This window comes from Platalea leucorodia (genome assembly GCF_965183815.1).
Source record: "Platalea leucorodia genome assembly, chromosome: 2".
In the NCBI taxonomy this organism is placed as follows: Eukaryota; Metazoa; Chordata; class Aves; order Pelecaniformes; family Threskiornithidae; genus Platalea; species Platalea leucorodia.
In genome coordinates, this window is record NC_138824.1 from 122,271,026 (window position 1) to 122,343,114 (window position 72,089).

Here is a 72,089-nt window from a genome sequence, read left to right on the forward strand (position 1 = left end):
AATTCCCAGTCATTCCAAATTTCAGTGGGAGCTGACATTCCTGGAAGGTTAAGCTTGGACAGGATGCTAGATTATAGTCTTCCAGGCACTGGGCAGCAGGAGCAGAATATTGCAGTAAGCCAAGACTCTGCCAGAGTGTCTTGGCCTAGTTTTCAAATCCTCGCCACAACAAATACACAGATTCACTTAATGTGCCATATGTAAGTATATCCTAGCCCAAACCTCATGTTTCACATGGATATCTCCCAATGTGTAGTTCAGCACATGGCCTTTCTCTCAGTTATGTTCAAGTCTGCCAGGAGGCCTATTTAGGCCTTGTTATTTACCTAAGCTAAAAACCAAAGCAATCCTGAACTAGTCTGATATTCATAATTACAATGAAGTGATACAGCCGCTGCTTTCATACTACTCTGAATGTATCACTGCAGGCCTGAATCTGAGCATCCTGAATTCAGTCTGGATTGCCCTACTCCTTCCACCTTTGACTCGTTCCCAGTCTCCATCACCCTCACAACAAAACAAAAAAGCATTTCCTGATGTTCAGAGAAAACCTCCTGTGTTTCAGTTTGTGCCCATTGCTTCTTGTCCTGTCACCGGGCACCACTGAAATGAGCTGGGTCTGTCCTCTTTGCACCATCCCTTCAGATATTTGTATACTTTGATGAGATCTCCCCCAGCCTCAGGGATGTTGATGGGTTTTTCAGCCCAGGCCTCAAACACCACGCCTCCCTTCAGAAAGGGGACATCAGGATACTAGCGGGGAAGAGCAACTGTGCTTCCAAGTGGAAGGCTGGCCAAGTTACATGGGGCACAAGATTGGAAAAAGGCTCATCATCTTTCTCTGCCCTGCGAGTCCATGCAGAACTCAGCTGTCCACTCACAGTGCAAAACTACCACCCCTGAAGCAACAAGAAACAATATGGCATATAGAAAATAAAACTGAATGTCTATTCTAAGTATAAGCAGCAGTCTAACTTATTTGGTTCAAAAAACACATACCTGGAATGTTTGATCTCAAAAGAAACCAAATAGCTAGACACATCCTGATCACTGCATTTATTCCAAACAAATACCCTTTGTTCCCTCAGCCAGTGGCTAATTGCCAATTTGTTTCATGAACAAAACCTGACACAGAAAACAGAATCCAGCTATTAAGTATAGAAGGTTACAAAAGAATGCAGGTAGTATTAAGCTTAAGGCAGAACTGCTCTGCCAGCAAGCATCAATGTGCTAAGCACAATCCCACCTTCTCTATCTCCTGATCCAAATCTAACTTTTTTGCAGTAGATTATCTCCCTCAAGGGCAAATCTATTCCAAACATTTAAGGGCCCTTACAAAAGGCCAGCACTGATCTCTGTGCTTGAATAATATCCCAAATGGACCCTCATCGGTAACATGATAACAAAATCAGTGTTTCAGTCAAAAGAGAAGAGTCTTTTTGCTCCTCTGTTCTTTTCTTTTTGTGCATTGATATAAAGATCAGAGTCATCTGCATGAATAAGATTTAGAATTCTGATGAAAACAATAAGAGATACTAAACACTTTCTGGCCCTCCCAAATTTGTATTCAACCTTTCCCTTTGTTAAAGCTGTAATCACACTCCCATCGGTATTCAAAGGATTTATGCAAACAAGGTCTCTTCTGTCAAAAATCATAGCAATTTAATGCAGTCGCCGGCTGTTTGGTTGTGTAGATTACTGGCACCAAAGAAGATGCCACTTAGTATTCTGATGCATGTCAGCTCTCTGTAATACAGATCAGATGGTCTTAGCAGTCTCATCTCAACCATTCTAGCATAAGATACTGTATCTATATACAGCCAAACCAGAAAAATAAGGGAAAATAACAGAAGAGAAGTGACTTGAAGCTACAGTCATAAGGAAATTTAAAAATTAAGCCAAAACTCAGCCTGTGGCTTAATTGTAAATACAGTATTAGCTGAATATCTCATAAGCTTTCTCTCCATGGAATGTCACCCACTTGCATAAGGATAGACTTAAGTGAATAAAAGCCTGCCATCTTTACCTCTGTGCGAGCGCTAGCTACTGTTTGTACATATTACACATCCACCTTATCCACCCAGCGCACAAAGGATTAAAAGAAGTCCATTACACAGCTCCCAGACACAGGACTTAACTCTTCCGATCTAGCTGTAAAAACCAACACTTATAGCTCTAGCAGCTCTCTGGCTGACGTTCTCACATCATGTGCAATATCGCAACTCCTCCATCACTCAGGGCCATATCCCACCTCCTTTGGGAAAGCTGTGCAGTTTGTTTCAGTGAGCAAAATTCAATCACTTGAAGTGAAATGAGCAAGATGTAGCCATGACCTACCCCCCTCACATTATTGACTATTTATAGACAAATCTGGCTGTGTCAGAAATTCTACCTGCACTTGCACAGGAGATTATGTCATCTGTGCTCACTGCCACTCTCTCAAGAATGAAGAATGGGTCTGTCTTGCTGGCTTAACACCTCTTTCCAAAACCAGTTTGATGCTGTGAGGAAAGGGAGAGAGAGAGTTGATTAAAAGCCGTGATGAAATGCATGCAATAGAGAGGAGTATCTGCAGTGGTCTCCCACCTCCACCCACTTTCTCCCCAGGCAACCAATGGCACTTTACAGGAAAACCATTGCATCATCACAGCAGTCTCTAATTGGCTATATTCTGGATACAGTTTCTGACCCAAAATATATGGGTTAGATAAAAATATGTTATTCCAAAAGAATGCTTCAATTGACGCAGCATATTACCAAGCACCTTGCAGACATGCAATAACTTCTGCAACTCCCTTGAGTAAAAGAAAGGTGAGCGAAGATCTGACTGAATTTTTTATTTTATATATATATATAAAAAACAATATGAGGTTTTTTTTCTACATATATATGTATATCTATCTTTAAGCCTGAAAACATGCAGAAGACTTGCTTTGACCTCATGGACCTCTTTTGCGTTTACTTTCCAATATGTTTATGCCACTGAGTTACACTAGCAGAAATGCTTAAAACAAAGAACTTAAGGTGCTTATTTGCTAAAAACAAGTGTTGAACACAGGTCTTGGTGCAAAGATCATTGTACAAAATTATTTAAGCTTCATGTGCACCTATCCACATAACAAAAATAATACCAAATGACTTACCCCAAACACAACTCATCTTCCCAATTCAAACAGCACATAAATGCTAACAGAACTGGGTTTATGTTCAATCTATTAATACAAAATATTTCTGAGTAACCACTACAAGAAATCAAGAGTTGCTCATGGATTTTCCACAAGCAGAAAAAGACGCTGTTTGCAGGATAAACCATTGATTGTGCATCATTTACTCTGCTCTAGTACTATAATAGCTGGTTGCAAATAAGGACATTGAGGTATATACAGCACAGAGCCTTAGTATAAAGGACTCATTCTGCCAAGTGAATTGGGGCCAAATACTTAACTTAATAAGGAAGTATCATTCAAATCTAATGGGGACCAGAAGTAAATCAGGTTCTATTCCTTACTTTGTTCCTGTCCTTATCTCCTTTCCCCATACACAAAACATGCATAATGCAAATATTATGGCACTCTTCAAAAATGAGCCTCATCACATATTAAAAAAACACATTAGAGAAATCCACAGAAATGGATAAAAAAGGCAACACATCCTTTTTTCAGATTGCCTTACAGCTCCTTAGAGCAACGATCACATTTGAGTTCTGTATCCACAGGCTGCATATCACTTACTGGCTGTTCCATGCACTGATGTAATCTAAATAAATCAGCCAGTAAAACACATCATGTAATGGTGGGGAACAGTGGTTGTCTGAAGTTCTGCTGGTCTCTGTCAAGAGATATTATTAGGCCTAACAATACAGAAATACCCACTTTAAAGAGAAATAAAAAGTTTGGCTGATTTTCCCCTATTTAAGTGCCTTATCTGGGATTATAAAACATGGAATCAAACATTGCAAACTTGCATTCTCTTTGCAAGTGTTAAGGAGAAGGTGGGAGCTCTGTCTTACATGTGCCCTCATCACACTGTATCTCTATATCACCTTCATAGGAGCCTGACACCTCAGTACTCATCTACTTGACCTCAGTTTAGCTGCAGAAGTTTTAGCTGCTTTTAACATTCAGTCTTAATCAGGGAGACAAAAGAAGTTTCCTTGGATGTTTGAGTTCGCTTCAGTGGTGAATAATATGTTAAAGAATAGGTGATGGACTCTTTAAAACAGCTTCTCTGATCTCCCTCACTCTACAAGCACTCCTTTCAAGTTCTTCCCTGGCCTGCCCCACTATTAACCTCCCTCCACACTGAGAATTAGCTATTTATTATCAGCCTTTGTTCCCTCTCTCAAAGGGCTCCTCCTCTCACTCTTTACCCCAGAATCCTCAGTGGTCTTTCATGAATGCATATAGCAAAATCCTTTTGAAAGTCAAAATAAATTATTGTCACTGGTTGGAATATAGAGAAGTTCTATTTTGACCACTTACAGCACACTTTGAAAGTCTTGATGCTGATGCAATACTGCTTCCTGCAGTCTTATGACTTAGCAGTGGTATTGGAAGCATATCCCAGTGAGCTCTACAGCCTCAAATCTATCTCTAGTAAAGAGCAAGCTCTTTGTCCTTGTGGTATCTCTGTCAAAGGGGTACAACAAGGAAAAAACGTAATTTGAAACCCACTTATTATTATACTTCCGTAAAGTTACATGGAAACACAGGAATCTGAAAAACAGTTTACTGAAACCTCTAAAAATTGAAACGAGCAAATTGTGCACAAACCTGATAAGTGCAACACAATCTTTGTTAAAATCAGCAATCTCCACATTTGTCACAAGAAAAACTGCAAACTGCCTGAAGTGCAATCCCTTCCACACCTTACAGGGTGTGCCTGTGAGGAATAAGACATACTAGAAGCATGAGGCTTGGGCGTTCAGTAAACCAGGAGTGAACTTTTTTGGGTACAAAATAAATCTAACCGTTAACTAATTCAGTGCCCAAGGACAAAACCTCATCCCAGTTCCTGCACATCACAAAATGTCACAACGTTTGGCTGCCTCCTATCAAGCAAGAGCAAAATACCATGACTTCTCTCAGGGCAGTATTAAAGGACAGCATCAGTGCTTTGTTAGAAAACTGGCAAATGCCTTTTCTTGTTTTGCTCAAAGTCACCCTGCCAAAGCAGCACAGTGGTAAGAGGCCGAGTGGAAAAATGGGCACAGGGGAAGGAAGAAACATATTCAATCTGCCTGGCAGTGTCTTGTTTCCTTTAATCATTGTGATTTTCTAACAGAAAGATATGTGTAGTACAGCAAAGCTTTTTGCCATCTTTATACTCCATTAGAAAGCATTTCACTGATCATTAAAATGCAGCCACAGGACAACGTCATAATACCTGACGAAAACTTTACTTTAGCAAAAAAAAAAAAAAAAAAATTTCAGTGAAACCACAGAATCTATTTTGAAGACTCAATATTTGGCCTGAGTCTCAGGAATATATCACATATGAAAGTAGAAACTCCATCAAACTAATATACTTAGCACTACCTCAGCGACATCAGTTCAGTTTGGACTAGGTGGGAAATGACAGGTTTGAGTCACCAGGACTTCTTCCTACCGAGCATACATCTTCTCTGGAGGTCTTCCACCCAGGCACTGACCAAGCACAGTCTGTCAGATTTGATGAGACAGGAGGCCACAGAAGCAGAACTGCTCAATCGGATCTAAGGGTAATCAGACTTTCTACAGCATGACACAGCGTTATGGTAAAGCAGTGCTGTGGAACATTGCATTCAGGCTTGGTAATCAAATAAAACTGTCATTCAAGATTTACTATACTCCTGTGCATAGTTATCCATTATCTGTAACAAAGCCTGAACTTATTAAATTACTTCATATTTTCTGTATTATGCTGTTTATTATATAGCAATATGAAGGAATGCAGAAAGAGTCATTTTCTACTAATACTGAACACAGAACATTATTAGATTAAGGACAGAACATTACCCTTGAAGCTTTTCTCTCAGCTTTGTGCCACTACAGAACATCGTTACATACTTCTCCCTGATGCCTCCTGCAGCAGATTTAAAGAACCAAGGCGAATCACTCCCATCGCTCCGCTAACACTGTGGGAGAGGCACAGAGAAGGAAATACATTACTTTTGGTAACAAACCAGAAAAGTACATTGGTGTCGTATTCCTTCCATCTGCAGAGAACAAAAGGCCAGTTGGTTCCCACCACACATCTATAAGATGAGACAGACAGAAATGTCCTATGATAAAAGGGTGTTTTCAAAAAAAAAAGAGATGAAAATTGATACACATGTAATAGCAGTACCTGGGTGATGGACAGGAGGGAAAACATGTTTGGGACAAGGCCCCAGAATTCCCTTTTCAGTGTTTCAGAGACAGTGCACAAGCACGGGGGGAGGAGGCACAAGAGCCCAGAGTCTCTGCCCTTACTCCTCCCTTTCCAATCTTGTGTGAGCAGAAGCCTCAGAGGTAGGAGTTCAGTTACCCCCTACAGTCACACCAAGAGAGCAGCAAGTCTGATACTTCAATTCTCCGGTCCCCTCAGCTTAACACACAGAGGCAAATGGGAATAAAGTGGGAGAGGGGTGGAGAAGCCTAGCCAGGTCTGCTTTCCAAGTGGAAGTCATCAAGGTGGTCTCAAGTCCTGTGAAAGTCTGCTTTCCTCTGGGAACTTCATCCATAGCTTTATGATGAGGAAACAGCTCTGTGCACAGCTGCCAGTGATTCCCATTTAACCCCATCATTTGGCAGTGCCCACATGTGAGGCTGTGGAAATAATCTTTTCACTCAGTGTTTCCATGTGTAATTAGCTCATTATTTAGAAGCTTTCTGATCAGATAGCATTAGAAGTTACATCATTTGCCAACAGTATTTGGAGTGCTCAGTATCTGTGAAGAACAGATACAAGGTGTAATCAAAATGCTACAGAAATAAGGATGCCTTTTCAACCTTAACTAAGCTTTTTCTGACTTCTGGCCACTTCATTTTATTGAGCAATGAGGGAGTTCTGTAATGAAAACCTTCTCCAACCCCAGGGTCCTAATGAGGACTTCTTAAGCCTTATTCCAAGATCTTGGATCAGGAGAAGGAAGGGGTACCCAGGTGAATGTTGTCTCAGGACGCACACAAACTTACACTCCCTTTTCTCCATGTCCAGGGCAGACAGCACACAGCAGGAAGCCACAAAGACAGCAGACCAAGGGCAAAAGCCCAGTCAGCATCTGATGTGCTGAAAGGAGCTACACCAAGGGTCTTCTGGAGGAAACGTAGAAAGATTATGTATGCGCTAGGTCCAACAGAAATTTCATGTCAAAGTCATGTCACCTTAAAGTGATGCTAATCTAGTATTCCCCCATCTTGCCACTGGGAGAAGGAAGTTAGCCTGCCATAGCTGCCTCACCTCCTCTCACTCCTTTAGCTGACAGCTACCAGTCTGGCAAGCACAGTAACACCCAATATTTTTGAAGCCAAGGAAAAGCTTTGCTCATTCAAGGCCTACAAATGCACGTTGCACAATTAACAACCTTGCTAATTTTCAAGTCAGTAGTGCAGATTCTTGGGCTCTCCAAAGCCATTTCAGCCTGAGGTTGTGACTTCTGTAGGCAGAACAGGAGGCTTTATACGGCCAAAGGATCCAGACCTAGATTTAACACACACTATAAACACAGCCTACGACACTGGCGATATGTCTTACCAACTTTGGTACTGACTGCTGTCACCAAAGTACAAATAAACTGAATTCACTACAATAGGGCTCTTACAAGACTGACCATACCCTCAGCCTGCCCTCAAGTTCCCAAAGCATACTCAACAGTAAGGAAAGGCCATCTTTCCAAGTGCCCTTAACAGAATAAAGCTATTTCTGGCTTTCATGTAAGAAAGGAAAAAAGACCTTATGTTGTTTCAAAAGTTAAAACAAGGGACCCAGGACAGGCATGGAGGTATCTAGAGCTTCTGAATTAGGTGTCATGAAGAACACAAGAAGGTGAAAACTGAAACGAACAGAGTCTCTGAAAAATGGAAGCAAAATGAAACTGCTACAGATCACTCACTGTAATGTGCAAGAAAAGAGATGGGGCATTCCAAAGCAACAGACAGAAAAGTGGAGAAAGTCGCTGTATGTGCCATCAATATGCTGCAAACCCTAATAAAATATGGGCAATGACTACTCTGCTGTCTTCTGGACTTTTCTGATTACACCATATGTTGGAAATACACATCTGCTCTTTACACAAAATGGATAGTACGTACTTTAAAAGCAAATTTGAGGAGGCCACAGGGTAGAAGCTGATTAACATTGAGCTTGGCACACGAATTCGTTAGTCCAGTGCCACATGTCTGACTCTCACTGTCATACTGGTGCAACATTCTTTAACCCCATTGCTGTGAGCCTGGAAATTGAACATCCATTTAGTGCTAACAGCAACAACGTTTCCAGCAAGAAGCTCCTGGGACAAATGAACACTTTGCACTGAAATATTGGGCTTTTAGAAAAAGCACTTCTTCCCTTTTACCAGGTTATTCGTATCTCGGTCTCATTTGTATTTAAGAAAGAAAGAAACCTGGATTGTGCAACAATCTTTCAAACAAAACTGTGCTACCATTCAGCAGTGAAAGGTAAATGCGTGAATCCGTAATGGGCTGCTGATCAATTTTTGACAAACTGATATTCTCATGACAGATTAACAAGGCATACATTTGACAATTTATAGCACTGAAAGACACATGCAAATGCATACATAGCAATAAACACTTGGGGTAGAGTTGCCTACCTAGGAAGCTTTTGTACAAAAGCCTTTTTAAATATTTTCTTGTCACTAATATGTCTATGTCCTTAATGTAGGATTGTTCTAAAAGTGCATGTTTCGGCAGATCAAGTTTTCCTTGCCTAAAATACAAGCAATTTTAACTCAGAAAAGAGGAATTGCCCCAATGCTGTAAAAATTGTAACTGAGCTCATTGTTATTACTGTTAAATAGGGTGATCAGTAGAAACCCTGCCACAATAGCAGAAACACCACATACCCATGTATTTCTGCATTTTGGGACATAATCCCATGACTACAGAGTGTTAGGAAACTACTTGAAAGAGCTAGATGAAAACAGGCAATTTCCTCTCTCTGCAAAAAACACTCAACAACAGAGTATTTCTGCAGAAGTATCATTCCTTCACCAAAAGTTCCACAAAACACTGACTTGTTAAAACTCAGCGTTTAATAGAGTTGGCCACAATTATGTAACTTCTATTTTTCAGAATTTTATAATTCCACACATAAAATGTTCAAGTGTTTCTTGTTTTCTAACCATCTATAGTTGTTTCTAACATACCTCTAGTTAAATAGCAGCAACCTCTCTGCACTCCTCAATGTTGAATGCAACATTGCATTCTAGGAAGCTCTCTGGGTTCAGGCAGCATTAAGAGAGGCAAAACACCCTGTTTGTCTTTCTGAGCTCTAACCAACTTCTTATCAGAAGGCTGGGTTGAAAATAATCTCCCATACAGAAAAACCACCTTGAAGTCTGGAGCTGAACATTCAGGTAAGGAAATGAATTTGTAGACAATCATGGAAAACGACCTCCTCTTGGTAGTCTGAGTCACATTTCGTGGAAAATAACACAGAGGGTTTGCAAGGTATTGCACAAAAATATTGGTTTAACATTTCAAGAGCCAATAAAACAAGTTCTTCTAGGTAAAAGTTCTCTCTTGAAAAATCAGATAGCTAGAAAATAGGGTGGGATAAAAGGGACAGGAGGAGCTGTCAAAGCTTACAACAGCTAGAACCACAGCACCACCATGTTAAACTAGTTTTATGTTGACCTAATTCCATTGCTGTACCATGATAAACCTGAAATAATACCAAATAAGATCCAAACTTGAAGCTAATTTGACTTTTCAAAGCATTTCTTTCTAGGATGTCATGCCTACACGAAGTCTATTTGAAGATGAACTGCAAAGATGATTAACAGTGGAATAGAGATTATTTCCTTTTTTATTATCAACAGGCACTTTTTAAAATGTATTTTATACAATGGCCTTAATATTGTGTTGTACGCATGCATATTTCTGAATACCAGCACCTGTAAAATATCAATATCCACATCATTTAAGTGTTATATTCCTATTTTGAGTTGAATTAAAAATCCTTACACAAATAGCAATCACAGAGCATATGTGTGTGTAGACTGATAGGTAGATAAGTAGATGTTACCAACTGTAAAAAGTGGAGTTTTATGTATCTCTAAAACATGCCCATTTTTAAAGTTACAGATTATCCTAAGGGAGAACAAGAGTCAGTCCAATTACTTTTTGTGAGTAAATGGTCTCATGATTTCAAATCTATTTTTTCTTTGTGAGTAATTCATGAACTAAGCCCACTCTTTCTCAATGTATTTGCTGTTTGCAAATTATTCACTGAATAATTTATATGAAGGAAATTCACCCTAAGGGTTTGTCTGCAAGCTTGTTTGCTTTTACTGTTCCCTACCTATTATCCAATATGTTTGAGCAGGTTCCCAAGTCACACAACATTATTTCTACTCCCTAAGTGAATGAGTGAAACTTTAAGCTGCTAGATCCATACAAGAGGAATAACAAATCATGAATCAGGAACAGCCAATTTTGTTTCCTGGTGAAAAACGATCTTTGCCTAACTGTTTAGGAGCTGACAATATTCCCTCAGAAAGCACATCAAGGAGTGTGACCAAACTCACTAACCACAGCAGTGGGGCTAGTGGCCTGCTTCATCAAAAGGCAAATCCCATTTCAGACACACACAGCAGGAACAACATTGCGTGAGGCTCTCAGAACAGCTTTTCTTTAATTTCCAAAGCCCAGAAGCACCTTCCAGACCACCAACCCCTCTACGGCACAGGCAAGACGACATAATTTGCATACAATAATTAAGCAGTTATTTGGCATCACCATCACCCCACATTTCTTTTCCTCTGTATTACAGCTGTACTGTACAAATCCTGAATTGGAAGAGCCCATCCAAAATAAGTGCATCACATTCTCCAAAAACTCACTTTTTTCAAAAGGCATTGCATTCAGAACTATGCAATATTCATACAATAAGCTAGTTTCTAAGATTTCTACCCAAGCTGAGACAGAGATCAGAGTAGAAGAGTGGAGTAGAGGCCTCACGAGGGACAAGCAGGGAGCAAGGTGACACAAGGAACATGCACTGTTCAAAACTGGGATTCAGTTAAAATGCAGGTAATGTTCAGGAAGACTGGCTGGGAGACACTGCACAGACCAGTTTACCAGCTACGCTTAAGGCAGGATCCTGCCTTTTTGTGAGCACTGCGGCCCTTGGGCCTGCAAAGCAGCAAGCACTTCGTTATTCTGATGTGACTCCCACAACGACAGCGACTCCCACGCTCTGCTGCATTAAGAACAAGACATTTAGCACTTGGCAGGGTTATGCCCACCAGGTGGAAAAAACAACGCTTGGGAAGTGCCATTTCCCTCTCACCAGATCTCACACAGCCTTCCTTTGCTTTTGGTCCAAACCCAGACTGTATCACAAGAGAATATTACTTTCAGGATATTTTTATAAAAATAATCAACTTTCATGACTTGAACGCTATACACCGGGCCCAGCAAAATCACTACGTTACATTTTAGTACCTTTTTTCCCCTTTTCCTTTGTGTGTGCACATAATAAAAATTTTTTACACTGGAATCATGTAATAATACCAATATTGACTTCCTTTTCAGTCTACAGAAGATTAACAGTCCCCTGAGGGTTATATTGACCCCAGCTTTGCTCTCACCAATATTTACCTCTCAGGTCAATGAATCTTGATGCTGAATACAACAGAAGTCAATACCTGCTTATTACACTTAGAATAAGAATTACTGAGAAGGGTTATGAAGACTAGGTTGGTGCCTGCCAACAATACCACAGTTAAGGAATCTGTCAAGGTTTCCATCATGCCTGTCTTTTTTCTAGTAAAACTTGTCCCAAGCACAAACAACAAAAAAATGCCATTTGAAGACTCAATAATCAAGTCTGTTCTTATAAAATCAATTCTGACAAGCATATTTTAAAGTTTAAGACATATGGAAGTATTCAGAAGTATACAAATTCAAGCGCATAAGCCCAGACTTTATATGAGATTACGCTACTGGGGGCGGGGGGGGAAGCAGAATTGTTGTGGGTTTTTTTTTTTTTTTTTTTAAGTAGTTACTGCAACTTTTAGGACTTAATTCAAGTCTCCTTGTATTTAATGTCAAGAGCTGGTCCCCAAGGTAGACAGTACATTTAGTCCTCTGTTCCTATTGAATTTTATTTTTATGACAAACTAAAAAAAATGTGAACAACTGAGCTCTGGAGTTCAAGTTTCCAATTAGAGAGTCCAGAAGACTAGCAAGGAAACATCTTCACAGTCCTAAGGACACCAGACTCCACAAAATCCATCCATACATCCAAATCCTGAGGTAGGAGGAAACAAAATTGGAAGAACATATTACAGAGGGAAAGCACCAGGGAAGGAGTATAGCTCAGTAAACCTTGATAAGAAAGGCCCGATGAGACTGCACCTTTGACCACATTTGTGGCAAACGAGCAGACATTCTCAGTTATACAGATCTGGGCTGTCCATCCTTATGCTCCTGCTAGCAAGATCTGTCCTCATGGTGCAGATAAAGCTCACTGACAAATTTATACTTGTTCATGTTTAATTCCACTAGTAAGATATCATAAGTGTCTCAAAGCCATAGACAACAGCTAAACCTACATTAGACATCCTACTTCCATGCGTTGGTTGAACGCAAATTCAGATAAGCACTATCAAAATCGTTAAGACCTTCCCCACCTTACTCGTCCCATAGGCATGTTCATCTCCGGTGCATTCAGTAACGCTTGCCTCTTTGCCACTGTGCATTAATGGCTCTCAGTCAAATGGTGAGACACTCTGCTTCACAGCTGAGCTGTCGTGAGCATTAAGATGTATAAGGCATTGAAGCTTTGAGCAAAAGTCACCAGCATAGCTTTAAGAGAAACGTTTCAAATATCTTCCAATTGCCCACTTTCTAACTGCCTTAAAAATTTGAGAATCTATAGGGGTTTAGGTCTACACTTAGTTTTATGGTCTTCTGATAGCCAAGGACATTGTGTGAGGTTGAGCTGCATTTCTCATGAGGTACAACACCCTTCCAGAGGTTGCAATGTTTCTCTAAGGACTGGTGTTTGCCTTTTTGCTTAATAACCTGCCCATTCTTCAGTCTTTCTACTAGAGGAAGAAAGGGGTGTTTCTAAACTGTTTGTTATAGTTAAGCATAAAAATTCAGAATGGATTTTTCTAGTCAGTTAACCATATTCTTGAGGGAAAACATAAGGTAGTATAATTATTAAGGAGCACTCTCAGTAATACTCACATCTTTATTATGTCAACCCTTTGCCAAAAAAAAAAATAAGATTTATAGTAAAAGCCACTTACATTTCTTCTTTGCAGAACCAAGCCATCTGCCTCGAATATACCATCAGCCCCTGCTAGATGAATTCACACATATTTTAAAGCCCCGGAGTAACCATTAGAATGGAAATTGGACACTACTTGTCATTTGCAAAGCTTTCTTAACTGGAGAGGCTTCCCATTTGTTCAATTAAATGTTTGTATGTGCAATACACTTTATGAAGTTTATCCCAAAACAGTGAGGACTGAAATAATATTGGAGGTGGATAGCACAGCTGTTCCATTTAGAGAGCTATCCTCAGCAATATATGAAATGATGGAAGGGACAGGGAAGTGCGACTGAAAACTTGGTACCATGAAGGACATCATCCATGGATATTAGCAATAAACAAACCATTTCAGCTCCAATCTTGTCTCCCCTATCGTATGTAGCTGCTTGACTCACTTGGTTTTATCCAATTAGAACATATTGATTTAATTCAAGAAGTCAGCCACTGAAGCCATGTAAGGTTTGTCCCTAAGAGAATCCACCCCTCTGCCTTAAAAGCTAAGGGACTCTGAAAACACGTCCATCACATGAGACAAGGAGTCACATATTTATATGGGCTGATGAGGCAGCATGCATGCAGAAGAGATACAGATACCATTAAGAACAGGGAGCAAGCTCAAGCTGCTACTTATTTGCATGCCTCACACAGAACAGAAATCATTGCACCATGCTCCAGATGCTGCAAATCTCAAGATGCACATCCAAGGCTCATAATTAAAACTGGCAAACATTTCACTGAGGGATAAAAAAAAACAAAACAAAAAAAAAAACCAAGAACTATCCCAGCCAGTCTGCATCTATTTTGAGATTTCTGGGGTGCTGGCCTGTTCTACCATCTCAGTATCAGCAAGGTCACCTTTTCAAAGGAAAGGGCATTCAAAAACACTTCCTTGCAGATTGAAGGCTTGAAAGAACCTGATGAGAGCATACCTATTTCTGTTCAGCACCTACAGTAGGACTGCAGATTCAGTAAACTAAATGAGCAAAGTAATCAAAGATTTCTTTAAGTATAATTTCCAGCCCTCATGAAAGAAAATTATAGAGAATACATGGAAACAGATTTAAACCAAAACAGGGTGGCAGGAAAGGTTTTCATCTTGGAAAGCAGTGCTTTACTGGAGAACAAGGAATGAGGATCACATTATCCATCACAAGCCAGCACATAGCTCTTAAAAGGTTTTACTTAGGCACCTAAAAGAAACCACTTGGGCCCAGAAGGCAGATCCCCATATCCACAGGCAGATAATGATGCTAGCTCTGTGGGACTGCAGTCACCTCTTGTGCAGATTTAATGTAATGTCAACAGTCAAAAAATAGTTACAAGACCAAACTCAGTTAAAGAACCATAGAGAACACAGGACAGCTCTCACCACCTTCTTCCTCCTTTCCTCCCCCCAGCCCACTCTTCTTCCCTGCTTTCCTCTTCAATCCTACAGCCTATTAGAGACTTCTGCAGCTGGAGTGATGCTGGGAACTCACTTTGTGGCAGCTAAAAACAAAGAGAAGGAAAAGTCTGTTTTGTATGGGCTGTCAGTGAGATGAAGAAACTTCTCTGTAGGTGCCGTGCAACAATAAACTGCCAGGGGAGAGAATGCTGGAAAGCCAGAAAGTACATCCCAGTTCAACAGAACATCCATAAATATTTGCCATGTTTGCATAGGTTCAGCTGGAGACTCTATTATGCCTAATGCCTTAAGAATTATTAGAGGCAAAAATACTGCCAGTGCACAAATAAGGGAGGCGAGAGGGCACCTAAAGAAATCCTTCGCTAGGCAGAGTGCCATTTATTTCCTGTGACAGTGAAGGGGCACCAGGTCGTACATTCAGTAGTGAATTACTTAAAAAAATATTTTCCAACTTTGCTGTTTCAGTATAAATGCTTCCCTCCCCAACCACCTCTTTCCCACTGGTAATACTATAAAAGACATGCCCCAAGGGACAAGTTTCTAATAATGTTCTAATCTTGCTTTCCAAGCACTTACAACAATTGCAGTAGCAATTTTAAAATAAAAGAAGTAAATTCATAGGACTCAACCTCTTCTTTATTTTCAGCGAACCTTGGCTGTGCTGGAATTATTGCAAGCTATATCACCACAGAGAAACATCTTTAGTTTCTAACTCTCATTTTCTCCTAAGTTGTAAGCACACACTGCTGTAAACAGCACAATACATGGAAACTCCAGACAAGCTATGAAAAGTAAGTGTCCTACTTTACTGTTTTTATACCCTAGCTTCATTTCAGCTACATTTTAAAAGGCCAATATCCACATATGATGTCAAATAATACATAAAGCAGCTAATCATAATTAGTTATTTTCCACCAAAGTTGTAAATATGGAAGTCATCAGAAGGGCATAAGTGCACAGCTAATCCAGAAGGAATCCAGCTTCTGCAGAATACCTCTACAAGGCATCAGTGGGAGGCAGACTTAAAAACCTGCCAAACCAGAGGGAAGTGGTGTATCTTCTAAGAAGCCTGTCCTCTTTGAAGCACCGCTCCCATAAGAGCGGTTCTTCCACTCTTTCCTGCCATTCCTGCAGCCTTCTCATTCCCAGGGGGGCAAGACGTGGAAACTGGTTACGCTCACAAACACAGCGCTACGATAATAGCGACTGCCCACTTTCAAATACCTGTCTTGCTCTACCCTGACAAGATGCCTCTCACGAGGGCTTCTCACAAGCTTCACGTCCCTCAGTATATGCCCACTGCTTGCCGGCTTCTGCTCCTGACTTTTGGAGAAGGAGGGGAATTCAGCTTATGTCTGCACAACTGCCACCCCGTAATACTCAATTCTCCCCTTCTGAACAGCCAAATAATGACAATAGATCAGAGCAGAACTTGGCAGCTACAGCAGACATTACCCTGATGGACTGGGAACTGAAGGAGATTCGGAGAAGACTCCCACCATGAGGTCTTGAAGTAATGCAGGAGATGGGAACCAGTCCACTGAAACATCTGGGAAATGTGCAGTGGAGCACTGACTTTTGCTTACCTCCTCTATACCTTGTCTGAGAGACTTGTCACTTTGTATTACCAAAAAAAAAAAAAAAAAAAAAAAAAAAAAATCAAGGAATTGCAAGTAGTTGGAAGAAGCTCTGCAGTGGTTTTGTTCCCCCCCCCCACCCCGTCCACCCCAGTTATCTTCAACCTACTGCAAGTTGCCACAGTGACAAAATGCATTTCCATTTTGGGGGATTTTTTTGATGTGGGGGCTTTTTTGGTTTTGTTTGTTTTTGTTGGTTTTTTGTTTTTGTTTTGTGGGGTTTTTTTGGGGGGGGGAGGTGGTTGTTTTTTTTTTTTTTTTTTTAGGTTTGTTTGGTTTGAGGGTTTTTTGGTTGGTTGGGTTTTTTGATGGGGGTTTTTTTGTGTGTGGTTTCCTCCCCCCCCCCCCCCCCGTCAATTAGAAGAAAGGTTCAGCTCCTTCAAACAGAACTGAAATGAGCTTTTCACCCCAGGAACTATAGATATCAGAAACAAAGAAAAATAGTTTCATTTTTTTCAGTCCCCTGGGGGTTCATGAACCCTGCTGGAGCCTAACGTGCCCCCTCCTCCCTTCAAGCTACAGGGTGAAGCCTCAGCACCTCAGGAGATGGGTGTCCTCTTTCTAAAAATGACCAAACGAAACCTCACAGAATAGCCAGATTCCAGCAGCATTCCTGAGCTCTTCAGCAGCACAAGACCATACTGTGGCTTTTACAAGAAACACCTTTCTCCACCTCTGGGATAGCTAAAGAAAAAAGGGAAACAGCCAAGATGGCTCTTCATTTCACTGACCTTCTGTTACCAGAAGAGTCACTGCCAGCATATAGATACCATAATTATGGGGACCAAAAGAGTACCAAGTTGGTCAAGAGCCAAGGTCTCAAAGCCATACACATAATAAAGGCTGAAGTCTGTATTAGTCCATAGGAATCACCAGGAACAAAGGTGTTCCTCACTTCTACCCAGAGAACACAACTAAACCGCTTGTCATCAGACTCTGTTTTGCCTTCTGGGAAACCTTGATATCTGGCCTCAGGCTTTTTCATTACTGTCTCTGTTATAAGGCTGATTGCCAGGTTATACTGTTGTTGATCCAGCAGCTAAAAGTGATGCAACATTAAGCACAATTGCGGTGGTGCTTAGAAATTATTTTACTCAAAGCACAAGATACAGCTTCTTAGCTATCAGAAGTTCTGATGTCTAGCCTCAAACCACCTTGATTAAACCTCAAGAGAGTCACTACACTAGACCTCAGTGTACAAATCCTACCACTTCTGCACAGTACTAAGCTCCTGTTGAAACACTTACAAACTGCATAGGTTTTGATTTAACCAGAAAAATAACCGTAAGAAGGATTAGGTCTGTTCAGAATTTTAAAACCATTAGGCCGGCAGTAGCACTATAATGGTGCAGTAAAAAGGGATAAACTTGTGTGAACGGTGTTCCACGCAAGCAGTGAGAAATAAAACTCTTTATTGCTCAAACCAGAAGTGCACAAGCTTACATTTTCTAGCATCTACCGTTGACTATATCACAGAAAGGTCTCAAGTTGGGGACCACTGCAATCTGCCAGAGGTTGAAACAGCTTCTGAGTCCTGGACTTCTCATAAATTATTTTCTCATTCCTCGAGCAACGAAGCTGCATGAATTTTGCATGTTTCCTCGAGCATTTTACTTTATTCCAAGAATAACAGTTCCATTTCAAACCACGTTAAGCTGAATCCCCTTTTTATCACCCATACAAAATGGCTGCCAGAAGATTAGAGAGGCAATGAGCAGGAGAGAAGAAACAGACATAAAAATAATACTTAAATCACTATCTGTAAGGAAATAGAAAATAAATTTAGAAGAATATATATCCCCTTAGGACAAAACACAAAGAATAAGTTTTCTAAACTAAATTGAACCCCTTGCACCTATTTTAGGTCTCTGTGGAACATTCCCATAAAGTTAGCAGAACATTAAGTACATATTTAAACTTTTTAGTTAAGCGAGAGAATTTATCACTGTCACCGAGATAAGGCTGTGCTTAAAAATGAGTGGCTCGGTGCACCAAACTATTAAAAACCTTGTTCTAACCAGCAGAATCAAAAACTTTTGTTCTGAACAGCACAAAAATGCAAGAGCAAAACTGATGTCGCCTGACCCATGGTGGTTTGCATCTGACCCCCATTCTTCACCTCTTCTCTCACTAATCCTGATTTTAATTATCTACAAATTTGTAGTTACTCAAGGCTAACACTTAATTTATCTACGGAAATTCAAATCATGCCATGTTAAAATAAAGTTTCTAAAAAGGACAGGTTTGTCAGCCTTTAATGAGATCGTTATTATTCATATTAAGTATAGTTGAAAATGCATTAATAGCAAAATGCTTTCCTTTCATTTCCAGGGAAGAAGAGGCAAGACACCGTTTGCAGCTAAGTTTGCAGTTTGGGACCAGTTTGCAGACAAATCAAAAGGCCTCCCAGCCCTGCAGAATCCGGCTCTAGGAGACATGCAGTGCACCCCAAATACTTTTCCTAAGACAAAACAACCGAACAAAGCAAAACCACCACCTCGGGGCTTTGCTCCCAGCCCCCCGGGAGGGTGACGATACTTGGAAGGGCTCATACAAGAAAAGATGACATCTTCTGTTAGTATTGAACGATGGAGTTAACTGCGTCACGTTGCCTTTGAGACTGTCGCATGCTAAGCTCCTAAAGGGCTCGGTAGTAAGAATTTGGAGCAGAGGTGGGTAGGTTTACTCTGTCGATGACCAAGTTTTCAAATTTGCCTACGGGATGCTCTAAATCTCACTCCAAAGAGGACAGAGTGTCTAAAACCTAAAGGCATAGAAAGGTACTCGAGTACCTCGAGTGACAGCTATGTAATAAGCTTCTCGGAAGCCTGGACAGCTAATTAGAGAAACGGGACTAGCATTTGTAAGGAACTTTGGATGTTCAAGAGAAAAAAAAAAGAAAAATAAGGCTACCCCAAACGCAGACGGCAGCCGATCCCCCGCCCCCTCTCAGGCGGCCCCTCAGGATCGCCTCTCCCCGCCCGCCGCGGCCGGCCCCGCCTTGCCGGGCAGCGCCCCCTGGCGGGCGCCCCGCGCGCCGCCGCCTCCCCCAGGGCGTTTTCCCGCCTCGCCGCAAGCGTTGGTTCCCGTCGGCCGCTGCCGCCGCCCCTCCCTTCCCGTCAGCCCCGCACACCCGGGGCCGCCAAAGGCGGCGGAGCTCCCGCCCTGCCGCCCCTCTCAGCACCCACCGGTCCGCAGCAAGGTCTAGGCACCCCCAAGGTTATTCTGAATAGGGCTGGGGGGCAGCAAGTCACCCCGGGTGCTAGAGCACCCCCGACAGAGGCGTTCACAGGCAGAGCAGTGAGGAGGTTCAGTGAGCAGCACTAGGCAGCTCTGTGGGAAACCAGCAGGCAGGGATGGGTTGCACTAGTGCGAAGGTGTGCTTGCAAATGGAGGGGAAAAAAATCCCACAAGGTTAAAAAATGAGGAAGGATGGAGATAGCACTCAAATAAAAAATGATGGAGGCAGCCCACAGAACCACTGTAACAGGAGGATCATAGGTTTCTGGTGTCACTCTTGACAGGTGTTTAGTCTATTCTTGAAGACCTCCCATTGCAGAGAGTGCAATTACTCAGTGCAGAGAGTCCCTCTTCCCATCCTTTCCATCTTAATCACTGCAGATTTCTCCTAACACCTTACCTAACTCCGCTGCAGCAATTCAGGCCCATCAGGTCTCATCTTACCCACCAGGGAGACAGAGAACAGATCATTCCCCTCCTCTACAACAGCCTCTTGCAGATTTAAAGACATGCCCCCACAGAGGGATGCTGTTTTCCAAGCTAAACACCATCAGTTCGCTCCGTCCTGTCACAGGTTGCATTTGCCAGGTGTCTGAGCCTTCCTTGGTGCCCTCCACTGAGCTCTCCCCCCAGGAGATCACCTCTTTCCTGGAGCGCTCCGGCAGCACCAGGACGGAGCAATACTGAGCAGACATACTGCCTCACATCTGATGGACTGTAATCCCTTCTACTATACACTCTGGTAATATATTTGCCTCTTTTCCTAGTAGCATGGCACTACTGATTCGTACGCTGCTTGCGATACACTACCATCCCCTACATCCTCTTTTGTAGAAGAAACTAGAGTTACTCCCATCCCTGAGTTATGCCCATTGAGTTACTCCCCCGTCCTGCTTCTCCACCATTCATTGTTCCTGCTCAAGCGAAGTACCTCATACTTGTTCTGCTGAGTTGTATTTTGCTTCTTGCCTTCCGTCCTATGACATTTTATTACATACACGATTTTCCTAATTTCTCAAGCTATTTTTCATTTCTAACCTACCTCCAGTTCTTTCGAGCTCAGGAAATTTAACATCCAGCAGCAGCAACAGATTTAACAACCTTCTTTATCTTCTTAGCCATACAGGCTCCAGAACACACCCTCCAGAAGTCCTCCCATTTTGGCAGCAAACCACTGACAAATACTCTAAATTCTGTTTCTGTCTATCTCTGCACCTGTTGTGTTGCTGTCTTCATTTAAGACACACGTCTCTGCTTCAGAGAGTTGATTGTCTTGACTCAGAAATGACCAACATGATCTCTTGAGGTCCTTCTCCACCCTGCATAGCCTACAGTTTTATGATGGTCCTACACATAAATGCTGTTTGGGGAGAGGCGATAGAAGAGAGTTACCCTGAGGGCTTCTGAAAATGGTGAATACTCAGGGAAGTCCCATTGTCTTAAAAACTTTAATGGCAATAACACCAATGCTCCTTTTCCTTGCCTCACTGCCAGCCTCTCCTAGGGGTCCATACTTTCTTAGAAATTGACAGTATTGTTCTTTCCTGCTGCCACTGCCTGAACTTACAAATGCATATAACAGTACTATGCAAACAAAACCCCACATAAGCCAGGATTCTTGCATTGTATGCCAGGCTGCAGATATTTCATCTGCGTGTTTTATGTGTACTATGGCACACCTGGCATTACCTGCATCTTTGCAAGATTCCATATTAGCTAACGTGGAAAATGGTTTCTGGAGGAGAAGTAACATGAGTCAAGCTAATGCAGGACATGAGCAACCCAGACACACAGCTGACCACATGGGCAGAACCCAGGCAGTCTCCATGAACACCAGGCCTCCAATATGAAAACTAGCTAAACTTCCGACAGCGTTCAAGGAGTGCTTTTCAAGGCCACTGAGTAAAATGAGGGGAAGAAAGATGGGAATATTGTTTCAGAAATACTTCCAAAACAGTCTCTCAAAGTTTGGTCACTTAATGCTCCATTCAACCCATGGTAAGTCATCCACTTCCCCCTCCTCCCCAGCTGATGGCCACTTTTAAAAGAGGCAAAGGGCTGAGCTCAAAGAATTCAAATCTTAATATTTTTGTGACTAAGCCACAGTTTCAAGTGTGATTCCACTTGCATAGCCTAGGATGGCCCAGTACTTGGGACAATCACCGGATGCAAAACACAGAGAATCTTCCTCTGCAGAAGGATCCTCATGACTGGATCATCTTCCGACAGAAGTGCCCAACTGCCAGCTAATGTATAGTGCTAAGTGGGACCTGCCTCCTGTCTTTTCTGCTGGCCTGTTTCCTTAAGTACAAAATTTTGGAATCCTTTATCAGAAGATTCAAATCCAGCTATCTCTTGTGCCAAGAAGTACTGTCACCACTGAAGACAGCCATTCTCTCAAATTCATAAGTATTTTAAGCAAAACAGATCAAGACCAACCATACAAGACTACAGGTGACATCTTATAATACCCTTTAACCAACAGGTACTCTTCTGAGATGGACTCCTTTTTTCCAGTCTCTACCTAAGTCAAACCTAGATGTTTAAACTCTAGATTTTTCATACCGCAGCTGAAGTTTTGGATTGTGACCCACTCCTTTTGCCTCTACACCCCAATACCTTAAGTACCAGATCAACTCGCATCAGGAAGCTGGTAACACAATGGCACTTCTGAGATTCACCAGTTCTCATTTAGCTAAAAAGTACTTGACTATTTTGACTTGACAGTACTGCAAAATATTAGGAGCCAGATGAAGCTTTTTCTTATTTAAGGCAAATAAATGGGGGAAACACACCCCACACACCCCCCCCCAGCTAACCGCCTAGTGCTCTAGAGGTCAACGGCGGGCTGGTAAGTGTAAAACAAAGCACTCATCCTGCTGACTCTTACGGTAAAAGCAAGCTCAATTTTGAGCTCATTTTCAAGCAAGTACTACAGCCATGACTTAGAGGTATTTGGCTACACACAGGTTCATTGATCTGTGTATTACTGCTCAATATGCCTAATAAACCACGTTGTATAGACTACTGCCTTTTGTTTAATTTTTACGGCGATTGTGAGAAGCCACTAGCAGAAACATGACTGCAGACATAAAACTGGTATACTGGCATTAGTTCTGAAAAGAGTGCAAGTACACTGTTTAATTGCACATCTTCCAGAGGTTATGTACTACCACCTGCATGCGTATTAAAAATACGTAATAAAAATGCTGCTGAAGAGGAGTTGTTTTGCATGGGCGATAGCCTTTTCTCATAGCAGTCTTATTTTGATTGATATCAGAACACCAGATCCATTGCTGTGGGGGCTTTTACTAACAGTAAAATATACCAACAAATAAAATCAGCAGTTATTATATACAGTAAAGGGCCTCTTCAGCCTGCTATAATGATTACATTCACCCACAATAATAAATAATCATAACAGACACCCAGAGCTAGATCCTGGCACATAAACTAACCGTGCAAAACAGGCTCATAACTAGCTTCAGCAGCTGGCTGAAGATTTGCCCAGAATAAACCGAGTACCCTGGAAGTGAAGGAAATTCAGAGCTGATGCCTGCCTCCCACCTTACAACACGCCTGGGAGGACAGGGATCAGGACAAGGTACACAGAGCCCTACAGCTCTTGCAATTCATCCTTTAGCCCCCACTACTCAGCGGTCAAAGGACCGCTCGTGATGTTACTTCAACTCCTTTCCTGTCTGAGGGCTTCTGAACTTACGTCTCAAGGGAGAAAGCGCTAACTGTAAGGTTAGAGCCACTTGAGGAGTAGGTTTCTCCCCCTCTGTATGACTGAACCAGTTTTGCTTCGCAGAAAGCATCCCCTTCAGCTCAGGCTGGGAACAAGAGCATTCATCATAACCGTAGTTAAGACCCCCTCGTGGGAAACAACACCCTAATTTGAGCTCCTTCACCAGTATTTGCGTGGTAGGGGGCAATAACAGGACACACTATTAGTATGTACTCTGTATTTGAGGCTTCCCCCCCCCTTAAGGTTCACTTCCAAAGCATTATTTTTTGCCGTGCCCGAACCCAAAGTGTTGAACTCCAACATGGGACCTTCGCGCACGGTTTGAATATCGGAATTCACCGCCCTCGCCCTGCAGCCTGGCAGGAGGATCCCGTGGAAAACGCCCGAAGGTTTCCAGCAGAGGCGGAGCCGGGGACGCTGCTGCGCCGGGGGACCGGGCTCTGCATTCCGCGCTCTTCTGCTGCCATCTGCAGGGCCTGCCTCGGCTGCAGCTCGCCGGTTTTACTCGTTCCTCCTGGCACCCAGCAGAGCCAGCCCAGGGTAAAGGCTAGCTTGGACCTGAGGCATATGCCAAAATACACCGCCAGTCACACCACGCCGTCCCGACCCACCTTGCTAACAGGGATGCTTCTGACCTGTCGCACAAGGGATTTTGTTTTTTTTTTAAAAAAAAAAAAAAAACCACAAACCAAAACACTAGCACACAACCCAAATCTGAGTCCTTGCAAAGCATTCAGTTTTACATTGCGTTGGGTCATAATGCCAAGGCTTCATGTTAGCCCCTCATGCCACAGCTGCAGCAAAAACAAGTCGTGGGGCAAAGACCAAGCGCCAGCTGGGACTGCAGAGAACCAACCTGCGGGACTCACTGCCTCTGAAAATTAAAGGAGGATTATGTTACCTAGGAAAGGTTGAATCATTTTATTTACATTAATAATGTTTTCAGCTCCACAAGCTACAATAAAGGTTGGAATAGGATAATAATCAAATTTCATGCCTCACTGCACAGGCAGATCACCCTTGCAGACACAGAAGCATTTCTCACGTATAGCTCTCCACACTTTATACAGATGTACTACATTTTAAGGTGTTCATTTTGTTTCTTTGTCTTTCCCTGAAGCATCAACTAATACAGAAATCAGAATACCAGATGAGAACAAACAAAAAAGATCTGAGCTAGTAGTAAAAAGGCAAATGTAACAAATCTTTGTTCAGTTAAAGGACTTCAAAAGGTACTAGTTTCTCACTATAAAATAAATTGGATATCGAGTTTATGCCTGTGAAGAACAGATATGCTAGAAAACGCTGCTCAGACAAGGGTCTGCTTTCATATCTTGTATCCTATTTCCCTCTCCTTTCCCTTGCACAGATCCTTTTCCTAGCCCCAGACTGACAGGCATTATCACGCACATCCACCAGCAAAGCTGACTCCATCCTGCCTCTCCCGAGCATCCATCTCCACACAAGGGGCGGTGAGAGCACTCCTGTTCACCAGGAAAAGCAGCTCCATCAAGAAGCCCAGACACGGAGGCAGTTTTCCCTGTTTGCCAGTTACCATCACTTTTCAGTCTGCCATTTGAATACCTTTTTGTTCCAAAAGCTGTTGCTTTTTCCACATATGAAGACAGCCTGCTTCTTTCCAGGCAACATCCTCAGCTCTCTAGGAATCAGCTGGGGAATATTTTTGTGGCTAAAATACAATTTAGTAATTTCACCCAAGCCAGCTTTTGCCAGTCACATCTTTTCAGGGGGTATCTGAGACATCACCATTTCCCAGTCTCATTACAAACAAAAATAAGTCTGCAGATGTTAGCATTAAAATAGATTCTACTGTACTGTACAGGCAAAACCCGAAAAAAGTTCTCCTTTTTTTCAGCACTCATCCCAGCACAACTTTAAAAGCAGGGATGAGGGTGCTTCAGTCTAAAGAGAAAGCAGCTGTTGAAGTCTTTTCTGTGCCCTTAAACAGCAAGGAAGAACAAAAGAACAACAAGTATGCTTTTCCATCTTCTCTACCATCTCAGAGCATTCTCACATCACCTTTCTCCAAGGGTGACTAACCTCACCGCAGAGAGCATCCATATCCACATTAGACAAGGACAAAAAAACGATTAAAAAAATTCAAGCATTTGTTTTATGAAGAAAACAGTCAATTGACCTGGGAAAAAGCCTTGGGAAACATACTCAAGAGGCAATTTTTAGAAGCACCTAGTGTTACGGAGTATGCTTTATACACTTCTGAAACCCCAAATGTGGCTAACTGATCCTTGCAACACTCTTGCAAGCGTATGTTGTTGAGCACAATCACATGAGAGAAACCACTACAAGCAGAAAACCAGGAGCTTCACTCATGCTCAAGGCTAAGTCACCATAGCAGACACCAGGCAGAGACAAAAGGGGAGTTAAGCTCTGTTTTATTTCCCAGGTTTCTCTCTTCCAGGGTAAGGACAGCTCTCCCTAGCCGCTGAGGTACCAAAATGACACAGGGCTCTGGTTGGAGAAAGGAAGAGCATGAGTTGCAGCAGGCCTTATTCCCAATTATCTCAGACTTTTCTGCACCAGCTGCAGGCATGACTCAGATGCTTACAAAGTAGCTGCTTAGCTGCAGCATGTTAATATATAATCAGTGCCAGTTTCAGCTTTCCTCAACATGCCAGGCTGTCATTTGTGGTGTTCAGCACTACAAACAGTTGAGTCACTGCTGAAGCAGGGCCAGATACCTCAGAGGGAAATAACCTCTGAGTCAGAGGCACAATGGATGGCCACGGAAGGCACGCTCTGCACCAGCACAATTTTACAGTTTACTCATGTTTGTGAGTCAGCACCACAGATCAGAAGTACAGAATTATGAAAGCTGCTTATTGCAAAGAATGTTTTGCACTAAGTGAGCACTAATAATAACTTTCTTCAGCAATATCAAGGTATGTAAGCACCTCAGAGGTGCAGGCAAGCACAGATGTGAACACTTCTATGGAAAGATGCTATGGAAGATAAGAAGCTATATTCCCCATGCACACATCCCCCAGAAACTAAAAGCAAGACAAAAATGCCACTTGTTCCACCTTGCCTGCTAGATGCTTATACTGCTTGGGATTAAAACAAAAGATAGCAGATAAACGGATAAGCTGATTGTTAGCACTGTTATTGCTTGTCACTTAAGTTTGTACTTCAAGGAATGGACACTTCAGGGTACACAAGTTCTGTTGGGCTAGGGCTTTCTTTCATACTAACATGCTCAGGATGAACAGTTTTGCTTCTGCAGTTCTCTTGTGGAGGGCAGTAGATCCTGCTATAACCCAAGTGAGATGGGATGGAGCTTTTGAAACTACATCCTCTGACACCCAACCTGGGCACCTGCTGCTAAGAAACTACAACTCAGATTATAGGAGAACCTCTCAGATGCACAGGGGGCCAAGGACCCTACAAGCAGAGCTTTGCAAATTAGAGAAATAAACATTAAAAAATTAAAGCTACTGTGATCTAGTATCTACTTTGTCCTTGTTTGAAAGATCTCATCTATTAGAGCTTTTAGTTTACTAAAAGCTACTACTGTATATTTAATTAAAGTACCAACACTGTGGCAGTGAGATCCAATTGTGGCACCATTTTAAACAGTTTGCACATGCCTTATAGTGGCAGCTCTTCTAGTGCAATACAGATGCCCACAGTGCTGTTTGATCTCACCCAAGCAGGTGCTTGATAGCAAGCAACCTAGTTATCCCAGCTCTCTGGTGGTCATTTTCTTTTCTTTCACAGATTTGCAGGTCTTTAATTAACAAGGAGAATCAAGGATCCTAGCAGATGAGCAGCCCAGCAAGCCCTGACTCCCAGTGTCTGATATTAACAGCCACTAGAGGCCACACTCGGCTCACTTGGTACCTTTGCACCAACTGAGACACAAAAGATCCTTCCCATTCGAGGCAGGATTTGTTGACTAGTACAAGATACAAAGCAGAGGCAGCTCTGGACATTACAAGATATCACTGACACTCACCTGGGTCAGGTGGCCGAGAGCTCAGCTGACCAAAGAGGAAAACCTTTGCTTGCCCTCACTGCTATCATCCCACCCCAGGTCCTAGCCTACCATGCTATCCTGATGTCACCCCACTTCCCACAGCTCAGCAAACCCCACAGGTATCCTGTGCCCCCCAGCCCACTGCCCATAGCAGGAGGTCTGGGAGAGCCCTGGCCTGAACCCTGTAGGTAAGACACTTTCATCCAGAGCAGAGCCCTTCTCCAATAAAGCAGAAGGGAACAGGTCCTAAACACTTGCTAAACACTTCCTTCAGACATTAAAAGATACTTAATAGAACCAAGATTATTGGTCACCATCTTCCCCTGCTTTTTGGGGGGTATGCTCAAGCCCAGCATATTGCCTAGATATTTAAAGGGGTGCCAGCACTGTACTACAATCAATCCCACACAACCTACTATAAAGTTAAAAAAGAGGAATGAGCCTCTTGTCAGGTGCAGAGAAGCTACTTATCTTTGACTGATCCTGTAGCCCTACCACCCCAGCCATAGCCAGGGGCTTCACCAGCCAGTGGTGAGGCAGTGAGAACAAGACCAAAGACAGCAGCGTCAGGGCAGAGCTGGAGCTGCTGTGCTGGTAGAAGAGAGCACATCTGCTAACCCAACAGGACAGTGGGCACAGGGGGGAAAATCCTGAGGGCCTAAGCACTGGCCTGTTATGGAAGTAGCTTTTGGTAGCATGAAGATCCACAGCTTGAACGAAGTCACAGCAGTGTGGCTCAGGCAGAGTATAACAGGAATGCATCGTCATATGTTTGTCCTGTCCTTGTACTCCTCCCCAGTCATTCGCTATCCATCACTGCTGCAAGACTAGATGGATCTTTTGTCAAAATCTGGATGTCCTCCTCTAGCTATTTTGAACAGGCTCCAGAGCAAAAACATGAAGCAGACGAGGCTCATACCTCCAGGGAGACACAGTCACCTCTATGCCTGGCCCAAGGAGCAAACAGAAACCACATGAAGGACCACCAGCCTAGGCCTTCTGTACAAAATATAAAGTTCTTCAGGTCTCCTGTGTCCTTTTCACAGCCACAGAAGGCTAAAACACAGCCTGGATTTAGACAAAAATGCAAAAAACCACAACAATCAACACCATGACAGATGCTGAGAGAAAAAGCGTTGTTAAAACCTGGTTTCTTTGCATGGCAGATAATCATCATAAGGAAAGGTGAGTGCTGAAGTTAATGGAAGACAAAGCATGAAAATGGCATTTAGCATCAGCTATTTCAGCATGCAACAATGAGTGACACTATTTAATTAAGAAGGTGCATATTAATCTAAGTTGCAATTTATTATTAGACAACAGATAAATGGACTCAGCGTGATGGCAACATCTTAGATAGTTGCATTTGGGTCCCACTATCTAATATAAACTGCTGAACATACATTGTAAAGTTAATTAAGCACCAAGTAGACAGTTTCTCATTCTGTTATTTTCTGTAACATTTCAATTAAAGACCATCTTGGGCATTTTAAAATCACTATGTGGAGAATTCTGTGCTTTGGTTTGATTAATAATACAATTTGTTCTCATGGAGTGTCTTCCAGCAGTCAGCCCTTATGTTAATTTAAAAAAAATACCCAAGAGTATTCCACAATACTAGATTAAAATCTTGTAGCATGTTTTTATTACCAAGGTAAGATACACTATATTGAAGCTATTGCTATAGATTGTGGGTAGTTTTCTCATTAAAAACGTTGGAAGAGTTGAATTGATTAATCTATAAATTACAGAGAACTCAAGCACACCAAGGAAAAATGTTAGAGATGCAAAATTTCCAGATTCCTTTTAGGGAGGCTGAAAGTTCCATATCTCATGCCTTCATTTAATACAATTACCCACTCCACCTCGTAAGTTTAAAAAGCCCATGACAGCCTTGATATACCTTATGATAAATATTTGGAGGAAGGGAACAACAGCAGCAAACTCAAATTCCGTTTTAGAAGCCACACTGCAGAGCAATTGTGATGGTAACAAGGAACACTGCCTACAAAGCTCATGGTGACTTTCTCAAAAGAGCACCCACCATGAAGACAGGCAAGAACACAAAAGGAAAGTAAAAAAAAAAATTATTGGGTGGAAAATGAGATAGAAATGCAGCTAGTGGTTGGGGAAAGAGCAGAAAGGATGTCTTAAGCAGATAGAATCCTGTGTGCCTCCACCAGCAAACCAGGGATTTTTTTTTTTTATACTAAACTCCAATTTTTTTCCAACAGCACTAAGTCAGTCCATAGCCAGGATCCATAAGACACCTGTTACACTTTGTAGTATTACCTGTTTTCATTTATTCTCAAGCCTTACCACTAAGGCATAGTTCCCACGCTCTTTCCCTCGGGTAGGTACATATTTTACATTTTACAGGGCAGCCCTGCAAGCTTTTCCTTCAGTCTCCAGTCCCACAGATCAGATCCACGTGGTGAGGCCAGAGTTGTGCCTGTAGCAAGGCAGCCAGAAGGACTACCAGGAAGCCCCCAGCCCAAGCCCCAGCATCTGCTTGCTCTTCTGCTCTGGACCCACGCAATGAACAGACAGGCACTGTGGCTCTGCCAGTCTCTACCTTCCATATGAGATGTAAAACCTAGAGCCTGTCTAAATGGCTGCTGAAGATCACACAGTTCCCTCAATGCTCCTTTCCTTCACAACATTCAAGAGCTGAGGTAGTATCCCACTATACCCTGTCTCCTTCCCAGAAGATACCATTCTGCCAGCATGGTGCCACCTGAGCCAAGTGTGATGCTCCTATGTATTGGATCAGGGCTGTTACATTCTCACACTTAACTAAGCACTACATTCCTCCCTGTCTATCCTAGAATTGGGTTGTAGCTGGTACAACCCAGGAACATAGGGATATTCAGCCTTAATTTAATAGCTGTAAAGGTATCTTCAAAGAGCACTTTGATCTTGAAGTTTTAACACTTTAACCATTCTTCCCCCAACAGTGAACCCCACCAATTCCTGAAGCAATGCAGTCTTGCCAGTCCTGATTTTTTTTTTTTTTTTTTTTTTTTTTTTTTTTAAGCAAGAGCAACTTCACTTTCCCACCATTACCAGAGAGCTGACCTCTTTAAAAAGTTTAAGGAAAGACAGTTTAGTTAACGGGGGAATTTGACATCATTTCCAGTTAAGTCATAAATTTTCCCTAGGGCATTTGAGCTGATTACTCAGTCTGTACTCTACTTCAGTTTCTCATCCCCAAAAACAGGGCTGAAACTTCCCTATATATGAGTTCTGTCATGAAAGATACTTGGGAGACGGACACTCCAAAACTTTTAATCTTTAATAAACTACGTAGGAAACCAAGATCTGAATTGTCCAAGAAGGCTCCCTCTTTTCCTTCCTCCACCTGAAAAAAAGATATTTAACATGTTTTCTTCTTTCCCTGAAAACAGATTTAAGTATGAGCTCGACTACAGTAAACACTTTAGTATCTTCAATTTCCAGCACGTGCATATTGCTTCACATTTTATGTCTCTTACATTGCATTTGATGTCCCAGTCCTTCCTGCAATGCATCAGATCCATAGACAATGTTCCAGAGAGCATGAAGTATGCCTTGCAGGGATGCTTAGTGGTAACTGTTACTTGCTATAACTGACACCATTGAGAAACCAGAGTGAAAGGGTGAATAACAGTTTAGAAAAAACTCAACCAGCTCATCATTTTTCTTTCATATCCAACGTAAGTTTTGTCCTGTGGCAGCAAGAGATGTAGGCCCAGTTTGCCTTGTAAAGGTGCGTTTTGCTGCTATCTGCCAATGCTTGTTATCTATGGCTCTGGTAAAGGTACATATGCATCAGGAAGATTATCTGCCATCAAGGCCCAAAATTATTAAGATCATCACTAATGACAAGTCCCATCCTTCACCCATAAAGCTGTGCAAAAGCCTCTAAGAACATGTATTGAAGAAACCTTTTTCTTCCAGCCAGGAGAAATGAGAAGGCAGAGCTACAATTACAGAAAGAGTAACCTACCAAAAGTCTCACCTTTTGCCTAGCACCACAGTTAAGCAGAAGAACCTGTTCTCTTCTCAGATTATCTACCTTCTCATTTTCCTTTTCCACACATTCATCCCCTTCCAAAACACTCAGGAAAAGAAATACCTGTTTAATAGCTTTTATCAAGTCCTATTCCAACAGTGAACTCTCTCGGTAATGGCAATGAGAGTTCAATATGTATCCGGTCCAACAACTTTTAATGGTGCAGGCAGCCTCCTGTTTAAAACTACACTGGAAGAACACATATAAAAACAGCACACATAGTACTTTTGCTTTCTTTCTATCAATGCATCTCTTAAGAACCAGTGTGAAAAAAAGCAGTCTTTGGGAACAAATGGTCTAGCAGACCACACATAGTAGGTATGTGCATATATTAATCTTTATAGTTAATCATATATAGCCAAAGAAATAAAAGTATCTGCTTTTTGGACAGAAGCTGTAGGAAAGAGTCTACCATAGAAAGGCAAAGGGCCTGCATTCATGTATCTGCAGACTAACTTCAATCAGTCCGATTTTGCTGGGCCTGCTCTAGAGATAGAAAGCTGTCCCAGGAAACTGCACTTGGAATCTAAGTGATAATGGAGAAGGAATTCAGTGATCTGCTTTGGATTTTCATCTACATGCAAAAAAATTTAAATATCTTTTTTCTACTATGCAGTACAGATGCCCAAGTATCTCTATTATTATGTAATTTAGTACCTTATCCCCTGCCAAAGCTTTGACATGACCCAAGCTAGATATTTTAGCCAAGAGCAGCCAACCTGAACAAGACACTGAGTTGGATTAAAGGTTCCCTGTCACCTAAACACATAATAAAAAGTTCATAAAAGCTATAAAATCAGAGCCATAATTATTATCAATATTTACTTAAAACACATGCCTGCATTTATACAGCTAGCACTGCATACTTTAGAATGGGGCATGTGTTTCCTACTAATTGACTTCTTGCTTGCTGATATCAGGTATCCAGAGACCTGAGATTTATTGGGCTTTACAAGGCTTGAAGAAGGTTTAAATTTTATCATTCATTTTACATTTTATACTTTCACCCCTTTTGCACCTGTATGAGATTTTCTTAAAACTGTAGACAGTCTTTGCAGAAAGGTGTGCATCTGTGCATATACACAAGTGTTTGTATGTACAGCAATGTATACAACTATGCACAGCTCCTCAGTACATTTGTACAAGTGTGCAATTACACACATGTCCTGTCTTAATATTTAAGAATGCTGTATCATCTCTTTCACAATCTGAAAGATTGTGTGGAGAAATACCCTCTTTTTTTGCCTGTTTTATGTTTCTTGCCAAGTTTTCCATTTTGTCTGGATGTACAGAACTTCAAAGAGGAACTCCCCTGAAGAGATTCTGTTCTTGGCAGGTTATTTCGGATGGAAGTTAATAAGCTATTAGCATCATTGATTAAATCTACACTACCTAGGCTTCATTTACTTGAGCTTCAGAGGCATTTCTGCAAAATCCTTTAAATCTGATCTAATAGGATCCCACTTCAACTAGTATTAGATATTATCTCTACACAGGATTTCATTCTTCCAGAATACCAGTAGTATTGCTGTAAAATTACCCTCATTTTCTGTAGCCTGGTTTATTATTCAGCTAAATTCAGAATGATACTCACAGTTTTCTTCTCCATAGCCCAGCAGTCACTGAAGCCTGCTTTACTAAGATCTACAGGGTGCTGCTCCTTTGCAGGTTACCCACAAAAAGCATCACTAGAGCTCCCTTTCCTCCTTGCTCCCACTCCTGTTCCTTGTGTGGGTACCTCCTGGCCACTGCAAGATCTTTCCCTCTCTAGCTTTTTCCAAAGTGAGCTTCGCTTCTCCTCTTACACTCCATGCTCTTCCTCTCTAGGAAGAATTGCTGCCTTAGAGTTTCTTTTCCATCCCTGCAAACCCACTGTCCCCTAACATTTCTCCCCCTCCTTACAAGCATGTCCCCACAGTGGGAAAATACTCCCACCACAGCCTGCCATGCAGGTGGCAATTTCCTCCTCATTTAGATTCAAAAGCAAAGCACAGCTAAAAACTCTTCTGCATGTTAAAAGAGGCAGTCTGATCATTTAAAAAAACATGATCAGTGATGTTTAGTCAGAAAGTAAAAGACCCCAAACCACCGATTAAGACTCCTTATGTCTTCTGTAAAGTGGAGAGTGTCCCAGGGCATCCAGGCAAGTGAAGAAGCTGACGTTAGTGGTGTTCGTGAGCTTTTTGGGGTATTCGAATCAGAAAGATGCTGAGAAAAAGCAAAGTTTTTTCAGATATATTTTAGTACAAGGCAAGCTAAGTAAAGTGGCCACATGATGCCAGCATTGCCTGGGAAATAGAAGACAACTCCAGTCCCAATCAAAGTGTGTGGATTACTTTCTTTTTCATTCTGACCAGGTTTGTATTTTCTTTAGTGTGCACACATCCTCCCTCCCACTTTTCATTTTGCTGCAACCTTTTCATCCAGCTTTTTGCAGCCTGCGTAGTTCACCCCATGCAGAGCATGAAGCCCCCCTTTTTACACTTCACATCCCACAGAGTCTCAGCAAGCCTGTGCTTTGCAGCTCCCACCCACTCCACAGCTTGTTTCTCCTTTCTGCTTTACATAACAAGCAGCAGCTCAAATTTTCTGCTTTTACATACAAGGAAATCCCAGAGTGGTGGCATTGCCACCTCATTGTTCAAGTTTGCTTTTAGCATAAGTCTGAATGTTCAGTGTGTTACTGCAGGCCATTACAAATTTTGGTCTGGATCGTAGGAAAGGAGAGAATAAGGATGTTTATTCCTCCAAAATATAGAGTCCCTCCCCACCACTGTATTTCTCACTTAAAAACTATCTTTGCAAGAACACCCAAAATACATTCTTGCTCCCTTCCATGATATCTTACATTCATCTTCAAGATGTACACACACTTCCATAGTTTCCCTTCAGTGTTGAAAACCTTCAGAAAGAGCAAGACAGAAGTAGCGACAACGGAATATCAGGAAAAGCTCCAGCCATCCTCAAAGCATTTAGAAAAGCCAAGTGGAAAAATGTGATCTGCAGGCCTCCAATTCACAACTCAGCAGATGCAATTGCATACGCGGTTCAGTTTTTTCAGGAATCGGGGGGCTGCCTGCATAACAACCAGCACGGAGTTCTGCTTCACTAGCCCACTGGCTGCGCCACCACAGTCTCAGCTTCTAGCAAAGCTCAGTCTTTCAACACCAGCAATTTAGTCTCCCTGCTCTGAGACTGTGACCTGAAGAATTCAGGAGGGGCCATTACAATTATGATTAGAGTATTTAAGATGTTTTTCTTTTAGAAAAATTATGAAGACAAGACACTTATCTGCCTTTTACAGTGATACCCGGCAGATAGAAGAAGATTCCCCCCCGCCCCCCCAAGCCTTTTATTTGTATGTGCATATGCCCACACTTGTACACGTATAATTTCTAGGTGGAAGAGTTCTATCATATTTTTGTATAAGTGCATTTGAGGTACCCATTGATTGGCAGACCAGCTTGCCCTACCCAAACAAAACCTCCCTCTAGGGTGTGAGCTGTCACTTGAACTCCAGACAGAACCACACTTGTCTCCCCTCTCTCATCCCCCAACAGGGCCTTGCTTTGCCTACCTTCGCTTCTCACCATGGCATGCTGAAATGTGCCGCAGTACATCCACACCTGCTCTTTCCAAATAGAAACACTAGCAAATCAGTAATCAAACAGCAGCAGCATTTCAAATGTCACATGTTTTAGAGGATAAAATACACAACACCCAAGTCTGGCATATCAAATACCAGCCATCTTGCACAAGGAGAAATATTTCCCTCTGAAAATCTTCAGCAGAGATTAGCTAGAGTCCTAGGTCCAACTGCCATACAACCCTAGTATTCATCTCTCCTCATATAAAGTTAAATATTTTCAATTACTCACAGCCACGCTGATCTCAAGCCTCACAGCCTGGCACAACAGAAGTTAATCCCCATGGCCTCAAACTCTGGGGAATTGTGTCAACGTAGATTTCAAATGTGCACTCAAATTCACATCACAGCAACAGGAGGATGAGCTTACAGCTACGCGAAACGTTTACCACTCTTTCATTTCCTCAGTATGTGCCCTAGTGCCATAACAGAAGAGGAAGATGCTAGACAGAGCTGGCCAACACCAGTCTCCAGCACTCCCAGCCTGTCAGCTCATCATGCAAGTGCAAAAGGCACCTGCCTTGGTGGAAGAGACAGATGCTCAACCCAGCCGGTTCTCATGCAGTGTTGCCACCAATAATGACCATTTGCAACACTGATTGCCATAATACCACAACCCGCATTTGCTACACCTTTGAAAATGTGAACACCACCTTAGTTTCAATTTCTTCAATTAAAAGCTTCTATTCTTACTATGCAGTGGGATAAGCCCATATTAGGACACGTTCATGTGAATTCAGATAGGATTTTTACAGATGGTGTGGTGGGTTGACCCTGGCCAGACACCACATGCCCACCAAAGCCACTCTGTCACTTCCCCCTCCTCAACTGGACAGGGGAGAGAAATATAATGAAAGGCTTGTGGGTCAAGATAAGGGCAGGGAGAGATCACTCACCAATTATCATCATGGGCAAAACAGACTCAGCTTGGGGAAATTAGCTTAATTTATTACCAATCAAATCAGAGTAGAATACTGAGAAAATAAAAACTAAATCTTAAAACACCTTCCCCCTACCCCTCCCTTCTTCCCAGGCATAAATTCACTCCCAATTCCTCTACCTCCTACCTGCCAGCAGCACAGGGGGACAGGGAATGAGGGTTGTGGTCAATTCATCACACATCTCTGCCACTCCTTCCTTCTCAGGGGGAGGACTCCTCACATTCTTCCCCTGCTCCAGCGTGGGGTCCCTCCCACAGGAGACAGTTCTCCACCAACTTCTCCAGCGTGAGTCCTTCCCACAGGCTGCAGTTCTTCATGAACTGCTCCAGTGTGGGTCCTTTCCACAGGGTGCAGTCCTTCAGGAACAGACTGCTCCAGCCTGGGTCCCCCATGGAGTCACAAGTCCTGCCAGCAAACCTGTTCCAGGACAGGCTCCTCTCTGCATCGGTCCACAGGTCCTGCCAGGAGCCTGCTCCAGCACGGGCTTCCCATGGGGAAGATCCCACATCTCCAGGAGAGCCCTGGTATACAATTATGCCACAGAACCAGGCACCAAAGCCAAAGTACCTCCATGTTCCTTGGCTGCTGCTCGTCATTCCTTCATACTAGAGTATACCCATCAGCTCTTCCTCAAACGTTTTTTTTTTTTAAAGTTTAGTTGCGGTTTTAACATGCTAAATACCTTCTGCCCCAGAGGCATATGCTGTGAAATCGGGGCACTTCCAGGAGATGATGGGAAGACCATCAGTTTGTTCACAATACAAGAATCCATCACAACTTTATTCAGTCCACTACAAATAAAGCATCTCTGCTATCTAATTTACCCAGATGTTCTTGGTTCAAGACTTAGAGTGTTTGAAACAACTTCTTCATTTTAGAAAACTTTTAAAAGGTTGTCAGAGGGAAGAGAATGGGTGTTCAAGCAGGCTAAATAATCCTGTTCCACATAAGAAAAACGAACATAATTGAAGTGTCTGAAGAGTATTACAATCACTTGGAGCTCACTGTCTAGCACTCAGTACCACATAAAGGAAGTTGCCAGTTAAGTAGAGAAAGAAAGGGGTTTTTACATCAGAAGTTGCATCATTGTATAGATCATAACACACAAGTGTCAGCATCTGCCTTTTATTCAGGCAACGAAGAGAACAGAGAGCATATCTTAATGTGAAAGTCTTTGAAAAGTTATATGCTTTTGTCAGAAAAAAGTAAATTTGATTAAAAGACACAATACAAAAAAGTCATCACACACCCATTATTTGCAGGAACTGAAATTCAGTTGCACCTTATGATACAAATATTTGGTTACTCTCAAAATCCCAGAAAGGCAAAGTCAGTCATGCAAGAAGAAATTTCAGGTAATTTTTTGTTCATCATACTTACTAACCTCAACTGTTGAAGTGGATCTAGCTCTGAACCTCTGTTTTACTTTTAATTCACCAACCTACTTGAAAAAGGAGCTAAATGCAGAATTTCCAGTCTTCACTGGATCCTGGATAAAACTCCACAAGTTGAAGAAATGCTGATCTCGAGTACTAAGGTGTTCACTCTTACTTCAAGAGGAGATTGGGGAAAATAACAAAAGTCTTGGTTTATAACAGAGATTTCTCTCATCTATAAAACTTACTTATTTCAGGATTGAAATGGAGAACACTTGAAATAGAATTGAAGTGTTTTTCTAACAATTATTCTGGTCCGGACAGCTACACATTGTTATGCTTAAGGTTATGACAAGTATCTGTCATCTATTACACACAAGCATTTATTAAATGTGTATATTTTCATACAGCTATGTGTCAGCTAGCTATTTGTTCATAAAACATGACTACATTGGCACTGGAAGAGAATTAAATGTCCCTTATCATATCATGGTATTGCTTCAGTTTCCTGGCAAAGCAGGCTGATAAAATATCATCTGCCAAAGCAGCTTTGCAGAGTCTCTGGAATGCTTTCATAAATGACTTGGCAAATCTTTGCTAGTAAGGCCAGAGGAATGTAGATATGTCTGTTTAGATTCCTGTGGGAGTTCATGTCAGCATTCATTTAGCTTACAGAATGGCAGGAGCTGGGACCATGTTTTATTTGTACATCACTTAGCACAGTGAGATCCCAGATCCATACTGCAAGAGCAATAGCAGTGTCTAAGAGTCGAAGTTTCCACTTTACCCTGCCCAAAGCCCAGCTGGTTGGTGCTGCACACTATCTGCAAAGCAACAGTCTGCTTGACTGAGCCACTTGCAAGGCTGGTGGCCACCCTGTATCAGAGCCTCCTCTGCCACAGCCAGCTCAGCTCTAAGGGTTGGGGATCACTAAGGTGAGGGAGAAGGGAAGTGGGAAACACTGCATTGTTCATAGAGGTTATTTGCTGTTTAAAAGCTTGATTCATGGGGAGTTCCCTGTGAATGCAGAGAAGACAGTAAAACCATATGACCGTAAGATTGTAAAAACCCTTAATAAGTGCACAACAAATTCCTGGATGACTTCCAGAAAGTCAGGTTACTGTGGACAACCTCTTACAAGAATATTGGGTAACACGCACACTTGCATTGCTCTTCCTTCCACCAGGGCACCTATTTATGTGGCCGCTCTTGAAGACAGGACAGGGGCCAGAGAAGCCAGTACAGCTGTTTAGGTACGCTCACCACGGCATTAATGGAGACACTTGCCCAGAAGAGTTTCCAGTCCTTCAAGTGAGCTCCCTGTGACCAACCTGCATGCAGCACATGGACAGAGCAGATTTAAACAGATATGAGTAGTTACACGAGGCTCCACATTTAAAAGGGCTCCATCTCTCCCAGATATATCGAGGCCACAACGTACCACCACAATTTCCCCCCCACACACACCATGTGCTAGATAGCACAACCATACACACAGTACCTCTGCTCTGCCTAGAGCTACATGGACTGACAAGCTCATCTGCCACTGAGAAGGGTGTTTTTTCACTCCAGAACTAAAATCAGATAGTATTCTAATCATAGTTGAGCAAGAACACATTGATTTGTCTTTTTAGGTCCCTCAACATCTTCATCCAGCACTGAAGCATTTCATATGTCATGCGTTCACACAGGGAATGTGTCTGTTCAGGCATGAATGTATTGACACTACTCAAGACAATTAAGAGGCAGTATTGATTACCACTGCCAGAATCAATTCTTGCAACTGGCAGTAAATCACATCGGTTTCAAATCATGACTTGAAAACCCTGAAGCATGACCTAATTATTTCAGGCTCAGATAGATGTTCCTGTTATTTATAAGATGTATCTCCACCTTTTTGTGGCTGTGCTGACTGCTGTGGGTGTGTGTCCTGCTTTCAGCTGGGACAGAGTTAATTTTCTTCCTAGTAGCTGCTATAGTGCCATGTTTTGGATTTAGGATGAGAGTAATGTTGATTACACACTGGTGTTTTAGTTGTTGCTGAGCAGTGCTTACGCTAAGTCAAGGCCTTTTCAGCTTCTCATACTGCCCTGCCGGTGAAGAGGCTGGAGGTCCACAAGAAGCTGGGAGGGGACACAGCCAGGACAGCTGACCCAGACTGGCCAAAGGGCTATGCCATACCATATGACATCATGCTGAACAAAAAATCTGGGGGGAGTTGGCCAGGGGGGAAGCAGCCACTGCTGGGGAACTGGCTGGGCATCAGTCAGCAGGTAGTGAGCAATTGCATTGTGCATCACTTGTTCTGTATATTTTTATCATTATTATTTTCCCTTCCTTTTCTGTCCTATTAAATTGTCTTTATCTCAACCCATGAGTTTTACCTTTTTTTCCAATTCTCTCCCCCATCCCACTGAGGCGGAGTGAGCAAACGGCTGTGTGGTGTTTAGCTGCCTGCTGGGTTCAATCACAGCACCATGTAGCCAGAGTTGCTGTCCCAAGTGCCCCAAAAAGGAGCAAGATACCCTGGGGCCATACTGTCACAGCATTGTATATGCACACCACTTGCTCATACACCCTCCTACCCACTAGCCAGGCAGCAGGGAAGCTGACCAGCCTCAGAGACTGAGACAACCAAGAAGGACTTTGTTCATAGCTAATGTCAGTGGAGTAGCCCAGGTGATGTAACAAGGATGACACATTAAGCTGTAAGCATTTTATGAGGGCACAAAGCTTTTCTTGTTTCTAGGAACAGCCCTTTCGCTACTTGGTTAAGAGTGGCACGAAGAGACCCCCTGAGCCAAGACAGCTCCAGGCTTCCATGCAGCTCATGCCTGGCTGGGATCTGAAAGCCATCCAGCCTCATGTGTGTAGACCCACACCTCAGCATTGTCTTGCTGATGCAATGACAGTGCCTCCAGGGCCAGCACCGACTCATGCAAAGCCAGCCAAGACATCTTTGCATGCACAGCCCCATCATGCCTGTAACTAGGCAAGCCTTGTCCTGCATTAGATGTAGGACACAACAATTCATTAATTACGATCTCTCTTTGAAGAATATAGTTATGGATAAGCTTACAACATTTAACTGTCAGGAGGGCCTCCAAACCATCATTGATCAACCTTTTAACAAAAGGTTAATTGGTGCCTATTGGAACAGCAAACTCCCAAGAGCCCCGCACTAAGCAGCCAGCAGGCAGGCACCTACACAGCACACCACCAGGCGGATGAAAAACTAGACATGAGCCAGCATTGTAACACTTGCAGCCCACAAAGCCAATCGTATCCCAGGCTGCATCAAAAGCGTGGTCAGCAGGTCAAGGGAGGTGGTTCTCCCCCTCTACTCTGCTCTTGAGACCTCACTTGGAGTACTGTGTCCAGCTCTGGGGTCCCCAGCATAATAAAGACATGGACCTGCTCAAGCAGGTCCAGAGGAGGGCCACAATGATAATCAGGGCGCTGGAGCACCTCCCCTATGAGGACAGGCTGAGAGAGCTGGGGTTGTTTAGACTGGAGAAGAGAAGGCTACAAGGAGACCTTACAGCAGCCTTCCAGTACTTAAAGGGGCACTACAGGAAAGATCAGGAGGGTCTCTATCAGGGACCATAGTGATAGGACAAGGGGTAATGGTTTTAAACTGAAAGAGGGTAGATTTAGATTAGATATTAGGAATAAATTCTTGACTGTGAGGGTGGTGAGGCACTGGAACAGGTTGCCCAGAGACACTGTGGATGCCCCCTCCCTGGAAGTGTGCAAGGCCAGGTTGGACGGGGCTTTGAGCAACCTGGGCTAGTGGAAGGTGTCCCTGCCCACAGCAGGGGGGCTGGAACCAGATGATCTTTAAGGTCCCCTCCAACCCAAACCATTCTATGATTCTATGACATTTGCAGAAGGGCCTGCTCCTTGTGGACAGCAAAGGAGGAAGCAGAAGTGCTGACTTGGTCAGGAAAAAGAAAAAAAGATATGTTGGTCACTGATGGAATTTTTTTTAATCATAGTGGGAACAAAGCATGCTGTGTGCGTCAGACATATCAGCCACCCACGTGTAGTGAGCCAGATAGAAAACTCTTCTGAAGACCTTTAGACCTACTCCATTCACATCCAAAAAAAATATACTTTACACTTTCTCTAACCCAATATATACATTAACTTCAATGCATGAAATTAGTAAGCCATTAATCATTCATTGATGATCTGGATGAGGGGATCGAGCGCACCCTCAGTAAGTTTGCAGACGACACCAAGTTGGGAGGGAGTGTTAATCTGCTGGAGGGTAGGAAGGCCCTGCAGAGGGACCTGGACAGGCTGGATCATTGGGCTGGGGCCAACTGCATGAGGTTCAGCAAGGCTCAGTGCCGGGTCCTGCGCTTGGGTCACAACAACCCCATGCAATGCTACAGGCTTGGGGAAGAGTGGCTGGAGAGCTGCCTGGCAGAAAAGGACCTGGGAGTGTTGGTTGAGAGCAGGCTGAACATGAGCCAGCAGTGTGCTCAGGTGGCCAAGAGGGCCAATGGCATCCTGGCCCATATCAAGAATAATGTGGCCAGCAGGACCAGGGATGTGATAGTGCCCCTGTACTTGGTACTGGTGAGGCCGCACCTCGAGTACTGTGTTCAGTTTTTGGCCCCTCACTACAAGAAGGACATGGAGGTGCTGGAGCGTGTCCAGAGAAGGGCAACGAAGCTGGTGAAGGGTCTGGAGCACAAGTCTTATGAGGAGCAGCTGAGGGAGCTGGGGTTGTTTAGTCTGGAGAAGAGGAGGCTGAGGGGAGACCTTATTGCTCTCTACAACTACCTGAAAGGAGGCTGCAGCAAGGTGGGGGTCGGTCTCTTCTCCCTAGTAATGAGTGATAGGACAAGAGGAAACGGCCTCAAGTTGCACCAGGGGAGGTTTAGGTTGGATATTAGGAAAAACTTCTTCACCAAAAGGGTGGTCAAGCATTAGAACAGGCTGCCCAGGGAAGGGGTTGAGTCTCCATCCCTGGAGGTATTTAAAGAACGGATAGATATGGTGCTCAAGAACATGGTATAGATGGGCTTGGCAGTGATAAGTTAACGGTTGGACTCTATGATCTTAAGGGTCTTTTCCAACCTTGAAGATTCTATGGTTCTATGATTAAATATTTTTGAGTTTACTTAGAATCATAGACTATCTCAAGTTGGAAGAGACCCACTAGGATCAGAGTCCAACTCCCTGCTTCTCACAAGACTGCCTAAGACTAAGAGCATCATCCAGACACTCCTTGAACTCTGAGGCTTGGTGCTGTGACCACTTCTCTGGGGAGCCTGTTCCAGTGACCAACAACCCTCTCAGTGAAGAACCTTTTCCTAACATCCAATCTGAACTTCCTCTGACACAGCTTCATTTGATTTCCTCATGTCCTGTTGCTGGTCAGCAGAGAGAGCAGACCAGCACTGCCTCCCTTGAGGAAGTTATAGACTGTAATGAGGTTACCCCTCAGCCTTCTCTTCTCCAAGCTGAACAAGCCAAGTGACCTCAGCCACTCCTCTGGACACACCCTAATAGTTTGATGTCCCTTTTATACTGAGGCTCCCAAAACTGCACACAGTATTTGAGGTGGGGCCACACCACTCCAGTGTAGAGTGGGACAGTCACCTCCCTTGACTGGCTCGCTATGCTGTGCTTGATGCACGTCAGGACATGATTGGCGCTTTTGGCTGCCAGGGCACACTGTTGACTCATGTTCAACTTGCTGTCAACCCAGACCCTCAGATCTCTTTCCACAGGGCTGCTCTCCAGCCTCTCACCCCCCAGTTTGTACATATAACCAGGATTACCCCATCCCAGGTGGAGAACCCAGCACTTGCTCTTGTTAAATTTCATACCCTTTGTGATTGCCCTGCTCTCCAGTCTATCCAGATCTCTCTGTAAGGCCTCTCTACCCTCAAGGGAGTCCACAGCTCCTCCTAGTTTAATATCATTGGCAAACTTAATGTACATTCGACTCCTGAGTCCAGATCATTTATAAAAACATTAAAGAGCACTGGCCCTAAAATTGAGCCCTGAGGAATCCCACTGGTGACTGGCCACCAGCCTGATGTAACCCCATTTACTATAACTCTTTTAGCCTGACCCATCAGCCAATTGCTCACCCAATGTATTATGGACTTGTCTTAGCTGTGTGCCAGACATTTTGTCCGGAAGGATATGTGAGAGACAGTATCAAAAGCTTTGCTAGAACCCAAAACCACCACATCTACTGGCTTCCTTCAGTCAACTAGGTGGGTGACATTGTCATAAAAGGAAATTAAGTTGGTTAAGCAGGACTTTTCCCTCATGAACCCATGCTGGCTATGTACCAATGACTGCATTCTCTCAAGGGTTTTTTAATAACTCCCAGAATAACCTTCTCGGTAATTAGTTTCCTTACTTAATAAGGAAACAAGTGGTCCTGCACTGAACACAGAAATTCCCAGTAAGGCAGTCACATTATCTTTTGTAATAGCTGTTCCAGTTGACATCTTTTTAGCCCAGGGCCAAGTCATCACAAATAACAGCCTAGAAATCTGCTCTGCCAGTGAGTGGAGCTCTTTCTACATAAAGTCAAAGCAAGTTCCAGCTGCTGTTTGAACCAAGAGTATAGATCATTCCTCTTTTGTGCCAACTATTTATTTTGCCCCTCCCCTTTCCATTATCTGTTCTGAGAAATATCAAAGTCTTCATTACAGAATAGTTAACTTTTTAAAATGGATTAAGTAAACAGTTCAAGAACAGCAATCCATTCTTGCTGGTTTTATTGGTACAAGTTGGTTGACATTGGTCTGCAAATATAAAGATTTGTGATACTCTCTACAAGCGCTACATAGTTGCTATGTTTAGTATTTGTAGAAGGCTGGATTCTGGCAAGCTTGCACAGTCTTTCACACCAAGGAGGAATGGACAGCATACCTATGCATGCAGCCATACAAAGGCAACACAGATGTTTAAAACCATGGTGTCATTTCAGACACATTCCCCACAAGGTCAAGTGTCACCTCAAGCAGTGCAATTAAGCAAAGCAAAGCTCCTTTACCCGTGAGTCAACAGCATGACTAGTTAAAACACCAAAGGCCCAGATGAACCCCTCTTCAGTAGCATGACAGTAGTTTATGTCTGCCCCAGCAGAGGAAGGAGCTCCAAGAGCCTCCCTGAGCACCTCCACCTCGGTCCCCTCTTCCTCCCAGCCCTGCTCCAGATTTTGTGCAAAGGCCCACACCCTAGCAAAGCATGGGTCAAGAGCACTTCACAAGCAATCACCCACTCTTCACATCAGCCATATGAAAGCAGCCACATTTTACGGCCCAAAAGCTGAGAGCACAAGTTTCCTAAAGCCAAGCTACAGCATGCAAAAATGCACACAGACACACTGCCTGTCAAAACCTCTGACAAAATCCCAGTCAGGGAAAACAATCACTGCAACTCTATCACAAATAAAAATGCTACAAATCACAACAGATCTGATGATTTAAAAATAAGTCCATCAACAAGCTTTTACTTTTCTCTAAAATCTTTCCATAATGATACCTTGGCATCCAGATCTTTTAAGTAATACTTAAAGAGGGGACAGAAGGGTGTTCATTTTGTTTTAAAAATATGCTGTTGAGGAAAGAGCACTTTTGGGCTACGGTTCCCATACCCACACCACAGAAAAATCAATAGTCCTGTACCTGTATAGGATCTTAGGTCAAAGAAGAGTTAAACAACATGAATAAATAGGTCAGTCTGTTTAATGAGAAATGGGAGCAGAAGAGCATTTCCATTCCAGTCAACAAGTAGAATGAAGGCAACTTTAAGCTTTGCTTGAGGAAAGAAGCTAAATGCTTTTTTACCTTCTGAAGAGCTGATAAAAGTTATGGTTTTATTGCCTGGTTGCAGAAGACAGACAATCTGACACAAGTCTGGCAGACCTTTACTCTCTGCTGTGATTCTGGATAACCTGCAGTTCCCTCTCACATCATCCCTCAGCCACTGATGTTTCATATCTTTATCACATGTAGTTAGCAGATTTCCAGGACAACAACTCCTTTTGAACAAGATGAAGCAGCACACAGCAATAACACACTTAAAAAACAATGCTTCCTCTGACAAAGAAGGCATTCTTGAGAACCTAATGTGGTTTTTTGTTAGAAGACTTCAAAAATATATCTAAGCATCAGTTTGTCCATCAAGCTATTACTTTGAACAGTCACCTTCGGAGCACTAGGCTTTGAACTGCTTCTCTGACATTGTGACAAGGAGGCAGCATGAATGAATTCATGAACTGAAAGTGGGCAGGAAATAAGCAGCAGAGAAATCAGGTCTCAGGGTTTGCTCCATCGGTCAGTTAAAGAGAGAGACTGGCAGGCAGGCAGGGGTTAATGAAAAATTTAGAGTTACGTCCATTTTTTAAGCTATTACTGAAAATCAGATAAAGTTTCTGATTCCGTGGACATCAGAAAATGTTGCATTCAGCCTGTTTAGATTGCTTTAGAACCCCAACCAGTACAGAGGATTTGCTTGGGCATTACAAGAAACCTATAGCTCTACCCCTATAGTCCATCTCTGCTGATCTGGAATAAATAAAAGGGGACACGGACAAAAAAGGCAGGGGAGGAATCATGTCCTTTGCTGAGCAGATATGACAGGAGCTAGGCAGTGCTTACTGGGGATCAGCAGCCTCCTCCCCTCGGGCCAGGCAGCCCTGGCAGCAGCTCTCTTGCAGCCCCACAGAGCTCATCCTGCGGGGTCCTCTCTCCTGCCTGCACCCTGAGCACACCAGCCTCCTCAGCCTCTCGCGTGTGCTTCGTCAGACTCCTGTAGCTCCCAGCCACTTATTACTTAGATAATTAAATATTATTACATTTAATTAATAAGTTCCCTCAGAAGATACACGCATATGCACAAGCTTTCTCCTGCAGCAGCCCTGTACAGGCCAATAGATTACTGGCCTGGACTGTTTTGACTTTCAAAACTTGCCTCTTGATGGGCTGTTCCTGGCAGGGCAGGAGTAGGCAGCAGTTACGGGAATCCATGTCAGCAAAGCCATTACTTAACCTTGCACTGCTCACACCCTTGGCTGCCTGCCTCTGAGGTTCCTCCCTTCTCCTGCCCTCCAACAACAGAAAAAGAAAAGAAAACACCACCAAAAGGAAAAATAAAACAAAGAAAAACCCAAGAGGCAGCAAGCAAGGAGGCTTTGTGACCCTGAAGGTCCATTCACAGGTAATGTGACAAAGTAAACACATTGGGAAAGGCTTTTTAGAGTAACTGACAGCTGGGGAGATATGAAGGGTCAGAGCATCAGAGAAACACTTGGACTGGAGGAACTGTTTCTCACTAAAGAATGTCAATATGGGTTTTGGGGTTGGTTTAACCCTTTTCTGCTCAGGGACCCAACCTTAACCAAATCAAATCTGGTACAGAGATGTCAAAGTCATGATTCAGAAATACTGGTTTTGAAGTTCTTGGCTCAGACACTGATTTCCTGTGTGACCTTGGGCAAGTCATTTAGTTTGTGCTGCACTTCAGCTTCTAATCCATAAGGTAAAGACAATGCCTTACAGGCAAGTTATGACATTATTAGTGACTGCAAATAGCCATGATGATGGGAGGCAGAGAGGTGATCAGGGAGATAGGGAGATCCACCTTCCGCAGGATCTTGATCACTTGGGGATTCTGTCTAAGATCAAACCTGTCACAAGTAAAATGGCCACTGTCCAGTTAGCACTGATTTCTAGTGATGTTTCAGCCTCTCATACTGAAATTGCATTTATTATTGAAATATGGTTAAATCAGAATAAGATGGACTGTGGGGTCCTCCCTACACAAAAAAGTTCTCCAGCTGGCAGAGAGAGAAAAGGCCTTGTCCAGCTCTTTGTTCTTCACCTTCCCAACTCCACGCTCGCTTTTCATACCTGCCTCTCTCCCTCTCCATTCCCCCTCCTGCTAGAAGGGATACAAACATCCATGATGTCCTGATTACAAAGGGTGGTTAAACATTAAAGTCCGAAGGCTAGTAGGGAAGCAGATACTCTCCAAGCCATTTTCAGGTTTAGTCTTCTGTTCAAACTGCACAGCATTGTTTCAAAAAAAGCAGAGAAGTGGCTACCCTTTCAAGTCTCTTGGGGGTCTCCCCTGAGGGCCCCCACCGTGCCCAGCAGCCCCTGGGCCCTCCAGAGTATTTCATAAACGGTTCAGCACAGCTATGGCACAGCAGCCCTCACCCAAACCTGGAGCTCAGTCACGGAGGGCACTGCTTTTCAGGGAGAGGCAAGAAGTGTCCCTAAGGTTGCGGCTGATTTCTGACCCAGCTGCAGGGCTGCCCTGCAGCCAGCCCCTGCTCCCAGCATGGGGAGCACGCTTTAGCAGAGCTGGCTCTTCTCCAGCACAGAGAAGGCTTCCTCCGTATTTTATTAAAACTGAGAAGTTTCTTTCAACAAACTTTTGCTGAATAACTTTTCTGACAGAACAGGCTCTACTGATTCGTAGCTGCTGAGTTCTCAGTGTTGTTTTTTTTTATTTTTTTTTTTGGCTGTACATACTGTATGATTACTCAGTAGGCATGTTTATAACCAGCAAGGATGTCTTACCGAAAGAGTTATGATACATGAAGTCATAAATTGGGAAGAATCCGGTAACTAGTTGTTAATTAATAACTTTGCCAATTGCAAGTTTTTGACCTTCACCCCCTTGAGCTGGAACCCTAAAAATAATCATGTTTGCTTTCTCTATTTTCGCTAGTTTTAGAAAGCATCCCAACCTGTGCTATTTATTTTTAAAAAATGTAAAAAGAAAGTGAGTGAGAAGACTCTAACCCTGCAACCTACAACACACAACGTTCTGTGCTGACACAGCATCCCATCTGAGATCAAAACCTGCTGCAAGTTACAGGATCATGACTAATTTAACATCATTACTTCAATGATGGTGTTGACTGAGGCAAGAAAACATTACAGCCAAGTTATAGAAGACAAATATTTAAGTTAGAAGAGATGGCTGAAGCTATTCCCAGGCACAAAAACACCTTTCAGACTTTGAAATCCTAGCCTGCACTTGACTTTAAATCACTGATCAGCCAATTGTAAGGCAGGAAGAAAACTCATAGTAGCATTTCATGTTACCATTTTGAAAGATTAGTAACAAATCAGGCTAACACTGGAATAATTTTGGAAGATATCACCAGAAAGATGTGCACAGCATGTGAATTGCACTTGTTTTTCAAGAGAGCTTCCACTAGCATATGTTGTCTGTATTTGTGTTCTGGCTAGCAGACCTCATCAGGAATCACAATATAATTGTCTTGAATTTTCATATCCTCTTGGACAACATGTCTTAAATACTTAGGCCAAGCTTTTGGTAGCAGCTAATGATTTCACTGCTCTCCTGAATGTATCTTAGAGGGACACAAGTTATAGGAGCAGAGTAACTGCTCTCTGAGAAGGAGCTCCCTCTAACTAGACTCCTGGGAAAACCTAAAAGCCCATGGGTCATTTTTGAAAATGCTCCAGCAGCACAGCATCGCCATATTTTGGAGCCCAGAATGTGGTGCATCTCTTTAGCTTCTTTATTCAGAGTCAAGAAAAGCAAAATTTAAACAGAAACCCAGAGCCTTTGGCTTGGTGCGTTCCTACAGCATTCATCAGCAAGGAGGGGAGGAGTGCAAGAACTGAAACCACGGCCACGCAGGAGGTGTTGCAACAACAAGCATGCTCATTTCAATGCCCCAGGCTTGCCCTCGCTCCCAAACAGCTCCTGTACACACCACAGCGACTCTTTCACGAGTATCGGTCAGGGGTGGTGCAACCAACTTCCAGTGTAAACTGGAAGAGGAGATGAGGGAAGGAGGACAGGAACCAAAGGGACCAAGGGACTCCCAGAGGAGCACAGCCACTACACTCATGCTGGCACCACCATCAGGAGCCAGGCACGGGGGAAACCTCCCTTCCAGTGCTGGCACAGGGCACCAACGCACCTTGCATTAAAGCATCCTGTCCCCACTGCTGGGGAGCAGCAGCGGCACATGTGCATACCCAGACCCTTCTGCCAGTGCACCGTTACTCCCAAGAGGGGCTTCAACAGGAGAGCTGTGATTAGTAACCCTCCTCTTCCCCTCTTTCACAGTGTTATCCCACCCTGGCAGGTCAGTGCCTGACATGGCCAGGACCCTGCACTGCTGCCTGAGGTCCCAGGTTATGAAAGCAAGATGCTTCCTCCTTCTGCACCCATCTCCAGATCACTACAGGTAAAACAAGCCAAGCATGTGTCAGCAATAAATGGAGGTGATTAGGAGCAGCATACCACAGGCAAGCACAGAGTAACCCTTCAAACACATGGGAACACCTCAGCAATTTAAACAAGATGCTAAACACAAAGGTGATTTCTCCAGAAACAGACAAAAAAAAAACAAAAAACCAAAAACAAACAAAACCAAATCAAACAACAGTTCTGCTGCTTACTGTTGTGTTTATATCTTGGTTTGGATTTTAGGCTGAGATCATATTCATAGGATAACATAGAAAGCCTCAAGCAAGCAAACAGCAGCAGGAGAGTTTACACTGGAGAAGGGAGGAAGAGCACCTGGGAGAGGGGAAGGAACAGTCACCTTTGTAAGCACAGGCACCAAAAATTGATCCTATAAGCTATGGCAAGTCTTGCATAGCAGGGTTACATGTGTTTGATGAGAGACAGCGTAATAGAAAGCCAAATCAATCCTCTTCTGCTCAGAAGAGAGACACAGAAATTCCTCCTAACTGTAGCCAAGCAGCAAACAGGTTTATCTTACACAGATATTCAGTGCCTAGACCTAAAAGATTTGCAGACCTGTGGACCTAACAAGCCCACAAATCAAAAGGATTTTGGGGGTCAGTCCCATTCATGCTTCTGTCCATAAGTTAACACGCTGACTAGCTCAACTCATTATCTTGAATCACAACTACAAAAATGCTTTTGTCTTCCCTAGGCTCCTACGAAGCATGAGCTAAGTCATATGAGGAGTATCCCTTTTTTACAGCAAAAGCAAGGTGCAGGCTCCAAACACATCTTAAAGGAGGACTTTTTGTCAGAAGAAAATAAAATCATAGTTGTCCAGTGACAGCAGTTATCTCTGTTCATAGCTACTAACAGTTCAATGGGTACGGGCAAACAGAGGAGGCTGCTCAAATTAATTAATAAATACTCCTTTAGAAGCCACACTGATATAAATTCATTTACCTCTTCATGGATGGCTTAGAAAAAACAAGGACATTAAAGAAACTGCAGTTAAATTGACCCAAATGATTCACAAAAACTCAGGAAAAATTAAACAAAACCTCACTGAATTATTGCACACATCAGCGAGCATGGCATCAGCATACGAAAAGGTGCTCGCTTCCTACAGAACATTTGTAGAAAGAGAGAAAATCATACCTTCTGGTTTCATCGCTTTTGTTGCCATCTGCTTGCAGAGCCAAGGAGAGAATCAACATGTAAACGCCCTCCCAGCCACAGCAGACAGGTCCCATCACAGCTTTCCATCTCCATTCCACCCTTCAAGACAAGAAAACTAAAATGAAACAAGGCATTTCCAGGCCTTTTATACCCCAAAGGAGGCACCTCTGAGCCCACTTAACTCTTCTTCACAGGTGATTCTCCCTTCTGCAGCACGTTTGTGCAAATACCCACAGGTTCTTCCAACCTCATCAGCCCTCATGCTGCCTCTCCCTCCTGATGAAGCCCAGCTGGTCCACTTGGCATTGTTTGTCCCACTTCATTTAAAGAAGCAGCAAGGTTTACTGGTGACTTACTAGCAAATGGGAATAACAGCGGAATAAGGGGAAAGAGAGCCTGGAAATGCTCAGTCCTCCAGAAGAATCTTGTGCTATTAAAGATGGTGCTATTTTGTCTAAGCTGGAAGTGGGTCAGCCTCCACAAGCTGTATCCTGTTTTGCTGGAGTCAACAAAACCAGGCCCATTGACTCCAGTGGACACAGAATCCAGCTCCAAGGGAGTATAACCAAAAATTAACATGTTTCTTGACATATACTGTTATAATCCAAACAGCACAAGCTCTCCAGTTCATGATTAACTATCCTTTCTGCCTTCTTCCATCTCTGGGCCTTTGAATTAATAGTCAGAGTAATTAGCATGGCTTGGGAAGGAGAAATCTGCTAGCAGTGATGTGTACCCACAAACACACGTGCTCATGAACACACATTAAATGAACTGACAGGGCTTAGCATCATAATGATAAACATCGAGACAATCAGCTATGACAAAGCAGTTTTTCGTATCTTCCTTAAAAAATAAACAGAGCTTTCAGGCACTGTGTGTCATATCAGATGTAGAAAACAAAGGTACTCATGACTAAGGCTCATGTCCACTAACTGGAAAGCATTAATAGTCAGCCACACCTGAAAACTGGGCTGAAGAATAAGACACATAAAAAATTACGCATGGGTTCTGGTACACCTCTGGCAAGTATCAAAGGTCTCATGATTTTTACTATTTTTCTTAATACTGCCAAGTATCATGCAATTAAGACAATCTAGACTCTCATTAAAACAAAATTAAGTTCCTGGAGCTCAGAAGAGCTTCAAAGCAGGTATCTTTTAAGAATCAAAATCAAAGGCAAGTGAAACCTAACTGTGTATAAAAACATATATTTTCAAATAAGTCTCAAAGTTTTAGAAGCTCAACTGCTAATTTGTGTGTGTGTTGGTGTTGGAAATACTAGATTATGATAGCGTTGTGGGATACACACTCATCACTGACAAAGCCCAGAGCTGAACACGGACATGAACGAGAAAGGGTATATAACCCTGCCAAACACCGAGGCCTAAAATCATTACAAATACGGAGTTTGTTTTTCTAGCCCATAAGAATTGCCCAACTGCGAGAAAACTCCCCCAAGCAGCATAATACTGAGAGGCCAGCTGTGCTCCCACACTACTGCTTGGGCATCCTAGGCGTGGGTAGAGGGATACTAGAAAAAATAACCAAGCCCACAATGTACTGGTTGTTTAGGAGCTGTGAGTCAGTCAGCATGAAAACAGATATTAATCAGTACATGCACAGAAGCACAGGCCCTAGCACAGGACAGCGAAATCCACTCTTTGATCTGAGGTTTGATGCTACAAAGGGCTCATGTTTGCCCCAGTACTACAAAGCTCTGATATTAACTGTGGAACATGCCATTGAGCTCAAGCATTTTCCAGTACTCCTTGTCACATAAGGTCCGTTCACTCTTCTAAGCCTCAGCCACGCAGTCAGGAGGAGCGAGATGTCTGCCCGCGCTGCCTCTTTCCTCTCAGCAGTGTGAATCACTGGTGGCGTGAAAGCCAAAAGCTCCCTGGCCACTGCCAGAGGGCTGCGTGGCGTGCTCTGTGTGCCACGCGGGCAGGTTCTCCGCTGCACAGCCCTGTCCCCACGTCAGCTCCTCACCACCGTGCTCCTGGCATGCCTCCCCTTGCACAGCCTGGCCGGTGAAACCCGGGAAAGGTCTGGGAACAGGGAAGCAGACGCACACAGCGGTGGCTGACAAAAAGCCAAGGACGCTTTGATTTTGCTTCCAGTATGAGTTTCTTCAGTCCAGCTCAAACACTGACACAGTCATGAAAACCACAGAAGTGGAAACTCCCTCCTGGGCCATCTTGTCCACTCTCCTGGACACCAGCTCAGAGGAGAGCACTGCCCATCTAACGGTTGTTGTATGGCTCTCAGATATTTATTTACTTACATTATTTACTTTATTTTTTAAAAACAAACTTTCAAGGAGAATCAATCAACCAACATGCAATGCCAAATTGGCACTGTTAATACTTTGTCTAGTTACTTGTCCAGTCTCTTGTGAAAATCCAGACGAAAGGGAGCTCTTCCCCTGGGACTTTGCTCTCCAGGCTGCCTACAGCTGCCTCATACTCTAAGATTTCCTTCAAGTATTTCAGTATTCCCAGTTGCACATTCATTTGCTTCACAATGTTAATCATTTACCAATGAACCATGAGTTCAATAGACATCTTCCTAAACTTAAATTTTGTTATTTGGAGTGGTGGGAGTTACGTTATATATAATCTTACATCTTTTATATATATATCTATATAATCTTCTAGGCTCCCAAGCACCTCTGAGCTCCATCTTTTGTGTCAATGCATAGAGCTGCTGCCATCGGTAGCTTTTGGTTATCTGGACCAGAGGAAATGGAATAACCCAGAAAAAAGCAGAACAACAGATAATACAAATCCTAAACCTATTATGTTTAGAATAGTAACATACCTTTGCCAAAAAAAAAGCAAAGAAAGTGTTGGAGATGCAGAACTGAAACAGTCATATTTCTGCCTGGGAGATCTCAGGTGTGAGAGAGCATCAGCAGTAGCGCTGGTCAGCCTGGATGTCTCGGTTTGAGCGGCTCTGTGCAGGCAAAGTGGGCACCTCTGGGATTTCGGGACACCCAGAGGCTCTGGCAGAGCAGCTGCAACTCTGCCCCCCACTGCTCTGCCAGATGTCAGGAAACGCATGGCAGATGCACAAACTTACCACATTTTGGGGAGTCAACAGCAATATGCCCTGTTCTTGTTGCAGAAGGGGACAACAGATGAGAAGTATTTTAGGGTGGCAGTTTGGATCCGCCACCCAATTCACCCGGAGCAAAGACAGCCATCGCTCCTTGGGGCAACTGCAGCAAAGACGCGCTGTGGGAGTAACGCACCTCTACCTGATAAGACTGCTGGGCCCTGTTACCGCCATTTTATCATAAAGCTCGTAGCACCGTCCTTATGTCCCATACGGTGCTATGCCAGTGTCCCAGGAGAGGGCTGAAGGAGAGATGGGGAGTGCAGGAGTCGCAGCACCCACAGGTAGCATGAAGCGGGGGGACAAAAGGAATCCACACAGCCCTCCAGGATCAGAGCAGGATTTAGTGTGCAGCTTGCCCTGCTTTTCCTAGGGTTTAAGCACGTGTGCCTTTGGGGACAGCATGCAGAACTCAGCCCCATGGGGCACAGTCGGCCACAGCGCCAGCTGGCACGACCTCGCACAGCAAGGCGGCAGCACGGGAACCCAACCCCAGGGGACATCTCCCTTCCTCGTGGCCATGGCTGGCAGGGACGCCGGCAGCAAAGCGCCCATCTCCTGCCTGGCAGGGCAGCTCAGCAGGAGCGGGGTTAATTCATCCCTCCCAGCCACAGCTGGAGGATGCGTTGAAAAACCAAGCGGGATTGCCTCCCCCACAGTCCTGTTTATTTTGGACAGCAGTAACTGAGGTTCAGAGTTTGTTTTTGTTTCATTCCCCCATAACACCGAAAAGTCCCAGCACAGGGACAAGCCACACCAAAATGGGAGGGTGTTTTCCAAGCCTCTAGCTCGATCTCCTCTGGAATAATGACATATTTGGCGAGGCAACAGCGCCGAGCCTTTTCCTTGGCCAAGCGCAGATGAGAAGCGGCGTCCAGCGTCCAGCCCCGCCGCTGGCTGCGGGCACCCGCGCCTCCCGCCCGCCAAGCCCATCTCCCCCCGGCGCCCGGCCTGGCGCAGGGAAGTGGCATTTCTTGTGCAACCGAGGACCGGCGGCGTGTGCGGTCCATGGCCCTGGCCCTCAACGCTACCAGTGGCTTCTCCATCCACAGGGACTACCAGGTCGGCACTGCCGTGTCGATCAGAGCTGGATTTTGGATGAGACTCCTCAGGGGTGTCCAAGACCATTCCCAGCCAGAGATTGCTCACGCCGGGAGAGCACCAGCTGCAAGCGAATTTGAACGGTGAGCAACAGGCTTAATTACCCAGCCTGGCAAATCCCACGCGGGCAATCCCAGGCTAAGAGAAAGGGAGGTGTGAGACAATTATTTTCTCCGTGTGTCTCAGTAATAGAAGGCAGAATGCCCAGGGAGAGGGATTGTGCTAGTAAGCTAGGGCTTATGAAAAAAAGATTTTATCATCTTGCCCTGTGAGAAACTGGGTTCAAAATATTGATGCTTTTCAAGCTTCTCTCCAGAAGTAAACAAAGAGTGGTCTCACATACAGTCACAGGGACGAAAACTCTGCTTCTGAACGCACTCACATTTTGAGAAAGCTTGGGATTTTGTGACTCAGACACTTTTTTCCACCCCCCGCCCCCTCATCCCAAAATGAATAAACACCACTTGCAGTTGCTATCTGAGACTGTGTGTTTCCTTCACACATCATGGATAAAATCCACACACCAAGAGGCTGGTAAATGCAGAGTTAAGGACATCGTCCTTGCTGTACTGGCCGTAACTTTACACTGTTCCGGTAAATTCAAAGAAACAATATTCTAAGCCAAACACCTTACTGGTGATTCCAGTGTATACATTCACGGCAGGTTAATAAATAGGTTCTGACATTTTAGTAAGTGCTAAATCAGTGACAGAAGATAGTGACAGAGACCAGCATAACAACAGCTTGTTTATAAATATCTGTGTCATGCTACCAGAATGACTTCATTGTGGTCTGGATCACTGTTGTAAAGGAGATTAAATGGATGGGAATACATTACTTTCCATTGCTGGCAGCAATAAACAACATTACAAAATCAAATATAAAATGTTATATTGTGGTAAACGTGGCAAATTAACAGAAAACAAAGACAAGTCTTCTTGGTCCAATACCCTCAATCCCATTCCTTTTAATTTCTGAAGATATCTAAAATGAGGCTTGATTTTTTTGTTTGGTTTTTTTTTTTTTTTTTGAGATCAGCCAGTCAGCCAGACAGATTTTGAGCCTCTGTTTATTTCATGGCAGAGCCGTTTGAACTGTGGTCCTTACTGCAGGTGGAGCAGTATGCTGACAATTTACCACCACCTTCAAAATGGAAGGATTACCTAAATGTTGCGAAAGCAAAAATAGAAATCCGAGCAGATCGTCTTGCACGCTGTTGATACCAGCGGTTTCATCTAAAGCCAAATGAAACTTGGGTTAAGGTTTAATGGTCATTATCGCTCTCATTCCCCCCTTCCCGTTTCATGGTCTCCCTGCTCAGTGCGGACAGTGTGCGTTATCCTGGATTTGTCCTGGGTTTGCCAAATAGCATGGTCATGCCACAGATTACCTTCTTATGTCTGTTGTGTGGGCCATCACTAATCACCACATCATAGACTCAGGCATGTTTTTATGATCTGTTATGAGAAAATTTTGCGCATTATTCCATTTTCCTTATCCTGGTCTCGTTGACGAATTTCTTGCTGCATAGTCATTACTCAGAAATACAAAGTAATAATAATCCCTGTGAAAAATATTTACAGTCTTCGGGCTGTTTATAAATTTTTGTTAATGGCATAGAGACAATTCACACTGTAATCAGATTATCTAAATTGCCCAGTATTGTTTCTGTTTCCTGATTGAATGCCACTCATGTGAATGGGAGGGGTTCATAAACATCCTGCGAGGCACCACCACCGGTACAGGACAGTTACCCAAATATGCACAAACAAGGAAATATCTTTACAAGAGGGCAAGGCGGATGATCCCGCAGTATATGAGGAACTCACTGATATCCTCTACATGCTAGCATAACTGTTCGCCCGCAGGTAGACAGTTTATTTTTTAAAGACAGCAGCTGTGCCCAGCACACGGTTGCTGCACACGGAGGTTGTAGCTGACGGACAACAGGAGGTACTTGCGCACCCACAGCCTTTCAGAATCCTGTGCAAAGGGGCCAAATTGCACAAAATCCTGAAGTGACCAGGAGAGAGAGATGTGCGAGATGAGTGTACATCTACCACAGGACAGATGGGAAGAGTTTAAGGGAGAAGGCAACTGGCAAAGGGGCACTGGGACTGGGACACCAGCGGTGCCTGCGTGCAGGGCAGCCAAGCTGACGAGGTCCGAGGCTGACGGGGTTTGTAAGATGCTGGTGCGAACAGGGCCGTGCTAGAGATGTACGCTGTCGTGCGTGCATCTGTGCTTGCAAGGGGAGAGTCATGCAGGCACCCCAGCCTACACCCCATGCTCTCCACAAAACCCAGCAGGGACCCGGCAAGGGGGAAAGCAGCAGGTTTTAGCTCTCCTCTTTGCCTCCAGCCCTCCGAGAGCTGGCCCTGGCACCAGGCAACATGGCTCCGCAGCCGCCCTGCCTCCTCACCCCGTCCTGCCCCGCGTTGTCACCACCCTGCTCCTGCTGCTGTTCCCCGCAGGCGGTGGGAGATGGAAGCAGTCATCCTCCTCTGGCTTGGAGCAGCTAAAAGGCTACGAAGGGAGGGGGCACAGGTCTTCCTTCCTTCCCTCCCCCCCCAGAACTAGGTCGTACCACATCAGCAGCTAAAGGAGAAAAGCGAAAAGGGTCTGGAACCAAAGGCACTGTCTGGGACTCAGCGATGCTATCTGGATCCTGGCTGAGACCTTCTGTTTATTTAGTTTATCAGATACTTTGGTTGTCTTTGGTTTGCCTTGTTTACCACTCTAACCTATATATATAACATTCTAACTTACATTATTCAGAGTCACAGGTCTGATCACGCCCTGGATAAGCTCTTCGTTATTTGTGCCTGAGTGCAATAATTTTTTTTTTTTGTTGGTTGAAACCATAAATGCTATCCACCCAACTATTGCAAAGGGGAAACTACAGCTTTGCAAAAGGGAGTATAACACAAACAAACAAACCAACCGAAACGATCCTGTCCATTGTAACAGCACCTCTAACCCCTGAACTGGAACAGGAGGTCCCATTTAGGAGTCAGTAGGGGATTTGGGCTCTGTTGCGATCCCCAGCATCTATCCTGAACCGTGAGTCTGTCGGGAGCCTGCCTGTCCTAAGTCCAAGCACACGGTGGTGTTTCCGGAGCTGGAGCTCAGGCACAGACTTGGGAGCTGACCCAGTTTTGCAGAGACACCAAAATCTGCAGAGCCAATGACACAGATCTCTGAAGGCCCGTGCGAGTACCTGCCCACAGCTCTCGACCCCGCTGGGGTGCCAGGCTGAGGCAGAAGAAGAGTGATACAGTCATCTGGAAAATACCCACTGCCCCAGACTGCTAAAGCCCCAGTTCAGGCATTTCAGTCACCATCAGCTGTTGAGGTGAAGGTCTACTGCTCCATTAGGAAAATTAGACCTGCAAGCTGAAAGACCTGGGGGAAGTGCCTAAGTTATACGTGGCGCTCAGACAGGAGGGTTTCCAAATTGCACCAGGGCTGCTGATTGGCAGCACGTGGCCATTATTCGCCCTCTCACAGGAGCCGGCAGCGATGTTAGCCCCAAATGTGGCAAGTTTTGAGGGGAAGGCTCGTGCAAAGTGACAGGAGAGCACTGGCAGAGGTGCCACGCCGAGGAGATGGGGCGTGTGTGAGTTTGGAAAGGCTGGGTCCAATCCCCCCCAATGGCACAGTAACTGGGAGCATGGTGCTTCGAGGAGCCTATGGCCCGTCACCAGGTGGGTTTTCCCTAACGAAGCACATTCTCTCTTCTCGCCACCTTTCCCACAGCTGGCAGGTTTACCACTGAATATGCCTCCGACAAAGCAGAGCTCTCCCTTTTCCCTCTGAAATGCACCCGAGGAGTGTAAAAGCGGCTTGTCAGACGACTAGATACCATCAGAGCCTACGAGATCATTCAAACACAGATTTGGTCCAACCTCTTCCTATCTCTTACATCAGCGTATGTCATGCAGCGAGGCTTGCTGCAGGCCAGCTGTCAGGGCTAACAGAAAGAGTAGGAGACGCTGCTCCAGCCGCAGCTGAGCCGAGAGCAGAGCATGTCTCTTCCACCCTGCCTCCACAGCAGCCCACGGAGCCAGCTCCTAACCCACTACTACCAAAATGGTCCAGATGAACTTCTGTTACACTTGGGTTTGTTTTTAAAGCAGATCTTTCTGACTGAACTAGATTGCAGAGCCTATATATCTATTTACCTGGCATGTAAGATAACAGAGGCAAGAGGCTGGGCTGATGAATTCCTCACCCCATGTGTACTTTAGTCCAAAAAGTGCGTTGTGCAATGGCTCAATAGGAAGAAAGGTGAGAAGCCATGGCTAAAAACACAGCAAAACAAGTGTAACTTTCACCACCACTGTCCGCTCTGTGTTTGCAACAAACATAGAAAGCCCTTGGCAAGGAAGTCCATGAAAACAGTTATAAATAGAAACTTGCTTCACCTGTTAACAGTGGGAAGCAAAGAGGAAGGCTGCAAGTTTTACAGGAGTCATAATTAACTGAAATTGAGAGTCAGCGGGTCACAACCTGGTCAGATCGGCCCCGCCAGAACAGTGCCGGCGTCTCCTCTGAGGGCAGCAGAGGGTGGCTGCTTGCTCACTTTCCCTCCTTCAGGTCACTGACTCCAGGGCTGCGAGCAGCCCGGCGCTGCGTGGGGACACGGGCGTGCTGGCTGATTTGGTGTAAATGCAGCCTGTGCAGGGCTTACGAGGGCATGGGAGGCCCCATTGGGGTCCCATCTCCTGCAGCAGCCCTCGCCCGAGCCTCAGGAGCAGCCTACGAGCAGGCACACCTACAGTCAGGTCTCCCATACCCACCCTCCCCGCACGGGGTGACTGGCAGCCCGAAAACACCCCGGGTGGGAGCAGCCCTTCTGCTTTCATGCCCACTTGAACCAGCGGGACAGGAGCTAATAGGGCATGAAGTGACAGTGACAATACTTTGCTAAAGAGTATTTTACTGAGCTTTCCAGTTCTCACAATGTATCGCATTGTTCTCCACATGCAGCTCTGCTGGTTAAACCACAGAAGGCTTCACTGAGGTAGTTTCTAAATGCCTTCTCTTTTTCTGCTCCCTGCTTCAAGAGCTTAAGAAGTATTAGTTCACACACACCCAGATTATTACACAATGGCTCTGTTGTTTCAAAAGCAATAAAACAGTGAAATCAATTTGATGTGATCATACGTGGAAGTTGGAAGGGTAGATGATCTTGTGATGAACAGCAGAGATAGGTCTGTGTCAAACTGAAATCTCCACCATGTTATTATAACCTTCACTGCAACGTTTGCTTTGCAATTTAACTTCCAGATTGGAGTGTAAGACTCCAGTAAGGGCATAAAGCTACTTAAGCCTGATAACAATGTTTTATTCTGAGGATGCCAATGGTGGAGCGCAGGCTGCCTTAGCCAAGCCAACTATGAGAGAGGACAGACAGAGTGAGATAACAAAAAGAATAAACCCTCAGTAAAGATCTCTCTAGAGGAAAGGGATGTGTTTTCTCATCCTGAACCCTAACTCAAAAGAAGAGGGAGGGGGTTTTTGAAGGCGAACACTTTCCTGACACGAGAGGCTCACCCCAGGCAGAAGGACCTCAACATGGGTCTGGATGGGCTGAGCAGCTGAGGGGCACCAGGCAGAATCACGCCTCTGAAGACCAGCAGCGTCCTGCCTCGGTAGGCATTCAGGATTTGTTTCTCCCAGGTGTGTAACTCTCCAGAAGCTCTGTTTTAATTCTGGGTCCCCCCGCTTTCTGCCACCGTGTTGCTGAAGAGTTGAACAGGAGCCCAGACCTCCCTCAGCCAAGTGGACTTTTTGGGGGGAAATATCCTAGACCACATCTCCCTGGCAGGTGAAAGGCCACACAGTTTGAGAACTGCCGATGTGTGCTCCAGGTGGGATGGCTCGGCCGTGCTGTCCCAAAGAGCATGCAACCATTGCTTCTTGGAGACATGCATGGTTTTCCATCTTGCTTCCACACAAAAACCAGTGGAAGGAATGGATTTGATCGTAACTTCAAATAGTAGGGGCTGAATGTAGCTCTTCTGCTAACAACACCAGCTGTAACCAGTGCTGGCTGTGGCTATAAATCAAGGCTGAGTTTTTGTTTTAACTCATCAGTTGAGCTGGGGTGGAAACTTTGCTTTTCTTCTCCTTCCCCAGGCTGAGCCCCCCATCATCCAGTTCAAACACGTTCAGAGGGCTGTGTGAATGGAACTGTCAGTCAGCAAACCCAAGAATGTAATTTCTCTGGGGAAATGACTGGCACCTCAACAGCTTAAGGATGGAGTTCATTCACAGATGTAGATTGTTTATAAAGGCAGGTTACTCCTTCCTACCTCGGCAGGCTGTATTGCACAAAACAAAACAAGTGTACTAAAACAAGGAAATGTTTTCTGGTGGAAGAGAAGACCTTTACAGCTGGGCAGAAGCACAATGCCCCACACTTGCCCATACGAGCCCGTACACAGTGTGACTCAGGAGGTTATTCCACATTCGCTGCCTTGCCTCCGAACAGAAGTGAGTGATGTACCAGTCTGTGCCTCTGATCCACAAGTTCACATCTAACCTAGTGGGTAACTGAGGCCACTTTCTGCCAGCTTCCTAATAATACAGCTTACTGCTACTCCAGAAGAGACAGGAGACCAACACAAAGAGCCTCGGGAGGCTTCCAGGTTGCTTTAATTCATAATTCTATCTCAGTGCTGTAATTGAGATATAAATAATCTCCTTGTTTCTACTCCAGTTACTTTCAACCTCACCGACACCAGAACACAGTCTTGCATCTCTCAGGTACCTCAGAAAGACAGTTATTGCACTAGAAGACAAAGATGTTTTTAAAAATAATTTCCACATCAGTTCAAGTGACAATGCAATCATGTGGGTGTTGTATAACTGATACTATATTCTTAGTAGCTTACTTTTTGGAAGCAAAGTATAAACATTTCTAGCGTACATGCTTACAAGAAATATGCTTGCAAAGCAAGATTACTTCCTATGAGAAAAAAACCCAACACTCTCCTCTTTAAATGGGCAGACAAAATACATTTCCTCTTCCCATACCACAGTAAAGGCTTACACATGCATGTCACGTACACACAAACAAACATTCACATGTGTAAGATCCACCACAATTTAAAAAGGAAAGTGCTGTAAAAGGACCCTGTAGTAATTGGGCAGCACATCATGATGTAAATGAGTGTATCTCTGGAAAGCTGGAAGCCTTGTTGTCTTGTTTTGCAATGCTAACCACATGCAGACACACACAGAGAGCAAACTACTTTCATGTTAGCTCAGTTCTCCTTCCATAAAGGTTGGTGGTAAAGCCCTCCCTGACGTCCATCAAAGTCAGGGACTGATGAGGTGAAAGCTGATGAAGGTTTTGAATAGCCAAGGAAACTGATGATTCAAAGAACTTAATTCCTCCCATCTTAAACAAATACTTGTTTCCCTGGGAACTCATCAGAGCAGCTATTCTGAGAAAACACTCCTTTCTTCTCCTTGCCATACCCTGTCCTCAGGACAAAAGGATTCTTCTGGCATGTAACTACCCATCTCAACTCCCAGTATGGGCAACAAAAAGGCATATGTAGTTTTGGGGCACTCTTTATCTCATCCCAAAGTAAATGTGTAAAATAGGTCAGATGAGTCACTCCTCAAAAACGCATCTTTCTGCTGATGGTAGAAGGAGGCTATTGCGAGGAGCTCCCACACAGACCTTGGAGGGGGACCATGCCCTACCCCCGCGGGCTGAGGGCAGGAAGGAAGCACTGCTCGCGTGGCTTGTAGGAAATTTCCTGTTCAGCTCTAAATCCAGGGACTAAACTGAAGGACACAAACAGGGTGCACCATCCCTCCGCCAGAGAGCTGAACAGGACCAGTTTTTTACTTCCCCGTACATCCTGCCACTATCTATCCATAGTAACCAGCCTCCAGGGTACTGTCGCGGGGAGAGGAAAGGGTTTCCTCCCTGCCTCCTACATCCCTGCTGCACAGGCACCCAAGCACGGGTTTAATACAGGGCAAGGTGAACAGTGATCTAGTCTCCTTTCCAATCCCTTTGGACATGCTAGTTCATGCTTATCTGAGGACATGTCTCGTATCTTACCAAGAATTTTCTTCCTCTGCTGCACAATCACTTCAATAACTTAGTACGTTCCATTTTAAAAAGGATTTAGGTCCTTGCTCTGATTACACTGCTTGAGAGACTGATCCGGAACTTCAGTCTTTGAACAGTTTTGCTAATTTCAAGCCTAAACTCCCTCATGACCAATCTCTAGACAATTGGGTTAGTGCCAGTAATGTCATTTAGCTTAAATACTTCTTCTCCCTCTGCATGTTTTGCCTTCTCCCTGTTCCCAAAAATATATTTATAAAGAGCCATCATTAATGTCTCCAGTTCCAGAAGCCAGTTTCTTTTCGTGGTTCTTCCAAAGGAAGACATGCCCTTCTTCCCACGCGAGTAGCACCTGTTCCCATTTAATTCATTAATCCTTCTGGAGCGTGGGTAACCAAAGCTATATAAAAATATTTCATTGAAGAATGCCTGTAGAAATGTACCAATACTTCCCTATCTCTATTCAGAAAAAAACCCTCAGCTGGTAATCAAGTTTATCGTTGTCTTTTTTTTTCAGCTTGGTGGCATAGTGGTGGTTATGGTCAATAAACCTAAGCTCTTCCTTCCTTCAGCTCATCCCTTCACAATAGCAGCTGCTGTGAAAGGAAAGATGGACCTAGAGCAGTGTCACTGCTGAGCACTAATTGCAAAGCAGGGACAAAAGGAGACTTAAAGGCCCGAAAGGTTGGACACTGGAGGCGATGCCTGCGTTAGCAGTTGGGAGCAGTGCTGCGAGGTCCTGGGCTCCAGAAGCACACCTCCCTCCGCCAGCCCCATGCTCCTTTCACTCCCCACCTCCCAGCACGGTTTTCCCTCCCAAAAAAGACATGGCCACAGCTGGATTGATCCTCTCCTCCCTGCTCCCCCAAGGTGGATGCCACAGAGGTAGGGGAGCCGGCAGCAAGCCCCCCATGCACCCCTGCCAGGCAGATAGGCATCACACCCGGAGGAGACGTGACCTCACGCTGCCTCCTCTCACGCCTTCCCGTGGGTTTCCCCAGGAAAAAGGATGAAGTTAGCATGTGTTGGGATAAATTAAACAAACACACATTTAAAATAGAGCCTTGCTACCCCCTTGCTTCCTCACAAGCCAGTATGATTCAGCCCACAGCACCCTGTTTATTTTTCACAGAGGCACCTTTCTCTCCTCCATGATGAACAAGGAAAGCACAGGGCATGGCTCAGCCTTTCCAGCGTGTCTGCTCCTCCCTGCGATGCTGGAGGCGTCACACCATCCGCCACCGGAGCAGCGCACCGCCTGCCCTCAGCCCTGTGCAGAAATGCTGCCGGGGTACCCGAGGCAAGTGTACAGTTGTAAGGTCCAAAACCACTTGCCCTCTTGGGACTTTTATTTAGCCTGAGAACAAACAGTACTTTTGGTTTATGGCCTGGATTCTCATCAGAAGGAAGGAAAAAGAGCGTCTGAGAGGCTTTTCCAACTGCTTTCCCCAAAACCATCTGATTTTATTCCTCTCCATGGAAAGCTTGTGTGGGTTTTATGCTGAGGAGCCCCTTTGCCGGTTCTCCTCGGTACAACTCACAGCTATGTAAATGGAAGTTGCTGGTTTTTTTCTAAAGTGGAACAGAAGTGTGGAAAATGAAAATATTTCATTCCAGTTATAACTGCAGGAGTTTTGCAATGTCATTCATTTTCCTAAGTAATATCCAAATATTTTTTCTTGCTATTCTCCAGCCAATATCCACTTGAGCTTTCATATGAGGAAAATGAAATAGATGTGAAGTATGCAAAGCTAAAAAACCCAAATCAACCACTATACAAGCTTAGTGGTGCAGGCAGGCAATCTCATACAAAAGCATCTAACCTCTGCCATCATCCCCTGTAACAAGGTGGGGGAGAAGAACCACAATGAGATTATTCATAGAATTGGGTATCTCAGAGGTTAGATTAGCCCACAGCACAGGCATCAGCAGTGTGAATTAATGGGATTATTGTTCCATTGAAGAAAGACCCCCGTGTCTGATCCTTGGGTAGATTAGCGCTGCTCCGTGTGCATCAAAGGAATCATACCCGACAGGCAGTGCTAGCAATCCCAGCTCCCTCAACCTTTTTCTAGTTTACAGAAAAAACAAATGCATTTAGAGCAAGCTACTAACCTTGTTCCAGCCTACTCTGTTCCACCCGAAGCCAGTCCTAATTCCATTGATTAAGGCAGGGAGAGCTGGACAAGGTGGCCTTTGCTATACAGCCCAACAGCCTGGACAACCGCCTTCCAGAGGGAAAAGGGGCAAGGAAGATCTGCAATCAGATGAGGCGTTGTGAAATAACTCACAACTCTCCATACATAAAAATTTACACATTTCATACCCGCCACCATGAGGCGCAGCTCAGATGACATTGGTAAGGTTTTGGTAGCTGAAATATGGTGGCTGGCAGGGTGTTCCAGCAGGATTCACAGCGGAGAACAGCTTGTTAACATCACGCTGCCTGCAGCCTCTGTCATTCAGCAAAGGCTTTCAGCAAGAGCTTTGAATTAAAGCATGTCAGTTGCCCCCCTCAACAACATGCTCAAGAGGATGAGTGAACCTGGGCCACAGAAGAAGGGATTTTTTTCTATCAGAAAGTATTTTTTTATTCTACTTGAACCTTCTGTCTCTTAAGACAAAGAAATGAGAATAGCCCTTTGGATATTTTTCTGGAAACAAGGAAATGAAAATGCAAAGATCTATTTCCTTGCTGAAAGCGTTGTGCTGAACTATTTCCCTGCCTCCAGCGGCAAACTTCACACGGTGCTGCGGAGTCTATGGTGTAGGTAACCGCTGGCTGAGGACTGTAGCTTTACCGATACAGTTAAACTACAGCTGGTGTAGGAGCTGTTGTGGTGGTAAAGGCACCATTACACGAGCCCTAGGCGCCCATGATAAGTGACCAAGCCACATGAAATATACTTTTTCGTTCTTTTGCTAAATTAACGTCATAGGCTCCCAAGCCACTTGTGTCCTTAAAAAAAATCCTTTAAAACTGCTCATGGAGGTCAGCTCACAGCTGTTGTATAAAACAGGGCACTAGAGACTTTTGAAATGAATTACTGAAAAGGATGAAAGGAAATATTTTCTAAATATCTTTCTGTCTGTAGTTCATTTGTGGGACAGTCCTGATTCCCAAGAATGTGTTAGTCATTCAGTTTCTTCGACCACAGGGGTGCCAAAACAGCTTTTAGCCCCACAGTTGTTTGCAAACAGTGTTGTTCAACGGTTTATAATTCATTAAAATTGTTTTGTCATGCCAGCATTATTTCTGCTTTCGGAATCTCTGACTGAGGTGTTCTGAAAGGAAAAATATGAATAACGATCAATAAATAATAGCACACTGACTACAGAAATAAATGCTTACAGCCATGCACAGATCCAGGCATTCATCTGATGAAAGACAGCTTGCTGAACACGCAGGCAACCAAAATCTGACCTGCCTGGAGCAACTACTTCTCCCTGTAAGCCTGGCCTCTCCTGCACCCCTGCCCCTTCCCAGCAGCACCACCAGCATCACCACAGCGCAGCGGCACGTGGGGACGCTGTGGCTGACTCCCCGCTGACTTTTCAGCGCCGTCGTGCCATCGCTCCAATGCCAGGTGCTTTGCTATCGAAATACTTGCAGAGGTAAAGATCACTGCTTCTTATTTATGTGAAGTGATGTGGTCAAACAAGCACGCTGAGGGCTGGGCAGCAAGGAAGCTTTAAAGGCTTGCCTACCTAACAGCTTCTGGATGCTTTCTGGAGCGGTGGAGCAAAGGTTGGTTTTGTCCGAGCCCAGTATCTTTATCCAGTTGGTCACCAGAGCCTCCATCCCTCTCCATCCGCCTGGCACGTGGGTGGCCATGCTGTAGGATGCTGGCACAAGGACTTTCCGCAGCACAGAGGGGAGCCAGCCCTGGCTCGCGAGGCTGCCACCTCTCCCCTCTCTGAAAGCCAGGTGCTGACCACCTGCTTGCTGAAGGTGGCCCCCTGGACAGACTGTCATCGCTGAAAATTTCCTGGTTAGGAGCTTACAAATTCAGATTGTGCTGGTAGGGAGAGAATTGGGTGCTCTTATAAATGGAGATGTCCTACACAGTGTGAGTGTGTAGGGAGTGAACAACAAACCAAAACGAGAAAACATTCCTATTGCATTTAGCTCATTTTTCATTTAGTTTTCTAAGGAAATGAGGTTTATGCAAACGTGAGCTGTCTCTGGGCCTCTTCACACATCTGTCCCCATCCATCCTCCTACTGCCCCATTACCAAACAGAGCCAAATTCCACCACCACCGAGCTTTCAAAGACAGCAATTTCCTAGAACTTTCTCAAGGAGGCAACGGGCAACAGGAGGGAGAGCAGCGTCCCCCAGGTGCCCCCAGCTGAGGGAAGTGGCACGGAGCCATCCCTGGCCAGGCTGCAGATCTCCAGAACGCCTCTCTCCAGCGCAGGAGCCACGTCAGCCAGCGCCTGCTCCATCCCAGGCCCCACTGCAGCAAACCACAAGACACAGAGCTGTAGGAAACCAGGTTTCACCCGCTCTGGAAGTGGGTTACAGAGAAGCGTGTCATGACCCGGTTGCAAGCGTGCGGTAGGTACGTGCCTGTACGGCAGAGCGGGTCGGTGGCAGGAACTGCTGAGAGCGCACACCGCCTGGGTTTCCACTGCAACGGAGACTCCGTCTGCTTCATGGGCAGCGGACTTGGTTTCCTACTGCTGCTGGCCAAACGCTCGGGTGAGAGGGATGCCAGGGTGCTTTTGAGAACAAAACCACCCAGCTGTGCCTACATCGTGTGGTGCCCGGTCATTTTAGCAAGAAGAAAAGGCATGGGGATGGGGAGAAGTAGTACTTACTGAGAAGAAGCATAGCAAAAGCTGGCAAGTGCCTAGCACTTATTAAACAGCCACTTCCAGTCTGCTGCTCTTCAGGCCCATCAGACAAAGAGTGAGCCCAGGGAATGGCAGGCCAGGGCGAGCGCTCCTGCGAACAAACAGTCCTGCACAGAGGGAAATTACTTTGGAAAAGGTTTTGGAGGAGGCTCAGTGACTGCCATACACAGTACGACGCTGCATTGAGCTGTCTGCAAAAATTCCCCAATTACTGGTTAAGACCTCCTGGGAGGTGCTTAGTGTAGCAGATGGAGCCATTTCCCAGTAATTTTTATGGATCTGAGTGACTTTGGCAGTGGGATAGGGTTACTATGGAGTTGCATTGGGTTATAAAGAAAAGCAGAAAGTTATTTGCTCTGCAAGAGATTTTTCATTACTAGGGGTTTGAGGGCTACAACACAGTGATTGCTGAGCTGCTGCCTCCACACCTGGGAGAAGAGGTATCTAACAGGGAGGGCCAAAGGTATAACCAAGACTGTGGAAGGACTTGAACGTGCTCCTGAGCACATCGAATCTATGGGCAGGGTCTGAAGCCACGGGCGGTCCTTCTACCTTGCAGGGAACCAATCTGCTTTCAGACCAGTTTTCTTTGAAGAACATTAATTCTGACCAGGCCATTGCTACCATCAGGATGCTGAGGGGTGTGTAGGTGCCATAGATCATGGAGGGGATATGGCTGAGTGTCAGAGCCTACCTCAGACTAACACCATCCCACATCATGCCCAGCAGTTGCAGCACAGCGATCAATCTTAATGCGAGAACCATATGATTTCTCTCTACTCCTCCACACCCATCCCCTAGAAAAATAATGGCTGGAAACTTGAGCCAAAGGTATTTGTGTAAGTCAGGCAAAAGAAATTGCATCCAGTGTCAAACCTTCAAAGAAAAAACCAAAACTTTCCTGAAAAATTAATGTCTATGGTAAGTCCACACGATCGGTATGGTTTTTCAAACCTGTGCTAACATTTGCATTGCAATAAAAGACTGGGTTCACTGGTAACACAGGACTGCTCTTGGCAGATAAAGAGGCCTGGGTACCTACCATGTAAAGCTAAGGGAGCTCCATTCCTTTGCAACCAGGCAGCCAGTGAAAACTGAAGTACTCAGGGCGGGGGGGGGGAGAAACGAGACTCAGTAGGTGTCTCAAGTAAGCAGTTTTTGTCAACCCGATGTGAAGCCGAATGTTCTTCTCTCTTTCAGCTGATACATGCTTTCCACTGCTGTCTGAAAGATTTCATTTTCCATTTTCAAAGGCTATAGATTTCCATCTCCTACCCTAGCAACTGTTTTGGTGGTTTATTATTTTTCCAGCCCCTTCTGATTTGCTCAGAAAATACAGATAGGCCAGCTATAAACAACTGTCACAGGATGTGCAAAATCTTCACAAGAAAGAAATATCTCCAGCTTCTCGTTGCACCCACAAACAACAAAATCACAATGAGACGTTAAACAGAAACCAGTCTGCTGCGTGCGGGCGAGATCTAATTTCAAATCTAAACATCCCTTAAGCTTTCTGAGCACTGTTGACAAGTTGGCCTCTTCCAGGGATAAAGTGTCACTCAGAGGTATAGCATTGTTTTGAGGTGACCAAAGCCTTCAAAGGATGAGGTCCTGCCTCTCAAAACAAAGCTATGATGAACCAAGAGTAGAAATTGTGTATTCTATTTTAAGAAGGGTGCATGGGCTTTGTTTTTCAACACTTATTCATCAACACTTATTCAGTTTCTAAATTCCCAGAAAGAAACAGTGGAGCCGTATTCATCAGCTCATTACATGTCCTCCTGATAGAGCCCTAGGCAGCTGTCCCCTCTGGCCACTCTCCTGGGAGTCACCCACTTCATTTGGCAACAGAACCCATCCTGACCTGTCACTCTGATGTCTAGCAGGCTTCTCATTATACAAATGATCTGTCATTACCAAGCAGGTACAAAGCTCCAGCCAAATGTTAATAAAAGGTTTCATAAAAAAAAAAAAAAAAAAAATCAAAATACTCCAAACAGACCAACATTGCACTGTTTTCCACCTTTTTGCAACCATTCATGCCAATGCAAAATGATCAGATGGTGTTTTACATGCACAGCACTTTAAACAACTTTTTTAGTTCTTTTTAAACAACTACACAGAAAAGCACCCCTGCGATTTGGATGGTAAGAGAAGTCAGGAAACATTACTAGTGGCTTTGATTTAAGAAGTTTTAACCCCATAAGACTCAGCCACCCAAAGGAAAGTGTAAGACTCACCCCAAACTGCCAAACACCATGTTTTCCACTAGCAAAACCATAGCTTGTTCGACCTGAGGAGCCTGTAGGAAACTCAGTGAGCTCTGGTTAAAAGAAAAGAAAAATCAAATTATCTGTTCTGCTGACATATTTAAATTGAACCCAACAGATGGGCTGATCCTCAACAGACACCCCGTCGCCAAAAATCACCTTGGTGACTTCCAAGGCGTTGCCAGCCTGCCCATGGCAAAAGGCAATGACTGGGGCATTATTAACGACAATCAGACACATCTAAAAATCCTCCTAGTTTCTGCTACTTGCCATATTTTGGTCGTAACTGTTCAGAAGGGGTTTGATGCTTCACCGAGCTCCCAGGAGGCAACGCAACTTTGATGAACAGGCTGATATTTATAAAAGGAGAGCAGTCAAGGTTTATGGCCCTCTTCTCTAGGGGAAGCTTTGAATAAAAAAAAAAAAAAAACGTGATCATCCAATAAATTCTCCAGATGCTTTCTCACAGACAAATAATTCTTGAAGCAAAACATTTTCAGCATGGGAGTTAAACATAGAAGTAGGAGTGAAAGACTGGCAAATATTCTTAAGGAAGCTCTTTCTTTCTGATATATCTGCCAGAAAGTAAAACCAGCACAGCCCTCCCTGTCCTCTCCCTCCATGAGTCCATAAATCTTTTAGAAAGAAAGGCAGGCCATGATCATTGCTCAGGTCTGTTCAAAGTAAAGCTAAGAAATTGCTGGAGGGCCACTGGTCGGTAGTTTTGTCCATACACCACCGTCTATTAAAAGAACATGCTGGTTTGCTAGGGAACTACGTAAACTTTGGTGTTAGACTGATGATAGCCCAAAGAAAGAGCTGGTGGATTAACTAACACTTGGCCAAAGGAAAACAGCCTCAGAGAGTGATGTGGAAAGACTGAAAAAAACCCCACATTCTAAGTAAGAAACTTAACTGGGAATGCCTGGGTTCAATTTCCAGCTTGCTTTCCTACATCACCTTCAGAAAGTCACTTAGTTCTTGCATCCATTACCAGACATAAGAGCCCTGAAACTAGACCCAGCAATAACCAATGTGGAGAAATTATAATTGTGGAAGTCAGGTAACTCTCAGAAACGAAGCCTCTAGTGCAGGAGAAGTTGGTGGGGGAGGACTGAAAGAGAACACAGCAACAAGGTAGTTACCAAGCATTAGCAAGCCCGTAGTAAAATCCTAAAGGAGATAAGGTGGCTGTGTTTTTTACCACAAGATAACTAAATGAGGACAACTTGCTCCACTCCACCCATGACTAACCTCACCACCTTCTTTGCTTCACTGTATGTATGGTATTTGCAGTGAGTAAACCATATGTAAACTGCAGATAGCACATCCCTAATAGGCTGCCGCAATGTGCATGCTCTTTAAATCAATTATATTAATCTTTTAATTAACATAAAATGTCTTAACTGATGGTTTTAAAAGCTTCATTTCAAAAGGCTTCATTTTCCTGGGTGTGGATTGGCTCGCTTCTCCCATAGACACAGATGTACAAAATCAGAGCCAGCCTTTGAAATGGCAGACCTTCACTTCCACACACACGCTTTCTTAAAAGAAGCAAAAACCAGGGGCTGAGCATGGCCATTCACAGCTGTGGCTCCACAGTGGTTTTTCCACGCTCTTTAGTCAGTAACATCTCAAGGGGAACATGGTGCCAAAAGGTCATATACCACCATCTGCCTGT